Genomic DNA, 57,612 nt, shown 5'->3' on the forward strand with positions numbered 1-57,612 from the left:
CAGTTCATCTTTTATTTCTCGGGTTCTTTTTTCTCTTAGATACACCCCAATCTGATCCTCATCTACTCTTTCTTTCTTGTAAAGGTCCTCAAAATATTTATGTGCGATCTCTTTTTTCTTTTCTATTGTGTGTTGACAAATCTCCATTTTCATCTTGTAGTTGGTAGATGAGAGAGAGCCATCTTCCTGGTTTATTTGCTTGTTTGAAGTATACTTGTTTGGCTGCCTTCAAGTTTTTAACCAGTTCTTCCTACTCAACTAAATTGAGTTAGTGTTTGTAGAGGATCAATTGTTCTTGTAATTAGAAATTTTGTGGGCTGTTCTGTAATTTGGTCTCTAATTTTTTGATTATTTGAAATAAATTGTTTTGTTGAGCATATTTTTCTTTGTTCTTTTTTGCAACATAAGATATTATAATTCCCCGTACGACAGCTTTCATAGTATCCCATAAGTTTTGGGTCCTTGTATATTGGCTATTATTTTCTTTAAAATAAAAATTTAGTTCTTCCTTGATTTTCTTAATCAATTCCTCATCTTCCATAAAATGAGAATCTAGCGTCCATCTTTTCCTTGGGTTTTTTTTTTGCCCTTCCAGTTAATTCTGAGTGGGTTATGGTCTGCCCACGAGTTCGGTAAAATTTCTACTTCTGTCACTTTTTCTGCTAATTCTCTACTCATCCAAGCCATGTCGATGCATGACCGTGACTGATGGGGGTTCGAATAGAAATTGTCTCTTTTCTGGATTTAGTGTTCTCCATATATCTATTAAATTTAATTATTTGGTCATTTCTAGATACATTTTAGGTAGTTCACTTTTCCCCTGCCTTTCTTATTTCCCCCATTGTAGTCTTTTGATAATCTGTTTTCACATTATAATCTCCTATAATACAAATATTTTTCCTTTCTAATTCAATAATTTTATCATATAGGGCTTTGTAAAATTCTTTTTGATTGTCATTGGGGGCATGAATTACCACTAATAATTTTTTTAAAAAAATTATCTGTATTTCTATTGCCAGGATTCTTCCATTAGGGTCTGCAAATATTAAGTTTGCCCCTATCTCTTCTTTAATGTAGAGAAGAATTTGGGGCAATTTAAATATTTTTTGTCTGTTTTTAAAATGTGTGTTTCCTGTAAATATATAATATCTGCATTTTGTTTTACTAAGTTTGCCAAAATCCTTTTTCTTTTTGTTGTTGAGTTTAGTCCATTTATATTAATAAATAAAGAGTTTCACCTCTTTTTCCATAATCCTAATTGTGTCTCCTTTTTTGTCTTCTGATTGCTCTTATTTCCCTTTCTGTTCTAATCACTATCTTAGGCTCTTCTCTTTCTTGTTGTTGTTGATTGGTATCTTTTACTTCTTGTTCTTCATATTTTTTAGTTGGTCTTGTTATTCTTGAAAGTTTAAATCTAGATCTTCTCTGGTGCTTTGGTCTTCCGACCCCACCAGTTGCTCGTAAGGTTCTTGTGTTTTTTCCAGAGTGTCTGTTTTGATATTCCTTTCTTCCCAAGAGATGAGCATCCCTTCTGGAATCAGCCATCGGGACAGAATATCTCATTTGTTCAGGTGCTTAGCCAGGAATTTATAACCCCTTCTCTGCTCTCTTACTCTTCTCGGGATTTGCTTGAGGATGTGGATCTCTTTTCCTTTATATATTATTGCTTCTTCTCTGGATATCTTATATATTATGTCTCCAACTTTCCTCCTCATGAATCAGATGTGGACCTCTTTTGGGAGCTTGTTTTTTCTTGCATAACTCATGTTGACCCTGTAAACGTCGTCCATTTCCTTCAACATTTCCTCCTTATCTCTATCTAGAGCTTCGGCTAGAATTTCTGCCATCACTAGTTCCAGATCTTTGTCTTTTCCCCCCACTATATTTTAATATCTTAGGTACGACACTGCTTTATCCATCTCAATGTAGATCAAAGAGTCTTCCATTTCTTTGCTCAATGTTTTTACTTGTTGGTCCACCTTTTCTAGTTTCCTCTGTTTGTTGCGTTCTTTTCTCTACTTTTATTGTATGTTCATTCTTTTCTAATGCTTGTTGAATTGACCCTATTTTTTCATCGAGCTTTAAAATGTCTGATCTCATTTCCATTTTTAGTTTCCCCATTTCTTCTTTCAGCTCATTAATATCAGCTCTTGTCTCTAAATGATTCTTTACCATTATTTCTTGGACTTTAACCATCGATTCTTGCAATGTAAGTAGTGAGGTTTGAATATTAACATTCAAAGCTGTGTTTTGTTTCTCAGCTGTCAGCATTTCTTCTATTGGTTTTTGCGTTGTCAGAGAAGCTGTTGTTGCTGAGGGTGTTAGAGTTAGTGTGGTCTTTCCTGTCTTAGTTATTATGGTGTTTGTAGTAGTCATTTCTTCTAGTATCTCTTTCTGTTTTATCTGTTTTAATACACGTTATTTCAAATTGGCATTAAACAACTTAAAATTATTTTCTTTAAAAATTGATTGTTAATATAATATGGTACTTGTTATAAATTTTTATGCTATCATATTATTTGTATAAATCTTTTTTTTCCAATTCAAGTATAAATAATCTGTAGCTTACAATTTAAGTTGTAAATGTAAATCTTAATAAATAAGTATTATGTATAAATATTAATATAACAGTCAAAAAATCTAAGTTGTCTGTAGGTATATATATAAGAATAGCTTACCTAGAACTTTCAATCAATTAATATATAGCAATAATCAATTCCTTAATTAAGTTAATTAGCCTCATAACTAGTGTTTAGTTCTCAGTTTTTCAAAGTTTAAAAGTCTGAAATCTAATAATCAGAAGGTATCCCAGATCACTATCTTCTCTTATTTTGTTCGTTAAAATATCCTGCCTTTTCAGGCTATCAATCGTTCCCCATTCACTTTCCACTCACTCTCACCTCCGCTTCTTAGCTGCTTTCTCGGGTTATGATCAATCAAACTTCACAATGAGGTACGAACCTTCTTTCTTACTAATCTTCTATTACGCAAATTCTTTTCCACTGATCTCTCCTTACTTACAGCTTACTTAGCTGTCCTTCGATCTTTCTTCCCACTTTGCTGGCTGTCAGGACTTCGGGGCCGGCATTATTTAATGGTATTTAATCGTTTGCTGGGCTCAACAAGGTTTCTCTCCGTCGCACTGGCGATCGCTTATCGCCAAATTGCTCCTCGAGTATCCCCACTCCAACACGCTTCCCTTCAGGCTCCGTGTATCCTTTCAGGATCACTCCAACATGAGAAAAGAGGGGCGAAGAACAGAGTTAGCTCCTCAACCCCTCTTTTTGTCCAAACGTCACCAACCGGAAGTCAATGGAGTAATATTTAAATACCATAAGGGAATAAAGGGCTGGGACACCCTGAGTCAAGGTAAACAATAAAAGTACAAATAAATTGAATCTGCCACTACCAGCCGGTAGGACAGTATTACTCTCACACACACACAACTTCCACGATCAGAATAATACAAAGATCAGAAAAACATCCAGAAATCTGAAGAGAGGTGTTCCCACACATCTGTCCAGTCTGAAAGACTGAGTCAAAAGCTGGAGGGCACCTAGTTATGAGGGCGGGACTTAACTCTTCAGACTCAGTCCTCCAATCTGAATAGACGAGAACAACGCATGCCTGGCTGCTTTCTCCACTAGTACAGAGAACTTGGGGTTTACTGTCTCTGTCAATTCAGTCTCATTTTCATAGATTCTGATGCTATTGGTGTTAAAATGTTAGTCTTAACAGCTTTAAAGGTGAAGATAAAGGTTCCCCTAGCACATACGTGCTAGTCATTCCCGACTCTAGGGGGCGGTGCTCATCTTCATTTCAAAGTTGAAGAGCCAGCACTGTCCAAAGATGTCATGGTCAACATGACTAAATACCAAAGGTGCACGGAACACTGTTACCTTCCCACCAAAGGTGGTCCCTATTTTTCTTCTTGCATTTTTATGTGCTTTCAAACTGCTAGGTTGGCAGAAGCTGGGACAAGTAATAGTAGCTCACCCCGTTACGTGGCACTAGGGATTTGAACCGCTGAAGTGCCGATCTTTCGATCGACAAGCTCAGCGTCTTAGCCACCGCGCCACCATGTTAACAGCTTTAGAGAGGTGAAAAAGACTTCATTACTGTTTAAATGTCTGGTGTTTTTAACCAGACACCAGTTGATGTGTTGGACATGGCCTGTCACTGAGATGTAGGCAATGGAATATATTAATGTGATACCACATCAAATCTTCCACTACACATCTCACGTTTGCAATTCTTTTTGGCATTTAAAAATGCCAGATGGTTAAGATCCCAGGATAACTGAAGAGAACTCATAGAAAAATAATGAGCAATCTCCTTTTTAACAGGCTGCTTAAGCCACTAGACTTACATTCAATCCAGCATGGATTAATGTCGAGTTATATATTAAAGCTTGCATGAAAATCTGTGTTTATATACTTCGTTGTATAATCCATCTTCTCTTGCAACTTTCCCAATAGCAAATCTGATTAGAATATCCATTGTCTCATTCTCTGCCATGTAAATTATAAGGTGAGGTTTATGAAATATACCACTTTCAGTTAAATTTCTAGTATTAAAGGTAGAATTAAAATTACATAATTAGTTCTGGGAAATATTACTCTATTGGTAAAGAGAATCTCATCTTCTACATTTACCATTTTTCAGACCTGAGCTTGATTTTTGAGTTCAGCTGCTGAAACTGATTCTGCTCATTGGTGATTCTGAAACCATTCTACTTCAGCCACCAGAATATAAAGCGAGAGAGCAAACCCCATCCGTTACTAGCACTGATGATGTTACTTACTTTGGGTAATGAAATGTCTGCAAGAAAACCACCATGCTCAGACCGTGATTCATTTACCTCTTATTAATAATTTAATATCGTTTATAATATACAAAGAATAGGTTTTTTTATGTGAAGTATCACTTATCGTTTCTAGCTAGCTGTTGAACTTTTTTTTTCATAACATGCAGAGATCACTAAATATGGTAATTGTTAATCCTTAGTACTCCCTGAGCTTGATTGTTTGCTTGCAGACATTTCATTACCTGACTAGATAACATCATCAGTGCTAGTGAGGGAGGGCTTTGCTCTGTTTATATACAGTAGCTTGCCTGGCCAGTGTTGGTGAAGGTGTAGTTTTCTCCTTGGTCTATCTTCGATTGGTGTATTATTTTCTGTTTCACTGTTTGTCTGCTATTAATAACATGTTAACATGTTTGGGAGTTAATGAAGGGTTTGGGGATTCCTGTCATTCTTAGACAATCACAATTCAGAATATATGTAAAGACAATCTTAAAGAGGACAAGCCGTTTACATTTAACTGAGCATCTGTAAAAAGCCATTTGGATTCTGCCTGAATTTTGTCATCTGAAGAGATCACAAAATACTTTGGCAACTTGTAACATTTGAAAAGAAAGTACTTGTACAATGATTGGGATTCATGGCAGAATTTATCAGTATCTACTTTGGAAACTTTAGTAGAGTGGACTTGAACTTTATGCAAGCTGTAGCCTAAACGCTGGCATACAAATTCAATTTCAACTTGGAAGCTGAGAAGCAAAAATGCTGATTAAAGAGCACACCTTTTTTTTTTGCAGTCAGTAATGGCCCTAGTCGCCTGTAATGTCACCTGTATTTAAACTTTGAAACAAAACAAAAATCTTTGTTCGATTTTGACTGCCTCTTTACTTTATAAACAATAACCCTGCCTGCTCATACCTGTCAAATCAGTATTAATAAAATTAGTGTCAATCACTAAGAGCTACAAGGCAGTCTCTTCCTGATGGTGCTATTCGGACTACTGGTAATTTGGAGGCATCTGTAAAATATTTAATGCCTTTCCTTTCTTGAATGCTGAACCTTGTGTTTCAGGCACTTAAAGCATGCATTTGCTTCTCTGTTATGTTAAACTGTTTGTTTATACTTGTTTTGCTATGTCGCTTTATTTTAATATACCTATCTCACAATATGTATCTCACCCTATATATTATTTCAACGTATTCCAATTGCTGAAAAGTTGTTTAATGTTTATTAGACATTGTAGATAAAGTTTCCTGTTGTTGTTTTAAATAAAAATTCAAGATGTTTGCAAGAAAATTCCAAGTATTTTAATGAATATAAAATAGATTTCAAAAACATTTGCAAGAGTCCATTTTCTTGGCGCTTTACAATTATTATTTCAGAAAACAGATTCCACAAGATGGTTAAGTAGCTGAGAAGGATATTCCAAATGATTCAAGTCTGCCTGCAAAAGCATCTTTGGGGAAGGGTGTTTTTTGTTTTAAAAAAATAATACTTTTACTTAGCAATGTATTTTTTAAACAAGGAAACCAATGTACTGCATCAATGAATTGCTAGTGAGGTTTTTGGTCAGTATTATCTGGCAAATGCACTCCCATGCTCTGCAGAATGTTAGAAGCAGGTCCTGCTAATCCAACTTGAGCATGATAGGATTCCAACAAGTTAGTTACAAGGTTCACATCAATGTCCACAGGTATTGTATCAGGATCTTCTTTATTCTGATTGCCTTCCAAATCTGTGTTAGGGTCTTCATGTGGAAATACGTTACCAGATCTCTCCTATGTTAAATAAAACAAGAAAATATAAGGCATTTTTGTTTAACAATGGACTCGGATGTCGTTTAGAATGAAAAAACTCCCCTCAAATGCTATGTGATTTCATATTATAGCTGACTTACAGGAAAAAATAATAATAAACCCAACAGCCATTCCTTCCTCTTAAGTCACGAGAAAGATGGTCTAAGTTTAAACGTACCCCTTTCTTCTGACTGGTAAAGCTTTTGCCAATAGTGGTGGATGATAATTCGTGATCCATTTCATTCATGTACGTTTGGAGATTTTTGGTGGTTTCATTCCAAGAAGCTGTATCTCCTTGAGAATCAGCTTTTAAATCACTTTCTTCGTCGCTATCTAAGAATTCAAATTCTTCTTCTTCGTCTAAGTCATCAGAGTCCAGCTCCTCTGAGTTTGAACCTAGAAGCAACAGGGAAATGGTGTCAGAATAAGACCAAAAGCAAGTGATACTTGGCGGTGATGAAATCCAATGTTTTTTTTTTCACTACCGGTTCTTTGGGCCTGGCTTGGTGAGCATGGAAGGGGAAGGACACTGCAAAATCTCCATTCCCACCTCACTCCAGGGGAAGGATACTGCAAAATCCCCATTCCCTCCTCACTCCTGAAGGAAGGATATTGCAAAATCTCCATTCCCACTCCACTCTGGGGGCAGCCAGAGGTGGTATTTGCCGGTTCTCTGAACTACTCAACATTTCCACTACCGGTTCTCCAGAACCTGTCGGAACCTGCTCTGATTTCACCCCCGATACTTGGGGAGCGGGAAAGGGAGGTATCCAAAACCGGTGCCTTGTGTGTGACCCCAGGACAGAGATGAGAGGGAAACTTTAATTTCAAACCATTTGATTCTGCTAATCCCGTTGCTTGATCCATGCAACTCACCCAGGATGTTATCCAAAGCCTCTGTGAATGAGTCAACATCAAAACTGACAGGGCCCTCAGCGGAAGACCTGAAAGTTAAGAATTCATAATTTATTTATTTATTTATTTATTTATTAAATTTTTATACCGCCCTTCTCCTGAAGGACTCAGGGCGGTGTACAGCCTTATTTAAAACACATAAATACACAAAAATCCCAGATTTAAAATACATTTAAAACGAAATATTTAACAGGCCAAATTTACTAAAACGGTCAAACCCGATATAAATCTTTTAAAAAAAATTTAAATTATAAATAATTAATACATTAAAATTTAATTAAAATTAAGTTAAAATTAAATTAAAATATTTAAAATACTTAGGCTAGTCCATAATTATATTTTATGTTGTTGTTGTTGGTTTTTGGAGTAATGATATAATACAAAAATGATTTCTTAGGATCAGCAGCAATTTCTGTGGACAGAATGACTTCTTCACCCCTTTGCCTCTCCTTTCTGGAGCAGAACAGGGGAGTCAAAATGTACTGGGATTTGGTGAAAATTCCTTCTCTTTTCTTTCGAATGTCTAGATGGGTCCCTAACAAAATAATCAGGATGGAACAATATGTTCCTACTGGGTAGCCTACCAGAGAAAATTGGTAAAGAAAAGATATATTTGATTACACATGTAATAACTGCAGCAAGGATAGTATTTGCGCAAAGATGGAAAGCAGAAAAAGTCCCTTCAGAAGAAGAAATAATTAAGAAAATATTAGATTGTGCAGAAATGAATAGACTGACTTTGATAATTAGAGAGAGAGGAGTCGGAATATTATAAGGTATGGAGACAATTTTACAATTGGTTAGAAAAGAGATATAGATAACGTTTTAATAGTGAATAAGAAAATGACATAATAAATGTATTATGGGGAGAATGTTATAATAAAGGAGTGGGGAAAAATCAAGAAATGTTGAAGATAGAAGGAAGAAGACGATGACGACACAAGAAACACCTAGATGATACACTGAATGAATGATTATGTATTGTATATTCGTTTGTCTATAAAATTATATATAAAAGCATGGAATTGCAGAACGTTTTCCTATGCAGATGATAAAAGATTTTTATAGATAAATATTGATCATATAAATATTTTTAAATATTAAATATTTTTCATTGTGGTTTATATTTAAACAAAGGTTAAACATCACTATCAATTGTGGCATTAGGATTGAGCAAACTTGCATCTAGAACAGATACATTATTTAATTACTATTTAATTAAACTAAACATGCAGTAATTCTTTGCTGTTATACAATTTGCCTGAATCAGGCATCAGGGGTCCCCAGGCCCTGTCCCAGTACCAGGCTGCAGCCCGATTGAAACTGGGCTGCGTAAGCGATGAGCAAGTGTGAAGCTCCACTCGTGTGAGCCGTGAGCCCTTGTGCTCATGCGCAAAGCTCCACTCACATGGGTGGAGGGCACTCGTGTGCGAGCAGTCTTCGGTCATACGAATGGAGCTTCGCACAAAAACACAAGCGTCCTCTTGCTCAAGTGCCCTCCAGTCGCATTAGGGGAATAGAAGAATAGAATATAATTTTATTACGGTCATAGACCACACTATTTACAACATATTAAAAATAGTGCTGACATTAATAGTGGATAATAACATCCCCGTTAAGAAAATGCATGTTCTCAAACAGTTAGGGTCACTCCCTAGTTTATGTGAGTGGACAGCCAATACGTATGTGAGTAAATTACTGGGTCCTTGAGTGGCGCAGACTGCTAAACAGTCTGTTATTAACAACAGCTGCCTGCAATTATTGCAGGTTCAAGTCCCACCAGGCCCAAGGTTGACTCAGCCTTCCATCCTTTATAAGGTAGGTAAAATGAGGACCCAGATTGTTGGGGGCAATAAGTTGACTTTGTATATAATATACAAATAGGATGAAGACTATTGCTTAACATAGTGTAAGCCGCCCTGAGTCTTCGGAGAAGGGCGGGGTATAAATGTAAATAAATAAATAAATAAATATAATTTTCCAAAAATTGTTAGGGATATCTCCAAAAAATTGGCACAGGTTGACATTGTATAATTGTGTAACCGATTTTTTTTCGTGTGGATATTGCAGCAACACAGAATTTTGCTACTGCACGCGTGGTAGCTGGGTTTGAGTCCTGGAGGAGAAAACCTATATAAAAATCGTCTGCCCTCCCTGGCAATCTCTCTAATAAGGGAAAAATATACACTGACCTATAAATGCTGTATAACTCAACAGTACAATAAAACGTGAGATATCTCCCTTACCACATATGCATACCCGTTCTGCTATTGGTGTTCTCTTATACCTGCCCTGGAGGAGTGCTGCCATGCGCAAGTGCCCTCTGCTCGCAAAGCTCCATCTGCACAAGTGGGGTGTGTGCCCGCCCCTTGCACCAATGGAGCTATGTCAGTGCGCCTGCCACTCACACACTGCCCCATGCTGGGAAGGTTGGGGACCACTGTTCTGTATCAAATTATTTTATTCTGGCTAGAATAGAAATAGAATAGGAATAGGAATAGAATAGAATTAGAATGTTTTATTGGCCAAGTGTGATTGGACACACAAGGAATTTGTCTTGGTGCATATGCTCTCAGTATACATAAAAGAAAAGATATCTTCATCAAGAATCATAAGGTACAACACTTAATGATAGTCATAGGGTACAAATAAGCAATCGGGAAACATCTAGAATTCATTCTAAAAAATTCTGGCTATTTTCTACACGTTCTATAGAATGAGTTTTGCCACCTATATTCTGGCAGAAATCTTCAAGTTCAAATGAAGTTCAGTTTCCGGAAACTAAGCAAAAGTGCATTTGCAATTGAAGCCAATAATTTTGCAAATACTTAAAAAGTTATTTTTACCAAGTAACAATTGTTTTTGACAAGATACATATTTGATCTTTTCACAAATTTGGCTTACATTACTTGAAAATGATTCACCAATACAGAAATTATTACATTATATGGAAGATGTTATATACCTAACCTACCGTGGCATTTCTGCTCCTTCGTATGTTGAGACTTTGGATATAAAAGCCTTCATGCTTTCAGCAACCTCAGTCAAGTCATAGTTCTGCTTTTCCTCTGAGGCGGAAGCAGATTTATTTGTGCCAGATGTTTCTTTAAGAATCTGATCCAGAGCATCTGGAGAAATCTCCAGCCAACTGTCATCTAAAAGAATAGCACATAGTGTGAGAATAGTTTTTATTTATTAAGTCTGAATGAAACCATGTTGCTATATGCCAAATTTGGAATCGTCAGAATACTCTCCAGAGTTTGCGTATCTGTCTTATACTCAACACCTCCCCTACTATTAGGTCTCATATGCTACTGAAACTGAGTTGGGATATTAACAGTATAAGACAAAACAAAAATGGTGTTATATACCCAATCCAATAGTCTGAAGCGATATTATTCCAGGTTAAAAGGTCTTCCAGACTGCCTGCTCCTCCTTACAGAGTGATTTCATTCAGTTCCTACTTTAACTATGATATAGTGGTTCAAATAAATCTTAAGAGAATTCCTAACAGTATAATCAAATTTGGTCGGGCAAGGATAAGCACAGCTTATTCTGGCTCATTTTATTTAGTGTTAATAAAAATCATAAAATAATAGTGTTTTATCAGTCTATCCTCTGAACTTAACAATATTATTATGTTGGAAGTTCAGAGGAGAGACTGATAAACAACAACGATTATAGACTAATAAACAATAATAATATTCCAATGTTGTGAGTTTGGATGGTAGAACCAAACCTAGAACCATAGGGTTGAAAGGGACCTTGGAGGTCTTCCTGTCCAACCCTCTGCTCAAAGCAGCAGGTCTTATACCATCCTGGACAAATGGATGTTAACATCTTTTCTTAAAAGCCTCCAGCAATGGAGAACCCACAACTCTGGGAGACAAAAGCTGTTCCACTGATTAACTGTCCTCCCTGTCAGAAAATTAGTCCTTAGTTCTAAATCTTAGATCTCTCTCGAACAAGCTCCCACCCAATGTTTAATGCCCTGCCCTGTGGTACTTTGCAGAATAAGTCAACCCCCTCTTCTCTGTGACTGCGCCTCAAGTATTGGAAGACAGCTACCATGTCATCCCTAATCTTTCTCTTTGTTAAGTTAGATAAACCCTAGTTCCGTTCATTGAATGGAACCCTTATCATTTTTGTTGCTATTCTCTGCAGTCTATTCAGCAATTTATTTATTTTTTTGTATTTTGATAACCAAAACTGGACACAATATTCCAAGTGTGGCTTCACTAGTGCAGTATAAAGCGGTGCTATCACTTTTTGTGATCTTCATGCTATCCCTCTGTGGAGGCAGCCCACTGCACTTCGGCAGGAAAAATCAAACACACAGGTATAGAATAGCCAGTACCTGGCTCAACAATAGTAACTGCGAAAGGGATCTAGGTGTGCCAGGAGATCAACCACTTGATTGTGAGCCAGTAGTGTGCTGCATCTTCCAGAAAAGCCAAAGCAGCGCTAGGCTGCCTTAACAGAGAGAGAGAGCATGGAGATCATGAAAAGTGATAGTATCACTTTTATCTTTCCTGACTCCACCCTTGCAGATTTGGCTACTTGTCAGTATTCTGGTTTAGTTACTGTATTTTTCGGAGTATAAGACCTTAAACCTTAGTTTTTGGGGAGGAAAATAAGAAAAAAGCTGATTGGCAGGTGGATCGGCCTCCCAGAATTCCTCCAATGAGCTGTTCCCAGAGGTGAATTTTAGCAACAGGTTGGTTGTGAGCTCTGTGCCTTGCTTTTTTTTTTTGCTTTCTTTTCTGCCTCTGAAAGCCTCCAAAATAGAACTTCAGAAAAGAAGCCCCCAAACAGAGCTTCAGAGGCTTTTTTTCTGAAGCTCTGTTTCAGAGGCTTTCAGAAAAAACTTTCAAAAAAAAAGTTTTTTCTGAAACAGAGTTTCAGAAGTTTCAGAGGCAGAAAAAAAAAGAAAAAAAAAGCAAGTCACAGAGCTCACAACCAAGGAATCTGTTGTTAAAATTCACCTCTGGGAACAGCTGATTGGGGGTATTCTAGGAGGCCAATCCACCTGCCAATCAGCTTTTTTCTTATTTTCCTCCCCAAAAACTAAGGTGTGTCTTATACTCCGAAAAATACAGTAATGAAATGTCATTTTCATTCCTTTAGGATGGCCAAAAGAGCAAGAAAAACAAAAATCAATGAATAAAAAAAAAAAAATCTACCTGTTTCTGTAACTCTGATCATTATTTTTAAAACTCTCCCACTACTTACCATCCTCTGGAGGGAGAATGTCTGAGCTCTTTTTCAAATCTTCCAAATTAAAGGAATTTTTTTTTAATATCGTCAGAATTTCTTCTCCTGGGCTAAGAGCAACTGAGCTATTAAAAGAAATACAACACCAAAATACAGAATGAAATGTATTGAACTGGCAATGTTTAGAATTACTTTTCCACAACTGATCCAATCATAAACTCACTAGTAGAAAGAACTGTTCAAACCCTACAGGTAGTCCTCACTTAATGATCGTTCAAAATTACGATGGACTTCAAAAAATGCTACTTATGCGATGACCTTGAAGTTATATTGCTGCCATCCCCCGTCACATAGCATTTTAGGCACCTGGCTCACATTTATATTTGCAAGCATTTATACTTTCCAGTCGAAAATGGCTAATGGATATGCTGGATTTACATACACATGGTTTGTTTAATAACTGATTTGCTTAACAACTGCAGTGACTTGCTTTAAAATTATCGTAAAAATGGTTGTAAAATTGAATCCAGTCATGTGTTACCTCAACATAATGACTGCAGTGACATATGACCAAAATTCTGGGCTCCATTGTGGTTATAAGGCAAGGACTACCTATAAACAAGCTTTCCATAAAGCAAATGGTTAAACATTTGGTTGTGATTCTATATTATTTGGAAAGTGTGGTTTGCCTCCCTCGCACTTAACATCTCCCGGGATCATAATTCGCTATAAATGTTGTTATAGTTTATAATGCTGTAATTTGGGTTATAACATTATAATTAGTTATTGAAAACAACAATAAGAATAGCTTAGGATTTTTTTTTCTTTTAGTGACCCTGCAATTCTTTGCTTCAAGGTGGGGTCAGGGCGCCTGGAGCTGAGCATTTACTGGCCTACTGCCCTTCCTGACACCTATGCGGAATTCACAAGCAATTACTCATTGCGTCCAGAGAGCGAAATATTTGCCTCTGATTGTGAGGCGAGAGCTCCACCCCTAGGCCACCACGTCACTCAAGAATAGTTTAGGAATAATTGATAGAGCTCACTAGACCTAAGACTGACTGACTGAAATAGCTGAGAGTGGATGTTCAGAACAGGAGTTAGAAAAGATAGGTGGTAGGGCCTTTTTCTGTAAACCTGATTAATAAAGTTAGACAGCAGGCTTAGGATTTTTATAGCTATAAACATACTATTATTCCTATGATTGTAATTGTATTGTGATGTAGAATTATTTTATGGCCTCTGTATAAATATAAATATGTCACAGAGGAGAGGAGGGGGACAACCTATTTTCCAAGGCACCCGAAAGCAGACAATGGATGGAAACTGAACAAGGAGAGATTCAACCTAGAAATGAGGAGAAATTTTCTGCCAGAACAATCAACCCAGGGAACAGCTTGCCTTCAGAAGTTGTGTGAGCTTCATCACTGAAGGCTTTCAAGAAGAGACTGGACAGCCATCTGTCAGAAATGGTATAGCGCCATGATGGCAAACCTGTGGCACGCAGAACCCTCTCTGCAGGCACGCAAGCTGTCACCCCAGCTCAGTTCCACCGCACATGCACCTACTGCTGGCCAGCTGGTTTTCGGATCTCTGCCACGCATGTACAGGGCGCATGCCCAGGAAGGCGGGTCATGTGGGAGGTGAGTGCCGTGCACGCATGCACTGGGATTGCATGTGCGGGATTGTGGGGTGCATGTGAGAGGTCATGCGTGCATGCTTGGGGAGGTCAGTATGCATGTGTGGAGGCAGTTGCATGTGCGGGGCATTATGGGTGTGTGCGGACTTTCAGCACGCAACAAAAAGGTTAGCCATCAGTGGTATAGGGTCTCCTGTTTGAACAGGGGGTTCAAATAGATGACTTACAAGGTCCCTTCCAACTCTGTTATTCTGTATTTTGGGTTTATTGTTGACTAGGATTGGACATTGTCTCAATTGAGTGTTATCTATGAAAACATTCTTTCTGAACCATATTTCTAATATTTTCAGAACTTATAAACCATAAGAGATCATGATAAATTATAGGTAAAGGTAAAAGTAAAGGTTCCCCTCGCACATATGTGCTAGTCATTGCCGACTCTAGGGGGCGGTGCTCATCTCCGTTTCAAAGCCGAAGAGCCAACGCTGTCCGAAGACGTCTCCGTGGTCATGTGGCCGGCATGATTCAACGCCAAAGGCGCACGGACCGCTGTTACCTTCCCACCAAAGGTGGTCCCTATTTTTTCTACTTGCATTTTTACGTCCTTTCGAAACTGCTAGATTGGCAGAAGCTGGGACAAGTAACGGGAGCTCACCCTGTTACACAGCAGCACTAGGGATTTGAACCGCCGAGCTGTTGACCTTTCGATCAACAAGCTCAACGTCCTAGCCCCTGAGCCACCGCATAATAATATAATAAATAATAATACTAATTAATAATATATAATAATTAATAATTTATTATAATATATTATTATATTATATAAAATATAATAAATTATATATAATAATATAATAATATATATTATATTATTATATATATTATATAATATATATAATATAATTTATAATAATATATTATAATAATATAATAATAAATAATAATTTATAATAATATAATTATTGTAATATATTATAATAATATAATATAATATAATCCAAATTATAACTTGGCCTTAATACATTACCACTTTAATCATTTTAATTCTATAATTCTGTATTCAAATATAAAATACTATATTTGAAATGAATAAACTCAATTGAGTTTCATATGGCTTTCTCTGACGGTTCCAAAAATACCGATGTTCTGCAGTGGTTTCTTACTGTATTTACACTGATTTCTAGAAGACCACACATCTTTGTTTGGGGGAGAAACATTGATTAGATGTAAGTAAGACGTACAATCTATTTCTAAATACCCATAAGTAGTGTATTAAGCCAGCATGAGTAATACATTCTTATATTTCCACATTTAATCATGCAAAGAGATTAGCAATACCAAACCAAGAAAATTAAACACAACTGACTTGTGTTCATCTCACCTTTCTGAGCTGGCTACGGTCTGTAGAAAATAATTTTCTGCCATTTGCAACTGATGAAGGTACTGAGCAGAACCTTCTATTTCACCCTTTGGGAAAAAAAACAATAGTCAATGTAGGTTTTAGTCAGAGACCCACAAAGAAATATACAAAAATCTGTTAATCTACAATTACAATATATTATACTAAGATGGTGAAACTTTCTGCAAAAGCACAAAAGTTGTTTTGTTGCTAAAAGGTCTGAGGAAGCTAAATATTTTTCTGTTTGCAATTAAATCAGACGTACGAAAGAGAACATTTGTAGCTCAGGGTTGAACTGTGGGATCCTTGATACTCTCCGAATGTGATGGTTTGTAGACATTTCATTACCAAACTAGGTAACTTTATCAGTGCTAATGATATTGCATAGTTTTGACAATGAAATGTCTGCAGCAAGAAAACCAATGAACTTTGTCAAATCAAATCAGTCAGTGATTTTGCATAACCCTAATCTTTACTACTTTGTTGTGTCACGTTTAGAACCCAACTATTGTTTTTTTTTTAAGGTAACAGTACATATCGCAATGACATAAACCTATCAAAGACATGATTGAATGTAGTTATTCATGATAAAAACAAGGGCTGAACTGTGTTATTAAGAAGTAAACAAAAAAATATTCCAAAATACCTTTCAATCAAAAATTTCAGTAGTTGGAACTTCTCTTGTTTGTGAGTGTACGCATATATAAGGAATTGCACGTATGTTTACAGTCAACAGAAAGCAAACAGATACTTAGCAGTCTTAAATGGCTGAATTCCATGAAGCTGTATGGTCTTGTTAAACCCCTGAAATCACCTTTAAACTACAGAAACAGCCTAGAAGAATGAATCTTAACAACTGAGGCAATTGCAAAGTATCCTGTTTTAGATTGCATTTTGAACATCAAAGATTACAGTATTATTTTATTATGAATATGCAATGAATAAACATTTCTTTATTTGATTTATATTCCACCATTATGTTAACAGCGCAGGGTAGTGTGGACATTGCTTCATTTAAAATATAAACAGACTATGGTTTAAAGTGGCAACATTATATCAACAGAACACTTCACTGAAGAGCTAAGGCAGGTTTGCTTTTTTCCAATTTATATACATATCTCACCTTAAAATAATTGTTCTTCTGGAGAGCCCTGAGAAAGCTATCCCATAATGGAACATTCAGTATTTGTTTCTTGGAATCAGGAGAAGCTGAACTATACTTTGAGCATAAAATTTCAAAGCCATGAGCCTATGAACGATATAGGGGGAAAAACAATCCAATTGTATAATATTCACATCAAAGTTAGAATTGTTGCAATACATTTTCAAAGTAAAGACATTTGCTTTGTATTGAACTTTAACATCTGGTCACTCTGTGGAAACACCATCTTCTTTGCTTAGCAATTATACAGAGTATAAAGAAGTAGTTTACTGTGGCCATTTTCTGTGATAGATTTCTTTTTCTTCCTAATCCAGTCTACGACCCTAAAACAAACTGGTGGTCTCTCATCCAGCTATTAACTAGGTCCAACCTGGTTTATTTGTCAAGATTAACTAAACTCAGCTAAGTGCTGCCACCTGCCAGAGAACAATCTTTAGATGAAATACCTTAAAAGGTGATTTGGAATAAAAATACACAGGGAAAACTAGAGTCGAAATCCAAAATGACTGTAAGAAGAGGTGCTCTGCTATATCTAGGGGAATATTTATAGTTCTTATTGCATTATTTTAATGAAGAATTAATATAGAATATTAGAGAATGATGTGTATGCTTCTGTCAAGTTCAAGAGTCTGAATAATGGGATAAATTGAGCATTATCTTAATAAGATTTTGATTTAACATTAGCTAACAAAACACCTTATTCTGAAACAACCAAATGTTTATATCCAACTTCAAAAGATTTACCTACAATTTACATAAAAGAACTTACCCACTTTAAATACTTCTCTAGACCCTATATTAATACCCTCCCTTAGGCAAATCCTCAGGCCCTTGCAACCATGGAACACTCTTCTCTCTTGTGAAGCAGGGGAAGTAAAATTAATAAAACACTTGGTTTTACGTTGTAAGTTTTATCTTGATACTCAAGTATGACAATTACAATCTTGAGGCCACAAGCGCCAGGCTACCTGAATAAATCCTATTATATTTATTTATTTATTTCACTGACAGTCAAAGAAGCCATATGCAATTGAGGAATACTGCCGTGAGCATCTTGTTCTTATCTAGTTCTACTGTATGTATTTTTTTTATGAATTTAGTTTGTGTATGGTTCTGTTCTTTGGTTGCCTGTGTGTGTGTTTGTGTGCCCCTACAGGGTTTGTGTGTCTATATCTTGAAATTAGTATTTTGTTGTTAAAATATTCAAGGATCAAGGTAGATAACTTACCAATTTCATGCCTAATTCATAGGCTTTGTATTGAGGATGTGAACGAGGAGGTAACGAGTAGCCACTCCGTTTGTCTGGTACAAATGTCTGTTGAACCAGTTGTGCATATAGACACTTTGTCAAAGTAACCTGAAAATATCAGAATATTTCATTAAAAATTCATTTTTCTGAAAACTTATTTGAATCTGGTTTCGGCCTATTACAGTTAGTCCTTATTTGGCAACCACAATTGGAGCTGACATTAAGTGAAGCAGTGGCTAAGTGAAACATCGTGATTTTATTTCGGCACTCCTTTGCTTTACAGACCTGCAAGGGTTGTGAATGAGGGCATTGGTCACAAAAGTCAGGACCGTGTGAATGGCCGCTGTCCATGGTAGTTGCCAAGTGAGGACTATTTGTAATATTACTTGAAGAAGTCTGTAGAGATTCTCAGTCATCCAGGGTTTATCTGTGTCCTCAGGATCACCTTCTGGTTCCTGTAGTCTGCATTTTTTTCCTCTGGAAATCCATTCCTACTCCCACAAAGGGTGCTCAACCCAAATTGTATAGATAAAAGTCTGTAGAGATTCTCGGTCATCCAGATCATGATTGTTCCAAAGGTGCTTTTTCTGGAGGCATCTGGACTTCGTTTTTTCTATGAAGATGTTTCGCGTCTAATAAAGACCAGCTGCCTGCAAGAGATATAAATCCTTCCATTCCCCACTATCCTGTCAGAGCTGAAGAAACTTCTTGGATGAGAAGCAAAACATCTTCAAAGAAAAAAACAAGAAAGTTGCCTCCAGAAAAAGCACTTTTGGGACAACCATGACCTGGATGACTGAGAATCTCCACAGACTTTTATCTATACAATTTGGGTTGAGCACCCTTTGAATTGTGTGGGAGTAGGAATGGATTTCCAGAGGAAAAAAATGCAGACTACAGGAACCAGAAGGTGATCCAGAGGACACAGATAAACCCCCAAGTGCTTCAATGACCCTCTAAAAGGATGCAAATGTCCAGCTGTCTGCAAGAGATCTAAATCCTTCCATTCCCCACTATCCTGTCAGAGCTGAAGAAGTTTCTTCGATGAGAAGCAAAACGTCTTCAAAGAAAAAACAAGAAAGTCCAGTTGCCTCCAGAAAAAGCATTTTTGTGACATTCCTTGAAGAATTATACAAGAAAGAGCAACAGATTATAGAATTATAATTCTATTATACAAATTATACTATATAATTATACTATATAGTAATTATGGTATAATTATAATTCTACAGTACAAGACTAACCTAACTAGCCTAATCTCCCATCTCTTGTAGAATTCTATAAGAGATGTGAGATTAGACAAGCTAGGTTAGACTTGTACCTAAAAAGGACAGAATTAAAACCTCAAATAAATCATTCATAAACCACATATGGTAAGGTGAATTAATAGCGAAGACTAACTCGGAAGCTTAATTCGCACTTACTGACGCCATCACACGTGTTTCAGGGGGGAAGGTTCTGAAAATGCGGCATGCTTTTAAGTCAATGGGATCTCGAAGGTAAAAAGCTTGGACTGCTGCCGACACTAACGCAGGACGTTGCCTCAGAACTACTGCAACGCCTGCTGGAAGATAACAATGAGCGCGCTGAAAACAGGTCTGGATCTTCTCAGGATACCTGCGGCACAAAATTGCAATGAGGTGCATAAAAAAACAAAAATAAGAGACATAATCCTGGTAGAGGCAACTCTTCTTATAGGTTAGAACAGGGGTGGGCAACCTTAAACATTCAGAGCCATTTGGACCTGTTTCCCATAGAAAAGAAAACACCGGGAGCCACAAAACCCTTTTGACATCTAAAATGAAGATAACATTGCATATATAGTTCTTTACCTTTATGCTAGTATGAAAATAAGTTATTTATCCATAGTTGGCCTACTGGGGGTTGAAAAGCTCAATAAATTGTGTGCCAGTGGGTGTCGCACATTGGCGGTTCTGATGCATATTTTGAGTGATAAGGGAGCTGCAGCAGAGGGATGAAGGAGCCACATGCGGCTCCAGAGCCACGGGTTGCTGACCCCTGGGTTAGAATATAAAGGGAAGAACTGGATAATCTGCAACATTTTATTATTTCAGTAAAATGTTGCATGATGTTACTTCCCAATATGTGAACAAAAATAACTATTATAAATAAATGTGTATGAACCAGCATAACAGGTATTGTATATACAGTTATAACAGTATATATTTTTCCATATATCTGAGTATGTATATTCAGATTCAGTCACTTACCCATTGATGCGTTTATATACTGCTGCTTTAATAGATTTTGAAGCCACAAAATCCTCAGAATGGCCAGAAAACAATTTCAGGACCTGGGGAATTGTAGGGTTTATACCAGGTATATCAGGAGTCTTTGGTAATGGAATTATGCATAATTCTCCACTATGAAAGAATACCTGGCAAATAAATAGATATAAATTTATTAAATCTGAAAGTTTTTTGACAGTGCCTCAAAAATTACCATCAAGTCTATGACTGAAAGGATAAAATCTTCCACGATCTCACAGAAAAACATAATAAAGAAATTCAAAGTAAGATTATAATATATATTCCTAAAAATTTAGCTCTTTAGGTATTTGACATTCTTAACTCTCTTACCCGATGGATGCTGTTCTCAGGACTCAACCATTTTGGCAGGTAGTCGGCTGCTTCTATCAGAAGGAATTCACCATCATTATCGTCCACTCTATTCAAATAAAGAGTATTCACTCATTATACGGAATTAGTGTGTCCTAATTTAATTCAATGCATATGGATACCATGCTGTAATGCAGTGTTTATTCACAGAAAAATTCCTGCCCCCCACCTCCAAATTTTATTTTACTAAAATCATTGTCTACGTAAGCAAATAAAAATACCTAGCTAATAATTCTGGAAATTTCTTTGTAATTTCCTTTATGAGGTAAACAATAAACCATTCATCTTCAATGTTATCTCCAAACTTTGTGTGACCAGCAATATGAGCTGGTAAATTGCCTAGAAAGAATAGAAGTTATTAGATTATTTCCAAAAAAAAATCTGGCAGTCAATCCTAGTATCAGTATCTTACTTATCAATTTACAGCAACTCGGGACAGATCATAAAAGATTAAAAGCAATGAAACTTAATACCAAAACTTAAACAGCATATGCCTGGGCCTAAAACATTCAATCCATTCATACAAAAACAAAGTGACAGACAGAAGAATTTGATTTAAATCAGTTGACCAATAAAAGTACAACCAACAAAACAGCACAAAATGATCTCCTTAACAATAATTATTAGCAACCATTTGTGAGACAAACTTATACATAATGTTACAGTAAAATTGCTAGTGTGCATAAAGACAGAATTAGATATAATTGTTTTACCTTTTGCAGGTCTGTACTTTAGATTAAATGACTCGTTTTGCCAGATGTAGGAAATCAGGATAGGGGCAAAATGTGCTAGTATTCTTTCAATATATTGCTGTAGGATGTCTTGATGATGTTCTGGGTCTTCAGATTCATGTATCAGGAATAACTGGTAATGGACTGCATCGTCAACAGTCACAAAACCTAACTCCTTCTCCATTCTGCATCACACAGGCCCCTTTAAAAAGAGAAACATTTTAAAAGCCCATTTCTACAAACTGTGCCCCAATATTAAAATGCCATTGTGGAAACAAATAAACTATTTGTCAATCTTAGAATGAATCGTCCTTTAAAAAGAATGCCTTTTATCGTTTTTTATAAATCCTTAGTAACACCACGCCTGGAATACTGCATCCAGTTTTGGTCACCACATTACAAAAAAAAAAGATGTTGAGACTTTGGAAAAAGTGCAGAGCAACGAAGATGATGAAAGGCCTGGAGACTAACACATATAAAGAACATTTGCAGAATTTGGGTTTGGCTAGTCTAGAGAAAAGGAGAACTGGTATTCCAGTATTTGAGTGGTATTCTAATATATGAGTGGTATTCCAGTATTTGAGGGGCTGCCACACAGAAGAGGGGGGTCAACTTATTTTCCAAACCACCAGAAGGCAAGAAACAATGGATGGAAACTTAGCAAGGAGAGAATCTAGAACTAAGGAGAAATTTCCTGACAGTAAGAAGAATCAATCAGTGGAACAACTTGCCTCCATTAGTTTTGGGTGCTCCATCACTGGAGGTTTTTAAGAAGAGATTGGACAGCCACTTTTCTGAAATGGTATAGGGCAAGGGCCAGCAACCTGCGGCTCTGGAGCCGCAAGTGGCTCTTTCACCTCTCTGCTGCGGCTCCCTGTCACTCAAAATACGTGTCACAACCGCCAATGTGCGACACCCTACCAACACACAATTTATTGAGCTTTTCAAGTAGGGCAACCATGGATGAATCCAAGAAAAGAAAAGTTTCAGAAGGAAACAGAACGTTTAATTCAACTATATATGCTAGTTTTGTGGCCACCTAAGAAATAGTCAGGCACGGTTAGGGTTTTGTGACTCCTGGTGTTTCCTTTTCTGTGGGAAACGGCTCTTTAAGTGTTTAAGGTTGCAGACCCCTGGTATAGGGTCTCCTGTTTTGTTTTGTTTTTTGTAATTTTTTTTTATTTTTTTAACACACACACATCAACATACAATGCATTTTTTCTGAACAGAATGCCAGGTCAAATTCATACAACTTTTAGTTCTCTTCCAACACATTTTACATGCTTACATTAATATATTTTCTCTCATTTTTATATTCCTTCTTTTATTTATGTTGTATATCTATTGTTACCTTTCGCCCTAAATTCTAATCATTTATCAACTTCTCTCTTTCCCCCACCTCCTTAATCCCTTTAGATTAAACCCTTTATTTCCCAGTTAGTACTTGTAATATTTTATATATACTACTTATCAAAAATCAGAGTCATTTCTATATTTGCAGTTCAATAACAATTCATATATTAATCATAATAAAAAAAAAAACCAACTCAATTTATCTTCATAGTATCATTTCTAATGCTTTGAGTAAATTCCATAGCTACGTTTAAAGGTTTTTTTTGTAATTTCAAATTCCATTATTAACATTTAAGCCATCTGATATATTGCCAGCTGTTTTTTGTGCTTTCAAATGCCATTATTAATATTTAAACCATTTAATATATTTTCAGCTATTTTTTAATTTTCTGCTTTTTTCTCTGTCTCCTTTTTTCTCTTAAAATCCTTTACTCTCTTTGCTGGTATAGGGTCTCCTGCCTGAGCAGGGGGCTGGACTAGAAGACCTCCAACGTCCCTTCCAGCTCTATTCTGACTTTCCAATTTCCTCTCGGGCGCTATTTTCAGTTCAACTAAGAGCTACATAAATAAGTTAAATAGTGAAAGCCGCCCTGAGTCTTCGGAGAAGGGCGGGATATAAATGCAAAATTAAAAAAAAAAAAGTTCCTTCTTCATTGGCTTTGAAGTTGCTTTAGTCTTTGCAAAGGAAGAAAGGCGAGCTTTTATTAAACATCCACGCCTTCTTCCTCTTTCTAGATAAATATGTATATTATTCATTGTGTGTCCAAATTCCTTGTGTGTCCAATCAGACTTGGCCAATAAAAAATTCTATTCTATTCTATTCTATTCTATTCTATTCTATTCTATTCTATTCTATTCTATTCTATTCTATTCCCATACTGTTGCCAAGCAACTAGAAGGGAAAAAAATGGATGCCCGCCAAGAATCAGCAACTCTGCTCCCAGACTAAACGACCCACCGGCAACTCACCGCAGGTCCGCCGGCTTCACCGCTCGGGCTCTCTAAGCTGCTCTTACGTCATCGCTGCGCGCGGCTGGCCGCGCGTCCGCCCCCCCTCTCGCACCATAGAGAAGAGACTTCCGCTCGGCCGGAGAGGCAGGAGAAGGCGGGGGCGTCGCCATGGCGGCCGGGGCCGAGCCGGCCAGCCGGCTGCGCCGACGAGGACCGAGATGAACCGCTGAGGCGGGAGGATGATCTCGCGATACACCCGGAAGCCGGTGCCCCCCGACGTCCAGGGGATGTGAGTGACGTTCTCATGGGCCAAACCCGAGGCGCGGGTCCCTCGGAGCCTTTCCAGACGCTGCCAGCCTTCCCGGAGAAGCGATCTGCCTTCCAGGGAGCCCTGTGGCGGCCTGACGAGGCTCTCTTCGCCGCCTTCTCTCTCGAAATTCCTCTGTATTATTCCCACGTTCTTTGGCTCGAGGGCTGCAGCAGGAGGGCTCCCCCTAGCGGTTCAAGGCAGCACCGCACTCGCGTCTGCTGCAAATTTCTCGAAAGACAAGCGGGCGCATCCTTGGGAGGGAGGGAGGTCAGTCAAATCCCGGGACCCTGACCTGTAAGTGGAGCGAGCTCTGGGCTTCGTTGGGAAATGCTCCAATCAATCGATCAATCATCAATCCAATCAATCAGAATAGAACTGGAATAGAATAGAATAGAATTTATTATTGGCCAAGTGTGATTGGACACACAAGGAATTTGTCCTTGGTGCATATGCTCTCAGTGTACATAAAAGAAAAGATACCTCCATCAAGAATCCTAAGGTACAACACTTAATGGTAGTCATAGGGTACAAATAAGCAATCGGGAAACAATATCAATAGAATAGAATTTTTTATTGGCCAAATGTGATTGGACACACAAGGAATTTGTCTTGATGCATATGCTCTCATTGTACATAAAAGAAAAGATACTTTCATCAAGGTACAATACTTACAACATTTAATAATAGTCGTAGGGTACAAATTTAACACTTAATGATACAACACTTAATGATAGTCATAGGCTACAAATAAGCAATTAGGAAACCATATCAATATAAATTGTAAGGATACAAGCAACAAAGTTACAGTCATAAGTGGAAGGAGATGGGTGATGGGAACGATGAGAAGATTAATAGTAGTGTAGATTTAGTCAATAGTTTGACAGTGTTGAGGGAATTATTTGTTTAGCAGAGTGATGGTGTTCGGGAAAAAACTGTTCTTGTGTCTAGTTGTTCTGTTGTACAGTGCTCTATAGTGTGGTTTTGAGGGTAGGAGTTGAAACAGTTTGTGTCCTGGATGTGAGGGATCTGTAAATATTTTCACGGCCCTCTTCTTGATTCGTGCAGTATACAGGTCCTCAATGGAAGGCAGGTTAGTAGCAATTATTTTTTCTGCAGTTCTAATTATCCTCTGAAGTCTGTGTCTTTCTTGTTGGGTTGCAGAACCGAACTAGACAGTTATAGAGGTGCAGATGACAGACTCAATAATTCCTCTGTAGAACTGGATCAGCAGCTCCTTGGGCAGTTTGAGCTTTCTGAGTTGGCGCAGAAAGAACATTCTTTGTTGTCCTTTTTTGATGATGTTTTTGATGTTAGCTGTCCATTTTAGATCTTGCAGTATGGTAGAACCAAGAAATTTGAAGGTCTCTACTGTTGATACTGTGAGAGAATTGGCAAAAGGTTTGTAGCTCATAAACTAGGAATTTTCTGTTGAAGTTAATGAGAATACTATAAACTTTCTAATGATTTTAATGCTTTCTGCTTACTAACTTGAAGAAATTCAGTGTCACCAAGCAAATGGCATTTTTATTTATTTTTAGTCGAGGACTTACAAAGAATACCTTAGAACATCATCCCCTGCCGGACTCACTGGATGACAGTTACCCATCCACTGAAAGTCAAGAAGATATTTCAAGGTATTGGGATATACAATTAATTGTGGTGGAGGGTTAGGAAAGAAAAAGTTATAAAAGAAGCATTCTTATATCCATTTTTTATTTTCCTTTTTTTAAAAACCTCTGTTTGAAAGCTATATTAAATAGCTGTGTTTGGACATGATTCTAGGATGAGGAGGAACAAGCCATACTGTACAATCAGTGACTGTATTTGGTCATGATGATAGAGCACAACCATTCTGGAAGCCAACAATGAGTGTTTGTACAAAACAAAATAAGTTTTAAATAGACACATTATATAGCAGAAGCGTGAGGAACACCTTTTTTTTTTCATTCAATTTATATGGCTGCCCAACTCACTGTCAATGACATTGGGCGCTTACAAAGATAAAACGTGTGTGTATATAATGAAGGAGAAGAGCAGGCAGAGCTGGGAGAAAGGAGTGGAATTGCATTCCCACAAGCACTCCAAGTCTAACCCTCCGGAATTCCATTGATCCTTTCCTGATGCCAATTTAACTTCTGAACTTTAGTTGGCCAGATTCTTGTGTATAGGCTTAGTGGGGGGAGGGGAAATCTGTGTTGCAAACTTACCAATGATCCTGACTCTTTGCATCTGACATTTTACATACACACACACACACAATTTCATTTGAAAAATTAAAGTCACCAGTATGTATATTACTTCCTCTCAAGATTGATTTATCCTTTTTCTCTTCTATCCAAAATATGCATTTTAGTGAGTCTGAAAGTACAAAAGAGTCACACTATCAAGCAGACAATGCAAACTCATGGTCTGCTTGTCAGAGCCTCACAGGCACCTCCACTGAAGACAGTTCTGTTTTTTCTTGGGGCTATGATGTGAGTATTGTCCTTTAACTTTAAATTAAAACAGTGGTTCTTAACCTTTTCTTTACCACAGACCCCCTTAAATGCCTTTTGTGGCCACAGACCCGTGGCCATTGACTCCCAAAACTCAAGTTTTAAATCATAATGAATGAAGGCTAATATACGTGTCCCAAGATAATGTTGCAGGATCCAACCTCGGTTGGTCACTGGGACCTGACGTTTTGTCTTCAGAGCTTTCGGGCTCGTGCTTGTGCCCATCTTCAGGGAACTTCTCTCTAGCAGTGTGTGCTGTTCTGTGTGTGGTATGTACAGTGCCTATTGTATGTGGATTTTTACATGTTGATTAGGGTGCGTTGATAGCTGGCTTTTAAGCCAATAGCTGTCGTTTGCTTGTGCTGCCCAGTCCTCGCCTTCTAAGTACTTGAAAGGTTGGTGGTAAATCAGCATTCCTATTGACTGAGGGGCTTGTTTCCCAGGCTTCAATCACTTTTCTGGCTGTTTTTGTGCCTGCGAGTCCAACAATCTTAGTAGCTGCAAAATTGGATGTGTGTCCTGGTTCATTAAATCATACCATTTCTTCAAGCCTTTGGAGACCTCCTGTAATGATATCACGGTCCCCAGGGGTCCGTCGACCGCAGGTTAAGAACCACTGAATTATAACATTTGATTGAATAAATTTAAACTCTCATAAGAATCTATGTATGCTCTCACATTTTGATCTTGAAGAATGAGCTCACGAATGAGTTTGTAAGAGAGTCTCTTTTTTTTAAAAAAATGTCTGTTTTAAAAAATCAAACCCAAAATTTAATGACCTTGATAATTATAATTTCCAAAAGTAATTGTTTTATTTTTCATCCAGCTTTTTTCTGAATATTTTTTTCTAATTTGATAAACCTGAAGATTCTATTAAGCCTGTGATGCCTTGCTTTATTTTTCTCATCTATTTTAGTTGACTTTATTTTAGATATCCCCGGAAAGACCTTTGGGATTTTCTAAGAAAGTAGTGTCATTTCTTGGATCAGCCTTTTTGCATAGTATTATAAAACGGGTCTCCAACCTTGGCAACTTTTAAGACTTGTGGACTTCAACTGCCAAAGTCTTAAAGTTGCCAAGGTTGGTGACCTCTGTTATAAAATATTAATGTTATCTTTCTATTGCAAAAAAAAAGCCTTTTGAGAACATGATTAATGACATATATCTTCCCAGCTAATTTTTTTGCCTTTTCCTCCCCTAGGAATTTGATAAGGCTGCTACCCGGCAAGTTCAGCAAATATTCAGACACATTGATGAGCTCCTTTACGAACAAAAACCATGTTTATATGTTAGCCTAGAGGAGGAATGCGAACAATGGATGTCAAGGTTTCCTCACCTCAGGTATCTGAAATATATATTACCCTGTTTCCCCAAAAATAAAACATCCCCTGATAATAAGCCCAATCAGGTTTTTGAGTGAATGCACTCAAATAAGCCTTCCCCTGAAAATGAGCCCTCCCTGAAAATATTTAAACGCAGAGCTGGAAATCAGGTAAGACGGCAAGAGGAGCCCCATCTTGCTCCATGTGCCCCAAAATAATAAGACCTTCCCGAAAATAAGGCCAAGCGCTTATTTCGGGGTTCACAAAAATATAAGACAGGGTCTTATTTTCAGGGAAATACGGTACTACTACATACTTTAGAGTACTAGAGAGCCACTTTGTTTACATGGGTGGTGTCCTTTATGGCAAGCAATCTGCGTTTTTGCCTACTTCAGCCCCTGCATATTTGCCGGGTGTCTTTGGGGCATGCTTATTTTTATTTATTCGTTTATTTTATTTGTCAAACAAAAATTACAAATTCCAACAAAATAAGAAAATCAAAATGTGTCAGGGTTCTATAGGCATGCCAGGGCACTTAATGCATGCCCCCTTAGGGCCCTCTTAAGTATGGAATGAGGTTAACCACAGAGGTTAAATCAGAATTAAAACTGTGAAAGTAAAAATCAGAATCCATCAATCCTTTTTTTTACATAATATGGGAGAAATGGTACAGTTGGATTGAAAATAGAAAAAAGGGGAAATAACAGATACTAGATTTTGTAAAATTGTTCAGTGTATAGGACAACACTAGTGTGATGATATGTAAATGGTCACAGCCATACACAAGAGTTGAATAAGAATTGTTTAATGGTTAAAACTCAATAAAAAATAAATAAAACTGTGAAAGTTAATGACTGAGACAACTGAAGGAGATAAAATATTCCAGACATTGACAATTCTATTAAAAAAATGGAATTTGTTTACGATTGACTTTAGAGCGGTTGTTCGCACGCATGACATTACAATTAAAGCTTTAAAAAGTCATTTACAGGTAAAGCGTTACTATGTACAATTTTGTATTCCATACCTAAGTCTGACTGCAATCGTCGCAGCTCTAAACTATCCAAACCAAGAATTTCAAACCTTGTAGCATAGGGTGCTTTATTATGGATAGAAGAATGCAAGACTTTTTTTGTGAAGTACTTGTGAACTCGCTCGATTATATTAACGTCCGATATGAGGTAAGAAATTCCAGACAGTTGAACAGTATTCTAGGATTGGTCTAATATATGTGTATAATTTTGTTTAGAGCAGATCATGTTTAAGAAGTTTATTCCAAGCAATTAATAATTTATACTTTTCTCTTTAACATCAGGATTGTGGGGAAGCAAATAATGATACCCTCTGATGAAGGCTATGGATGGTATATTAGTTCAGCGTGCAGCAATTTAACTTCATCAGGCATGAGTCCCACGCAAGAGAAAGATCCTAGTGAGTAAGTGCCTGCGATCACTAACTCTTCACAAGGATTACAGTTATTGTTTTTCACCAACTAAGCCCTTGTCATCTGCAACAGAAAGTGAACTTTTTAAAATTACAACCTTATTTTCGTTTTAAGAGGTGAATATTCAACCGTTCGGTCCATTTCTATCTTGAGAAGTTTTCTGTACAAACCAGGTTTTTTTTGTTTTTGTTTTGTTAAGTACAAACATCAATATAAGTATCAATAATGCATCTCTTCTGTGTACAAGGTCCATTCCTAAGAAGTGTTGACATTATTGGTCTGGTTCTACAAACCAGGAAAGGTCTTTGTGCCTACTTTCTATGTTAGAAGTTTTGAAAATTAGAGATAATTTCAATAGAAGCTATATGGGAAAAAAAAGTTCAGTTACTCTTTATAAGTTGCTGCTCAGAGGGAAAAAGCTACTGCTTACCCTGTTTCCCCAAAAATAAGACCCAATCAGAAAATAAGTCCTAGCATGATTTTTCAGGATGCTCGTAATATAAGCCCTGCCCCCAAAATAAGCCCCAGTTAAGATTGTCAGCCAGATGGATGCATTTAATTCTGTATTTCCCCAAAAATAAAATCTAACCAGAAAATAAGCCCTAATGCGTCTTTTGGAGCAAAAATTAATGTAAGACCTGGTCTTATTTTCAGGGAAACACAGTAATTTTCTGTTTAGATCTCAACTCTGGACAATAATAACTCAAATATTGAAGACAGGTAGTTGTTGTCATGCCAAGTTCAGCTCTCTTATCTTAATACTTTCTTGATTAGAACCCTGCCTTGGATTCTGCTGCCTGAAACTGACCAGATCTTAATTAGTTTCAGACTTAAGTCTTTTATTGTCATGAATGCATGCTATTGGTTGGAAAACGAAATCTTTATTACCATTTGTTACTGCCATCTATCCAAGGCAGTTGCTAAATGAGGACAACCTGTACCTTGCTTTTTGTTTTCAAAACTCTATGGAACCCCAATCTTTTGTTTAATTTTAAAATGAATCATCTGGTGTGTGCATTGAAGTACAGTAGATACACTGTGTGGAATTTTCTGCTTTTCTTCCTTTTTTCCCCCATTGTGTCAAGCCTAAAATTGTAACAGTGTATGCAAAGACAATATTTTTTAATTTGGGAGCCGCTTGAATGCCTTATTCTACAAACAAAACAGGGTATAAAAATGTTAAGTGCAAACAAACCAACAACAGACTCTCTGCACTGTTTGATCTTAAAGAGAAATCAGCCAACTTTGTTACTGACATTAAAAAGCCTTCTTTGCTGTTCAGGTTTACGATCTGGGGCAAAAAGGTTCCCCTTTCTGTTTCTCTTGGGAAAGAAGACAACTTTTCAAAAATCTCTGAGCTGAAGATGTTTGAGAATGAAGAACTGGAAGATACTGTGATTATCTCCGAAGGAATAATGGAGGAATACTTAGCATTTGACCACAGAGATGTGTAGGTATTGAATACATTTCACAACCACATATTTAGCGGCTTTATAATGACCTAGAATTCTGTGTTTCTTCGTAACAATAAAAAGGTATACTGTGCCAAACAATCTCTAAGATTTTTTTAAAATTTTAGTTTTGATTGGATGGTAAGGAGCAGTAGATAGTTTCGAGCAGCAGCAGCACCCGTTGTGAATACCTTTGGTGATTGCTTGACTTGCTGTTCTCTCATCAGAGATGCCTTCACAGCAAGAGGGGCTGATAAAGGCAGGGATTCAGTCAGATGGTTCAGTTCCTCCTGTAAAGTGGAGAAGAGCTCTAATAGTTGTTGTTTCCCAAGTTCTGTTTCCAAATTCCAGTGTTGTGACCCAGGCCTAAGTAGGTAGTAATAAACTTAGTCCATGGAAAAACAAACTTTATTCGAACAGCTGGGAATTACTTCAGTCCCAGCGTCGTTCAACTCAAAGTAAAATAAATGCCTCCCAACACAAATTCTTCAGTTATCTCACAAACCTTAATCCAATTAGGCAAACTGCCAAAGGCCCTTCCTGACAAACGTCCAGAGGCCACAAAAGCAAAGACGTATATGTAACTGAAGCAGAAGACGCAGCTAAAACGTTATTTTCTGGCAAAGCTGAAAGGCTGGTGCTGGTCTGTTTTAAGCCTTATGGGAGGGGCCAATCATCTCTTGGCCCTACTCCTGAGTTGTCCTCTCTGCTTGAGCTGCTCTTGCCTTCTGGCAGCTCTTCTCATGCGTGCATTAGGAACAGGCTTCTCCTGTTCCTCTGCCTCACTACTATCAGTCTCTGGAGGCTCTGGAGTCCGCACCTCACTTCCCGATGGCCCTGGCCTAACCTCAGCCTCATCGCTGTCTGACTCCGTTGCCAGCTCCGTAGGCTGCTGACGGACCACAACACCCATTTTGGTAGATAAAGAGAAGCCGTTGGTCAACAGTTTTAAGTATTGAACAGCTGTAATGCTTACATGCTTTTTTCAAAGGGAAGAAGAATTGCACGAATGGAAAATGGGACTTTCACCAGCCAGACGGAAATTAGGGTTTCCTCCAATCTCACCGTCGTGCTGTATGAGAGATGCAGTTCTTTCCTTTGTATTTGATGATGTGTGGAGCGAAGTCCTGGGCTACATGGAGCAACTGATCTGCAGACATTGGGAAGGTCCTTCCTCAGGTTTGTCTTTAGGCTGCAATTCTGTCTGTATAATGCAGGGTGCCCAAGCTTGGAAAACGAAATCTTTATTACCGTTTGTTACTGCCATCTATCCAAGGCAGTTGCTAAATGAGGACAACCTGTACCTTGCTTTTTGTTTTCAAAACTCTATGGAACCACAATCTTTTGTTTAATTTTAAAATGAATCATCTGGTGTGTGCATTGAAGTACAATAGATACATTGTGTGGAATTTTCTGCTTTTCTTCCTTTTTTTCCCCATTGTGTCAAGCCTAAAATTGTAACAGTGTATGCAAAGACAATATTTTTTAATTTGGGAGCCGCTTGAATGCCTTATTCTACAAACAAAACAGGGTATAAAAATGTTAAGTGCAAACAAACCAACAACAGACTCTCTGCACTGTTTGATCTTAAAGAGAAATCAGCCAACTTTGTTACTGACATTAAAAAGCCTTCTTTGCTGTTCAGGTTTACGATCTGGGGCAAAAAGGTTCCCCTTTCTGTTTCTCTTGGGAAAGAAGACAACTTTTCAAAAATCTCTGAGCTGAAGATGTTTGAGAATGAAGAACTGGAAGATACTGTGATTATCTCCGAAGGAATAATGGAGGAATACTTAGCATTTGACCACAGAGATGTGTAGGTATTGAATACATTTCACAACCACATATTTAGCAGCTTTATAATGACCTAGAATTCTGTGTTTCTTCGTAACAATAAAAAGGTATACTGTGCCAAACAATCTCTAAGATTTTTTTTAAATTTTAGTTTTGATTGGATGGTAAGGAGCAGTAGATAGTTTCGAGCAGCAGCAGCACCCGTTGTGAATATCTTTGGTGATTGCTTGACTTGCTGTTCTCTCATCAGAGATGCCTTCACAGCAAGAGGGGCTGATAAAGGCAGGGATTCAGTCAGATGGTTCAGTTCCTCCTGTAAAGTGGAGAAGAGCTCTAATAGTTGTTGTTTCCCAAGTTCTGTTTCCAAATTCCAGTGTTGTGACCCAGGCCTAAGTAGGTAGTACTAAACTTAGTCCATGGAAAAACAAACTTTATTCGAACAGCTGGGAATTACTTCAGTCCCAGCGTCGTTCAACTCAAAGTAAAATAAATGCCTCCCAACACAAATTCTTCAGTTATCTCACAAACCTTAATCCAATTAGGCAAACTGCCAAAGGCCCTTCCTGACAAACGTCCAGAAGCCACAAAAACAAAGACGTATATGTAACTGAAGCAGAAGACGCAGCTAAAACGTTATTTTCTGGCAAAGCTGAAAGGCTGGTGCTGGTCTGTTTTAAGCCTTATGGGAGGGGCCAATCATCTCTTGGCCCTACTCCTGAGTTGTCCTCTCTGCTTGAGCTGCTCTTGCCTTCTGGCAGCTCTTCTCATGCGTGCATTAGGAACAGGCTTCTCCTGTTCCTCTGCCTCACTACTATCAGTCTCTGGAGGCTCTGGAGTCCGCACCTCACTTCCCGATGGCCCTGGCCTAACCTCAGCCTCATCGCTGTCTGACTCCGTTGCCAGCTCCGTAGGCTGCTGACGGACCACAACACCCATTTTGGTAGATAAAGAGAAGCCGTTGGTCAACAGTTTTAAGTATTGAACAGCTGTAATGCTTACATGCTTTTTTCAAAGGGAAGAAGAATTGCACGAATGGAAAATGGGACTTTCACCAGCCAGACGGAAATTAGGGTTTCCTCCAATCTCACCGTCGTGCTGTATGAGAGATGCAGTTCTTTCCTTTGTATTTGATGATGTGTGGAGCGAAGTCCTGGGCTACATGGAGCAACTGATCTGCAGACATTGGGAAGGTCCTTCCTCAGGTTTGTCTTTAGGCTGCAATTCTGTCTGTATAATGCAGGGGTGCCCAAGCTTGGCAACTTGAAGAAGCATGGCTAGCGGAGGAATTCTGGGAGTTGAAGTCCACAAATCTTTCAAGTTGCCAAGCTTGGACACCCTGGTAAAACGGATGCCTCTTCTAAAAACACTTTTCCCAAAAATAATTTTAATACAGATATAGCATTAGTAATTATGTGGTTTTGTAATATGACATGGACCTGAATATAGTTTGGATATAGTAAATCGTGTCTTTGTGTGTATTTGACAGTGTTCAAAAAGATGTTAAAATAGTATTGGGCTTTTTGATGCTATGTTTGGAGCTTTCCTATCTCTAATAATGCTTAATATTACTGTAATGTTTTAGGCTGTGCTTGACAAATAAATTGTACTTATATTCTGTTCTTCTAAACATTTATCATTGGATTAGAACTGTGTGTTTTCCTTTGAAGATGTTTCTGCTCACAAGACAGAGTAGCATTTGTTTGGGAGTTGAAAGAAAACACAGATCCCATTCAGGGCACCCCCCTGGCTGCTTCGACAAACGACAGGATTAGATGCTTAAAATATGAGAAACAACCTGTGTTGCAACTCTTGAGATCTTATTATTTCGTTTCACGAGCAGTTATGTCCGTGCAGCTTCTCATAATAGCGGGCTTTGAAAAAAATATGATAAAAATAGTTACTGTGTGAATCAAATTTAGCAAGAATACTGTGCTACATTTAATTTCTTTGATCTATTGAGGCTTGTTCAATTACCAAGTACTAAATAAATGTTCAAGGGCTAACCAAATTGCTGTAGCTCTTTAAACAATTATTAAAGAAATCAGGCTGTAGGTTTTTTTAATATCTGAAAAGCTTGTCTGTAAGGATCTTGGATAAATAATGCTTCTTGTCATTTGTTTGGGCTATTGGTAGATGTTGGGAAGAATGTCATTTCTGTAGAAGCAAACCGGACAGATTCTGGGAGTCCTTTTATGCAGTTTGAACCTTTGCCTTTGGTACTACCTCGGATGCCACAAACCAAAATGCCCACCATCTCTTCGAATCTGGTAAGTGGTAATAATCGATCAATTGTCTTCCAGTTTTTGTTGTTGTTGTTGTTGTTGTTTTTTTGGTTATCACACTTTGTAGAAGCCTTCTCCTTGTGCTGCAAATGTTCTGACATTTTGAGATTGGCATTGGAACACAAGCATTCAGTTTCTTTGAAAATACTGTGTGAGGTTCTGATTAAGCGTAGAAGATGTTAATGTGGATTCTACTCAGTTTACTGGAGATGAGGAAGGAATGTGATTTTTTTTTACTTTAAAGCAGGGGTCTCCAACCTTGGCAACTTTAAGCCAAAGATTCTGGGAGTTGAAGTCCTCCAGGCTTAAAGTTGCCAAGGTTGGAGACCCCTGCTTTAAAGTTAACTGAGTTAATCTCTTTGAGTTTTTAAAATATATTCTGATTCTCACTGTGCAAACTCTGCAAGTGAGGTACATTCTGTAATAATACTGTATTAGTGGTTCAGTCTGTTGTGTTTCATCTGTTTAATTAAGTTTCTTTCCTTTTTTTCTCTCTTTCATTTTCTATATAATCCTCTTGTATAACTTATTACATGTATGGTTACTTAAAAGGCAGATCCAGCCAGCCACAGTTGCTCGTCAGATGCCCATTCCTTGGAAATGAGTTGACAGTACTTACAAAGAGTAGAATTTAATGGTGTAGTTATGAATATTTACTTACAACGATGGCATAAAAAACTGAGTTTAAAATTAGTCTTTGATGTTACAATTACTTAATTGTGTCCAAAATTAAAGCATTTTTCTCTCTATGTGGCTTATTGTATAATAATTGGGAACATTTCCTTTACAATTATATTGTAGAAGATAATACTCTCTTACCCTTTTTAGTAGAGATGGCCATTGCGAGTGAACTATTGCGAATTAACTTGTTGTTGTTGTTTAATTATGACCTAATTTAATTTCTTCTAATCTACAGGTAAATGTTTCTCAAGGTGCAAATACTGGCCCGCAGCGTAATTTGAATGGCTTGATGGTAATTCATGGGATTCCCTTACATCCGAGGAACTTGCCCTTGATGGACAAAATACTGTAAGAATTTACAAAATTTGTTTGTTCTGCATAAAGCTGGCTTTCTGATTATAGAGATGAATCTGAAGTATTTGGGGTTCAATCTTTGTTCAGACAGATATTTTAGAGTTGGCTTTTGAATATATTATTTCTACTTGTTTGCTATGGAAACAATTAGCCAGATAATTAGTTAAAACGTGTATCAGTGCCTTTTTTAATATTCAATTGTATTAAACTTGTAAGGCTGTAAGTTGCTTTTAGTTTAAATGCACAGTTTATTACATTGTAGAATTAGGATCCTGAAATATAAATTAGATATTTATAATTGACAGGTGCTAAAGTTTAGATACAAAAATAAAAATCTATAAGATAGCGTGAAGATAAAGATTCCCTTGCTTTGGGCTTGTTTGCTGGTGGCTATATGGACGTGTCCATACAATTTTCTTGGCACAGTACAGAAAGGAGTTAGCAGGGTTGTCTTCTAGGATGTCATTTCTTGCTGATCTTCCCTCCAAACTCCAGCTATAGGTCTGATATTGCTTAGCTTTAGGTCATAGGGGTCAGCAACCCACAGCTCTGGAGCTGTATGCTGCGCCTCCCTGTCGGTGCCACAATTTTGAGTGGGGCTTCCGGTTTGGGGGGAGGGGTAAAGCATGGCATACCAGGAGGTTTTGTGTCTCGCTCGCTTTCCCCGCAGCCGGGTCCCTCTTATCTCCTGCCGAACGCTGAGGAATGTCCTGGCATGCCTCCAGGCCCCAGCCCTGGCACCATGCCCAGACAGGCCGAGCAAGACGAAGGGCCTGACGTGCCTCCAGCCCCCAGCCCTGGCTCCATGCCCAGGCAAACGGAGCAACTAGACCCCTCCCCCTCCCCCACAGCATGTGAGCCTGAGGAATGTGAATTGGCAACAGCTGGAGCCTGGAGAGATCCTCGCTTCAGGATTGATAGAATTGATAGAATTGATAGGCGGCGTCAGCAAAACGAAGGGAGGGGCAGACCTGGATAAGTGCTGAGTCATGGAGCCACACCCCATGGCCTATATAAAGGATCTGCTTTCTGGCATTCTCTGAGTCAGGCAAAGTCTACCTTGGATTGCTGAAGTCACTTCCTGGTCTCCTGCCTGCCTTGAGAACTTTGCTAGGACTTTGGCAGAGCTGCAGAGGCACGCCTGATACGGACTTCCCCGACCCGGCCGTCAGCGGAGGAGTGGGACACGACAGGAAGAGACTCTATGGCAAGGGGTGGGTTTTCCGGTCGGCTCTACAATTGATAGGGCTTTCGGTTAAGACAGGTAGAGGAAAAAGGACACCGCACTAGGAGGAGTCTCTATGGTGTGGGGACCAGACTTCCGGTTGGCTCCAGAATTGAACAGGGGGCTTCCAGTTAGGACTTTGTGGCTCTTTGAGGGTTTAAGGTTGCCGACCCCTGCTTTAGGGTCAGCCAAGATCAGATAGGTTTGAGCGGTCCTTGGTGCTCTCAGCTTGCTTGTTTTCTTGCAGATGTTTCATTACCCAAACTAGGTAATATCATCAGTGTTAATAAGGAGTTTAGTTTGCTGTCAGTTTTTGTTCTAGTCTAGTTGCTTGCCTGTCAGTGTTGGTAGGAGTGGTCTTAGAGATTCTTTGGTTGGTTGGTTTGCTGTTGGCTCATTGGCAGTTTCTTGATTGGGGTATGTTTACTTGATTGTTGGTCTGATGTATTAATCTTGGAGTTAATCTGTGCTGATTGCTGGTGGTGGTGAGGTGGTTGGGTTTTTTTATTCCTTTTTGGGCTGGGTGATAGTCTTTTGCATAGTCTACAGTTGTTGTTAATATTGACACATAGACATTAACAACAAACAAGCAAGCTCAGAGAGCACCAAGGACCCCTCATGCTAATAAATATCCATCTTTATCAGATAGGCTTTGCTATTTGGTATGTCATAGTACAGAAACCCTAAACAATGCAAACTACCATTCAGTCTCACAAAGCCGAAAGTGAAGATATCAGACATAATAAATAAACTTACCTCAACTTTATATGAGTATCCATTCAATTCTTGTAGATATCCATTAAGTGTTGGTGGAAATAAAACTTTTCCTTTCCTGGCTACGAGCAGAGTGCTTTTTCTTAAGCAAATCTGTGGAACAAACTGTTTGCTGTATAAAAAATTTATATGAATACCTACTTATTTATCAGTAAAATCCTATTAATTTTAAGCATCTTATTTAATATGGTTGTTCAGTGACATGGCAGTTAAGCCAGAATAGGCTTTCATTAACATTATTTTGCTTTTAATACAGTAAGGACCAACGTTTGTCAGCAGCTTATACTTGTATGCTTTATGGCAACAGTCCCCAACCTTTGCGGCTTGATGGCCCAGCTGGGGTGTGTGTGTGTATGTGTGTGTGTGTGAGAGAGGGGAACTGGGGTGTGCGAATGGTGGGCCGGCGCGCATGCATGCAATGTTCAACATGCGCGAGGGGTGGGCTGGCACACACACGCACAAGTCAAGCTGCATGCGCATGCACGCCGGCCAGCCTCTCAGACAGCCCAATTCTGAATAGGCCACAATCCAGTAGTGGGCCATGGCCCGGCGGGGGCGGGGGTTGGGGACCTCTGCTTTATGGAGCAGTAAGATGATTCATTTGTAGTGATATATTGTTTTCTTCCTATATCTAGACCATTTGCCCAAATGGTTGGGTAAAAGTTGATTGACAGTTCATTGCATTCTTGTACCTTTTCTCCCTCTTGGTTTTAGAGACTACGATGAAAGAATGCTTATGAGACCAGGATCCAGTTCTATCTTGTCAACCCGAGCTCGGCCAAATCGTCCCCTTGAGCTCAGTGCATCTTCTCTGTCCTACTGTGCACAGTCGGCGAGGAGGCGTAACCCCCCGCCACGTACCCTCCATCCGATCAATGCCAGCCTTTCTCGCTCAGGAACCCCACGACCCTTAGATGACGTCATCAGGGGAACTCGACTGTAGGTTGACATATAAGATGAGCTGAATTCCTTCCTCCCGCCATTATTTGTTGACCTATTTGGTAAATTCATAGAGCTACCTATCTCACAGCGTCATGACTCGAGTGGCGTACGGAGTTATCAAGATGAAAAAATGACACAACCAAATATCCAAAACACCATCAGCAATAGTCATTAAAAGCTTTTAAAAACTATTTTAAAAAGATATAGAACTAAAATGTGTAGAAATTAGAAACGGTGTAGATGAACAATAAAATATCAGGGAAAAAACAGGGAGGGGAAGAGGGAAGGCGGGGTGGGAAGTGAATGTAATGTGAGCCATGTCTGTAGTAGGACATATTTTTAAAAGGACAAGAGGATGAATTTGTAATCATGGAAAATTGGTGTCATTAAGTCCAGAAATAGGACTAAATTGGACAAAATACTCTTCCCAAAGTTACGTAGAAACCAAATATAAAAGTAAAATTGTAAGGTGACTACTTGCAAGTTTTCCAGATTGCAAGTATTGTGCAATTAGAATTAAATTATTATTATTGTTATAATACCATTAAGAATAAAATCTGATTGGATTTTATCTTGATTCCCCCAACCGTCATAATGCTTTTTGCTCTTTACTTCAATGTTTTGTCCTAAAGCTATTTATTTATTTATTTAATATGGTTACCCAACTCACAGTGACTCTGGGCAGCTTATAGAAATAGAACTCGCCCTCTTAGTGACAACAATCAAAGCTTGTTTTTTTAAACTTTGGCAGTGAGGGATACGTCGTTCAGTAAAGAGGTGCAAAGGAATAGCAGGTTTAGAGATTATTATTTTTCTACTTCAGTGTCAAACTGAGAGGCCGGATTATAGGAGATTTGCTGCTGAAACCTTAGATAGTTGCAGCATCTACATTATCTCCCATTCTCCAGACTCAGAGTAATCATCCCTTTCAGTAATCTGGTATGGATCTAGAAGTCTTACATGTATGATTCCCTTTGCAACTTGGATACAGTGGGTGAATGACTTCTGGAGCGTATGCCATCTGGTCATTGGGTGAATTAATGCCAAAAGCTAAAGATGATGATAATAAATATTGCAAAAGCTTCCCTGGCCCCACAAATTTTGATTAGAGTTGAAAACACTTCGTTGAATGCTTCCCATGTCAGGCACTCGGCCTCATTATCCCAAAGGTGCTTTTTCAAGAGGCAACTGGGACTTACTGGTTTTTCTTTGAAGACGTTTTTGCATCTCATCCAAGAAGCTTCTTCAGTTCTGACTGGATGGTGGGGAATGGAAGGATTTATACTCCTTGCACACAGCTGGTCATTTGTATTCTTTTAGAATAGAATAGAATAGAATAGAATAGAATAGAATAGAATAGAATAGAATAGAATAGAATAGAATAAATTTTTTTATTGGCCAAGTGTGATTGGAAACACAAGGAATTTTTCTTGGTGCATATGCTCTCAGTGTACATAAAAGAAAAGATACATTCATCAAGAATCATAAGGTACAACATTTAATGATAGTCATAGGGTACAAATAAGCAATCAGGAAACAATATCAATATAAATCCTAAGGATACAAGCAACAAAGTTACAGTCATACAGTCATAAGTGGAAGGAGTTGGGTGATGGGAATGATGAAAAGATCAATAGTAACATAGAATTAGTAACTAGTTTGACAGTGTTGAGGGAATTATTTGTATAGCAGAGTGATGGTGTTCGGGAAGAAATTGTTCTTGTGTCTAGTTGTTCTGGTGTGCAGTGCCTTGTAGTGTTGTTTTGAGGGTAGGAGTTGAAACAGATTTTGTCCAGGATGTGAGGGTTCTGTAAATATTTTCACAGCCCTCTTTTTGACTCGTGCCCTATACAGGTCCTCAGTGAAAGGCAGATTGGTAGCCATTGTTTTTTCTGCAGTTCTAATTATCCTCTGAAGTCTGTGTCTGTCTTGTTGGGTTGCAGAACCAAACCAGACTCAACAAGAGAGTCATTGAAGCCCCCGGGAGGTTTATCAGTGCCATCAGGGTCATCTGAGTAGTACAAATGGGTATGGAGCCTTCTTGGAACCCTTGAAAGAGTTGTGTTGTTCTAATGCAGTACTAGAAGAAGGCTTCCCACCCATTTGCACTACACAGGTGATCCTGAAGCCCCAGATAAACCTCCAGGTGTATTTTTTATAGAAATAATCTCCAAGTTAGTTTTTATTTTATTTCATGTTTATAAACTGTCCACCTCTCTTGAACTCTGCACCTCTTAAAAATTGCCACGGTTGAAAAACACTGTGGCAGATTATTGTTACAAACAATTTTGTTCTTAAGTTAGGGGGAAAATTGGTTATGACCATTTAGAATTACAGTTTAACGTAATACTAGAAAGAGACCTTGATAAAAATCATGATGCCGAGAGTGGTTGCATAAGAGATGGGTGGTAAGTCAACTTCATAAACATACAAACAAGATCCGTTTCTCGTCTCCCCTGAAATGCACCTCATGTCTCAACGGTTCTCAGGCCATCATCAGGCAAACACCACTTCAGCTTGCAAGGCCTACCGTGCTCGATTTCGTCATTTAAAGAAGTTCACATCAACCTTGCCATTTCTAACGGAATTGAACAGTTTGTAAGAACTGCTGTTTTTTTCTTCCAGTTCTGCTGCAAATGAGCAGCTGTCATCACCTTCTCCGATGCCATTAAGCAGAAATAATCTCCTGCCTCCTATTAGTACCATAGAAGGGACAGAACACGTCATATCCCAAAAGCAAACAGTAAGTCAGTTGCTTTTTCTTTAGTTTCCTGCTGCCTCTGTAGATTATTTCTGATTAAAAAAAAAAAGAAGACCGTGACATTTTAAAAATTATTTTTGAGTTTTAAATTACAGGTTTTGATTACTGGCTTTCAGGGTTATTTTTTTCTACATTTTTCTACACTCATTGAAATATCCTAACGAAACTCTGAAATAATAGGATGTATAATCATTGAGATGCTATAGGTAGTAGATAATTAGAAACTGAACTATATTGCTCTTTATTTGTGAATTAGGTGGCGTTCAACTCAGCAGTCCCATAAGGCTGATTGTTGAGATTCATGACAACACTTGCATTTCTTCTATTATGTGTACAGATACTTCCAACTTTTCTCTTTATGTGGAAATATAATATCTTTTATATGGGATGTGGTGGCTCAATGGCTAAGATGCTGAGCTTGTCGATCAAAAGGTCGGCAGTTCAGCGGTTTGAATCCCTAGTGCTACCATGTAACGGGGTGAGCTCCCATTACTTGTCCCAGCTTCTGCCAACCGAGCAGTTCGAAAGCACATAAAAAATGCAAGTAGAAAAATAGGGGCCACCTTTGGTGGGAAGGTAACAATGTTCTGTGCACCTTTGGCATTTAGTCATGCCAGCCACATGACCACGGAGACGTCTTCGGACAGTGCTGGCTCTTCGGCTTTGAAACGGAGATGAGCATTGCCCCCTAGAGTCGGGAACGAGTAGCACGTATGTGTAAGGGGAACCTTTACCTTTACCATCTCTTAAATAAGGCTACTAAACTCTGTAGGCATCACTGAACCTGGGCAAAGATAATCACAATACCAACATTCCAAATTCTATATTTGGGGTTAAATTCAAACTTAGGAAATTGGGAGGAAAGCTGCATTAAATATTCCTACGCACCCTCTCTTTAGCCAAGAGAGTTAGAACTGTTGCTTATATTTGATGCTTATTTCTAATTTTTTAAATAGCTCTTTTGGCTATAAAGTTATTTCTCTTCATGTTGCAGAAATCCCGGGTAAATGTTAACCGGGCTCGAAGTGCAGTAGCAGATGACGTCAGCCACCAACCTGTTCATGAGAGATTTTTATTACCTGAGAGTTTTTCCAGGCCTAATACATCACATGCATTTTGGGTAAGGTGTAACAAAATTCCACTCGTACTGGAATATTGTACAGAGTTCCTTCTTTTGGAGACCTCCCAGGAAATTGCCAAGGTTGTTGGAGGTCTGAAGGGAGAACATGTTCAATATATAATGCAAGTATAGGCCATCCTCGACTTATGACCACAATTGAGCCCAAAGTTTCTGTTGCTAAGTGAGACATTTCTTAAGTGAGTTTCTCTGCATTCTACTATTTATTTATTTATTTATTTATTTATTAATCGAACTTATATACCGCACCATCTCCCGTAGGACTCAGGGCAGTTCACAGGCATATTAAAACAGTACAATAAATAAACATTAAAACCCAATTAAAACTAGATAATATCATGGCCTGATCACTAAAAAATAAAAAACCTATAAAAACCCCATTAAAATATGCTAAAACCTTTTATCTTAGGCTAGTCCTGCACGCTGAAACAATAAAGTCTTCAGTTCCCGTCTGAAGGTCCGGAGGTCGGGTAGTTGTCGTAATCCTGGAGGGAGCTCGTTCCACAGGGCTGGTGCTGCCACAGAGAAGGCCCTCCCCCTGGGGGCCGCCAACCTACATTGTTTGGTCGACGGCACCCTGAGGAGGCCCACTCTGTGGGAGCGCACAGGTCGTTGGGAGGCAATCGGCGGCAGAAGGCGGTCTCGAAGGTATCCTGGTCCTAAGCCACTACTTTCCTTACCGCAGTTGTTAAGCGAATCACCACAGGTTAGCCACTTAGTTAAGTGAATCCGGCTTCCCCATTGACTTTGCTTGTCAAAAGGTCTCAAAAGGTGATCACAGGACCCTAGGATACCGCAACTGTCATAGATATGAGTCAGTTGTCAAGCATCTGAATTTTGATCATGTAACCACTGGGATGCTACAACAGTCAGAAGTGTGAAAAAAACCTGTCATAAGTTACTTTTTTCAGTGCCATTGTAATTGCAAACAGTAGCTAAATGAACTGTTGTATGTAGAGGACTATCTGCATGCAACCTTAACAGGAAAAGTTGCAGATCAAGTAGAGAGATTTGTTTGCATCCAAAGAAATACCATGTGTTCCCTTCAGAGAGTAACCTGGAGACCTACTTTGGTGCATACCAGGAGGTGTCACACTAAATTTAATTGAGGGCCGCATCAGAGTTGTGTTTGACCTCAAGAAGCTGGGGTTGGCATGGCCAGCTCGACGTCACTTATGTCGGGGGTGCCTATAGCAGCCTGAGAGCTCTGCTAGCAAAAATGGACTCACGAGCTCTGTTTTCGGTTGCAACGGCCTCCTGCAACCCTCTGCCAGCGAAAACAGAGTTCAGGAGGGCCGCACACTGTCCTTTGCTGTTTCTAGGGCGGCCCCTGTGGGCCAGATCTAAGCACCCTGTGGGCCTTGAGTTTGACACCCCTGGTGTACACTATATGCATTTAGGATGGGTTGGAACTAGTGGTGAAATGTAAAATTTGTTACTACCGGTTCTGTGGGCGTGGCTTGGTGGTGGTGGGGTAATGTGACTGGGTGGGCATGGCCAACTTTTTTTTTTAACTTTTAAAAGCATTTTTTCTACAACCTCTTCAGCCGAAGAGGTTGCAAAAAATGCTTTTAAAAGCTTCTGACGATCAGACAACTCATCTGGGATTGTCAGGGGCTTTTAAAAGCATTTTTCGGCCGAAGAGGTTGTAGAAAAATGCTTTTAAAAGCCTCTGATTATCCCAGCTGAGCCACGCGATCATCAGAGGCTTTTTTTTTACTTTTAAAAGCATTTTTTCAGCTGAAGCTGAGCTGGGCATGGGAGGGGCCGGGATTTTTGCTACCGGTTCTCCGAACCACCCGCTGCCATCGCTACCAGATTGGGCAATCCGGTCTGAACCGGGAGCGTTTCACCTCTGGTTGGAACCATGAAAATTCTGCTAAATATTTTGGATTTGTATGATTTGATCCAGGACCTGATACAATAATTTGATTTGAATCCTTTAGGCAGAATCACAATATCGTCGTTCTTGCACTGTTATTGATTATGCTAATCAGCCACGAAATAATAAAGGATCTGCTGGTACAGGTAGGTTGATAATTGAACATTTTTTAAAAATGACTGCTTAATGTAGAGCAAGTAACACAAAGCGATTTCAACACTGGAATCTTTGTTATTCTGCAGATCCTGTCAACGTAGGTGTCATGGGAACCAGCTTAGGGATATCTAGCTCTTCCTATATTAATTCTTTCCACCACCAGCCTCTTGGTCATTTTCTTGATGAAGATGAGGAAGATAATGATCATCCCCCTCTGGGTAAGAAGTAAAGGAGCCGATTTGAGAATGTACATCATCTATTTGGTTGCAAGCTATAAAAAAAAATTTGGCATCTGTTTTTGAAATGTGTTTTGTCGTTTTTGCTTATAGTTTATTTCTTAAGCCGGAATAACATTTTAAATCTCGTTCAGGATACACTTCAGGGTTTGTTCCCATTCAGTTGATTCAGTCAGTTTAACAAAAGAGGGTAGCCGCCAGATTCTGTCAACAGTGATTTCAAAAAGACAAATTGTAACCTATCCTGCTGGGTTATGTTATATGCCACATAAGAATAAAAACTACAGACAGATGACAATTAGAATTAGCTCAGTCGCTGGAACCTTAATAACTGAAACAATTCTTATTCAATCACAACTAGTTCAGGTTTTAATTCTTGACAAAACGCAACCGTGTAGTTTAGCAGAGAAACTTAGTTCACACAAGATGTGCCTGTTGTGGATGTCGGCCGCCAGCCCCTCCAACAGCCAAATCAGAGGAGGAGGAGGCAGCATGGGAGTCAGGGTGAGCATCAAGGCAACCTGAGAGCTCCGAGGGGAAAGAGGGAATGGAGCTGCCAGAGAGAGAGGGGGGGGCAGAGCCTGGGTCATCCGTCAGCCCTCAGATGGAGACTCAACAGCCCCCAGGTCTGGAGGTGGCTGATGAGGAAGAGGTGGAACAGTTGGGTCCAGTGCCTGATGCGTGGATGCGCAGAAGGCAGAGGAGAGGAGAGCAGTGGAAATCTGTGGGCTGATCCTTGGGAAGGAAGAGCCACCGCTGCTAGTGAAGCCCTTCCCTAGCTCTGGGGATAAAAGGCAGGGGGCGGAGATGAATAGATGTGGCAGACAACTATTCATCTTCCCAGCTGGACGGACTTTAGCCTGCTTTGTGAGAGAAACTTTTCGCCGGGGCTGCTGGTGCTCCTAATGAAGGAATCTTTTGAGTTAACTTCAGAGGGTTTGTCGTGTTTGGAGAGCTGGGTCAGAATAGTGCCCTTGTGCCGAAGGTTGATACAGATGTACAACGGGTTTACTGAAAAACGTACAACGGGTTTATTGTCTTGATGTCTTGCAGGCAATAATGATGTTTTTTTTTTACAGGTAACAAAAGTAAGACTGGAATTGTATAGTTGCTTTCAAGCCTTATCTCATTCTTGCTTAGTAGGTCTTCAGTTATATGGTTCTGTAGGAACTCACAGCCGAGCTGGATCACGAAGTAAACAGGGATTGTAAGCCATCCATCCCCAAGAGGAGGGAGAATCGACCGAAGATTTTAGAAGCAGTATTCAACGACAGCAATATCAAATCTGTTTACAGAAGAATTTGCATTTTTTTCCTTTAGAAAAGTATTTATTTTTGTATAACAACTGCCAAAGACTACGTGGCTGTATGAGAATTTTGTGCCAGCAGAAACTGTCCCCCCCCCTTTTTTTTTTTTAATGGAGCACTAAAAGTTTGCGTCCTGTGGAACTCCGCTATCATGCTGTTGGTATGTCTGGCTGAAGAATGCAGTGGCAATGCTGGTTACCATTCAAAGACTTGCTAGTTACTGATACTTAATAGCAATATGTTTAGCAATATTATTTATGATGATATTAAATTTGATTATCGCTTTGCCTGCACCTCCAGTAGTTTCCCTAAATGTTTAAACAGTTGAAGGTTGTCATTGCTAGTTCACATATTTGGAAAAAGTTGGTATTTGAAAGGTGACCAGGATTAAACACAGTATATTTGAATTCATTTATGTATTTAAATGCAGGCTACTATTATTTCCCAATTAAATCCATACATGTTTAATCACTTTTTAACGATGCTAACTTTGGCAAAGATTGTAAAGCACCGCTTTAGTTGTGTATTCGTCGACTGTAGTCCATACATAATATCCTTTTTAAGTAAATGAAAAATTTTGATTGAAGAAACTTTTTTACCATGTACTCAGATTTAACAGTTTCGGGTTTTCTCGTTGGGAAGGCAGAATACTTTCTACATTTTGTAGGAGACAAGCCCGGTGAGGTATTAATTTAGAAATAGATAAAAACATAGCAACCTGAATATTGTGTTTAATGTCTAACATAATTTTAATGTAATTCAACAAAGGCTAACTAGTAAGATGAACTAGTAAATGCCAGCCATTAACTACTGAAGCTATGTATGAAATAAAGGTAGCTTTACGTTTTCCCTGATACCATGTGAGAGATGTAAAAGGAACAAGATAGGGAAAGAGTCTTATTACGTTGTAAAATGAAGACTATTTTGTATGCAAATAAAAGCATTTTCTAGACCGTATTTGAATTGAAATTAAATATCAGCGTTGGGGCCTGCCTCCTGGATTTAAAAGTGGTAGAAACTGGAACTGGAAAAATGAATTTCCAGAATACTTTTTTTCATTCTATTCCCCCCCCCCCAAGAGCTCAAGTTGGGCAAGTATGCTTTGTAGTTTTAACTTCAAGGTAAATCCTGTATAACACAGTAGGCTTGAGAACCGCTGGGTCAGATCACTCAAAAAAATTACTATTTATTTATTTACTAAACTTATGTAGCCACTCACATATATGACTCTGAGCAGCTTATAGTTAAAAAGCACAAGACAATATAACACCATAGCCAAAAATTGCAACAAAAATCATTAAAAGCTTTAAAAACTATTTAAAAAATCCTAATTTATAAGCAAGTACGCTCAATTTCCCTAGCAATGCAGCCACGTTGTAAATTCCATACACATATCACAAGACTGGTGAGGCTGGGGCAAATCTGGCCTCTGGGGCAGCGATGGTCCACAGCAGAAAAGGCTCTCCTCTTGGGACACATCAGATGACAAAACCTTTGTGGATGAGGTCCCAACATGTCCTTCCTGCTGGACTTGATTGGTCCAAATAACTTCTCAAATATACTCCCGTCTCTCTGATGTAATGTTACCTATGAACGTGGCTAAAGAATACTTGCTGCTCTTGGAGTTGTTACTTGCAGTTGCTTTTAATAACGACAGCAATATTGTCTTAATTTTCTGCTTCAGGCATCAGGGCATTTTCATTTGTTGGTATTGCGTCTCCCATACAATCAAGCAGCAGGATTAGCCTGCTGACTCAGATTTTCTGAAGAAACCCTGATTTTCCCAGTTTTACTCAACTATAAGAACATCACAGTAAGTTTGATTAATGTTCTACAGCAAATAACCAGACTATTTCCTCCTCTATTAGAAAATGCTATGGGGGAAAATGGGGTGTTATTTTATGGCATTTTGGAGGCTCCATCAACAGGAAAAATTGGGTCATAGACCCAGCAGTAATGCCTTTTGGATTTTATCAAGTTCTCATTACCAATCTTCCTGATTTGGATCCCTAAACTGGCTTCCTTTTTCTGTGCATATTGGTTTCCTTCACTCCTCCACAAAGCAGGCATACAAAAATATGTGTGTTGCTTAGGAAGAATAAACTGCCTGAATGATACGTTAAAGCAGCGTTGCCTCTCCTATCCAGAGAATTCAAACCCTCACAAACATTGATACAATTGCATATTAATTGCTTTGAAGAAACATTTTTCCCCAGATCTCAATCTCACTGCATTAACAGTAAACCAGTAAAGATTTCAGTTCATGCAGCACTGTTAAAATTACTTATAGAGTTGTTAGAAATGTTTAAAATATAGAGTCCTTATGGATGCATACGAACCATCATCATTTTGGACTCAAGGCACTGTCCTGATAATAGTTTAACTACTGTACCTATGTAAAATTGACTTAACAATACATCATTTCAAAGCGTTTCCAAAGACTTGTTTCACTTACTGTGTTTCTGATATACTCCTGAAAACACTTAAATGAGTAAAACAATTTACTCATTTTTTTTATTTTAAAGGTTTTACATTCAACTTAACAGGCGAACAATATTATTTTACAGAAATACAATATAGTAAGGTTTTGATCAAGTTTTCTGTGCAGAAAAACCAGTCATTTTTTAGCAGTTGCTTTCTTTCCTCCTTTTTTGGATTTGTTTGCATACTTTGCTTCCATCCGAGCCACAAAATCTTCCATTTCGTTTTTTCTACTATCCATTCTGCTCTGTTAAATAGAATAAAAACAAATTGGTTAAAAAAAGCAAAATATTAGCTTCTTTTATAAAAAGCATTACAGCTTCTCATTTAGCAACTACCTCAGGTAGTGACCATTTGCAAATATGGTACTAAATGGTAGTAAAAAATTTTTTTTAGTAATGCGCACTCTTACACTAAATTTTTGCACCTGAGAATATACTCTATGAGTGACAGTAACTAGAGCAGGTGTGTCAAACCCACTCACATCGTAGGCTGTCTTGTGACGTATTGCAATGGGGTTTTTTGCCTCTGCAGATGCGGGGTGGGCGTGGCCTGTGCAGACCGCCAGTTTGACAGGCCCGCACAAGAGAACTTTATCTGAATGAGATGGCAACAATCAGCAATTTTTGCAGTATCTCTCTCGGTCACAGATTAGTTTAGCTACCATTCTGCTTAATGACAAAGTTAATTGAACAGATTGGGGTCATTACATGAGGGTGTACATTTTATCAAAATAATTCAGAAACCGTACAATAGCATCTAGGTTAAAAGTATTTAAAATATACAGATTTAAAATAAGATTGCTGAAAGAATCAAAACTACTGTTTAAAAATGATAAAGGAAGAAACTATAACATCCATGAGCTACTGTTAACAAGATGCCTGCTAATTAAATATGATAAAGATCAGACAACAAATTCCCAGATTATTGCTGTGTTTTGTATAGGAAAATTACAGCTCAATTCATCACCTCTACCATATATCAAGAAGTAAAATTCTTTGTCCCAATATGAGTCACTGTGGGCTAAATTTTATTTTGACATTTTATGAACTCTAATCAGTTTAGAAATGATTTTTTCCCAATGATCTTTAAGCGACTTTTCATAGCCTTACTTGAATTAATACTTTCAGATCATCAGCTCCTTCACCAAGTCCCATTTGTTCTCTGAATTCTTCTGCCTCTTTAGCTTCCTTTTCTGCCTGAAACAGCAACAATACCGAAATGAATTATCCATTTCTTTCCTAACCCAAATTGCCAACTGCAATTTATTTAGCATTTACAGAAATATTCCCACAGCAACCATCCTTTGAGTGAAACTGGCCAAAGCCACACATGAATTTATGATAATGTGAATCCCCAGGAATAAATCCAAAACCTTAATAACTGTTTTAGTAATCTTCAAATAAACACATATGTATATTCTGTACATGTCATTGACTACTAACTTTAGATTAATTATATTCATAGCTTTAGAAACTCTTTTCTAAAAAAAATCACTAATGTAAGATAATACAAAAAATAAGGGGATTAGTCACTTTCAAAAATTCCACCTTGATTTAAAAACATGAGGATTATAATATAAAGATATACTGATATATTTAAAATCATATTTAGTGTTACAATCTTTGTTAATAAATCTTATCACCAGTTAAACATACCTTCCTTTTTCTTGCATTTATCTTTCTCTTAGACTCATTTACAAAGGATTTATAAGATGGAAGTTCTCCAGAATCAATAGCATGTTGAATAATCTCTCTTATTCTTGGTTCATCTGCATGATCAACACATAGCACAGACTCCATGATTTTGTCCATATCGCCTTTAAAGTCTTCATATGCGGCTTTAATGTCCTCCAGCTCTTCTGTGGAATGTTTATATTTCTTTTCAAAATCTTTAATATCTTTTACAGTTATCTAATTGATTAAAAAAAATTAAAACACTTTTTTTTAACAAGCTCAAGTTAGAAATACTTTCTACATTCACTGTTATTTAAAAAGGTTTTTCTTTTCCAATCATTCAAGCTCATCTGAACCAAATCTTTATGAAATAATGTATGTGGAGTCTAGAAACCAGAGAAGACCATTTCAATTTAAGTGAAATCAGCAATTTATCTAGTTTAGTAGTGTAATCACTGCTTGGCAGCAGCTCCTGTGAGCTTTGAGCTGAACATTCTCCTGGTCTATTTGGAGATTCTAGAGTTCTAAGTCTGGGAAGTCCACATGCAAGGCCCATGTTCATTAGTAACTTCAGGATTTTTAGGGTTCAGAGTAAAAAAGTACAAGCTATTTGCATTTTGGCAAAAATGGATGTAAACATTAATAATTTCTGCCATTTATATAAAATTCCAGAATTATCAGAACTACTTCTCTTTAATTATAGCTTTCACTAAGCCTTCTCTATTAAATTTGTTTGCTGCCCATGTCAGGAACAATGAATTAATGAAAAGAACCTTGGCAATTGGCTTTAGCTATGATAAAAGTCCATGATAAAATGATGTATTATACAAAATGTCATCCTGGAAATTTCTGGCAATTCAATTATATAGTTAGTATACAATAAAAAAACAACAACCCACTTTTTTGAACAGCAGCCTCCAGTATTCTACCCAGTTACAATCTTGAGTCAACCCAGGTGATTCCTCATCCACGATCCCTTGTTGATCATATAGTGCCCGCTGTTCCTCATCACTTAGTACTGTGTAAACCTTGCCCAGGATCTAGGAGAATACAGACAAACCTCAAAAATTCAATAAATGGCTCCCTATCTCTTGCCTCTTCCAAAGGGCCTATTTTAGGATAAAGAATGTTACATTATCATAATTCTAATAATAAATCAACTACTGAAGTCTTATCGATTTGTAATTGGGCCACTCTAAGTAAGCAGAATTTAATGTAACAACTTTTAAACTCTTTTTAAAACAAAACAATTGAATCTTCAAAATATATGGATAGTTTGTTCTTTAGTGTATAAGCTTTTTATAAAAACAATAATTTATTTACTGCAAGCACATTTATGTTGCTTCATTTAACTCTAAGCAGCCTACAATTCAAAGCCACGCCTCAAAACCACAGGATGGTAATATAGGTATTCCTCGACTTACAACCATAATTGAGCCCCAAATTTCCATTGTTAAGTGAAGCATTTGTTAAGTGAGTTTTGTCCTGTTTTATGACCTTCCTTGCCACAGTTTTTAAGTGAATCGCTGCAGTTGGTAAGTGAGCAATGCGGCTGTTAAGTGAATTTAGCTTCCCCACTGACTTCGCTTGTCCGAAAGTCACAATAGGGGATCACATGACCTTGGGACATAGCAACGGTCATAAATATGAACCAGTTGCAAAGCACCTGGATTTTCATCACATGACCATAGGGATCATGAACAATAACTAAAGGAACTGCTGTAAGTGAGGACTATCTGTCCTGTAATTTTATAGGCCAGGCCACTATAAGAATCTTGTGAAAAGTTCCTGTGAAGTCAATTTATGTTTCCCCTTCCTGCTTATATGGGGTTGAGGGGAGGTGTCATGAAGCATAAATGGCTACATTTAGTTTATGATGGAGAGGCAGAGCCAGGGGTGAAATCCAGAGGTTCTGGAGAACCGGTAGTGGAAATTTTGAGTAGTTTGGAGAACCAGCAAACGCCAGAGTGGCTGGCCCCAGAATGGGGAGGGGATTTTGCAGTAGCCTTCCCCTGCCACTCCCACCAAGCCATGCCCACCAAGCCATGCCCACCAAGCCACACCCACACAACTTGTAGTAAAAAAATTTGGATTTCACCACTGGGCAGAGCCCTGCATATCATTATAGCACAGTAGTTCTTAACCAGAGGTACCAATACTAATAAGACTATACTAATAATACTAATAAGAAGTCCAAAACAGGATGCAAGCCAAGTTCCCAAAAAACTTTTGTCTTTTAAATGAACTGGTGGGAATTGGCAGGCAAGAAACCGCAGAGGACATGCTTCCTGTTCAAATAAGAAGGCTTTTATGGGTCTGAGAAAATTCCACCACAAATTTGAGCATTATCTGGGATGCTTCTGTCCACATCTTTTGTGGCACAAGCTTAGATTGACACTGGAGTCCCACCTCCACTCCCGTCCCCCCCCAACTCCCAGTCCCCCAGCCCTGGGAGGTTACATCAAGCCAAAAGCTAGCCAGAGAATGACAGTTTCAAGTTTATAGTGACCCCTCCAGAATCTCAACCAGGCTGACTGCCACACTAGCTTAAAACCTCCAATATTTATATTCTCTCTATTATGTTTGTCATGGATGTCCTCTTTCTGGCTATCCCCTCCCCCAAAGATGCAATAACTGGAAACGTTTCCACTTGCCAGTTTTCTCTGTATTCAGGCTAAGGTGCGGGAGGGCCGCACACTATGGCCTTTGCGATCCTCACCAATATGGGTTTTGTAGTACTGTCGCCCTGGCTAACTAACATGGGTTTTCTGGTGTTTTACACCTGCCTTTTTTTTCCTCCCTCCCCCGAAATGTCCTCAACCACAGAAGGGGAAGAAGTGTTAACTTTCCAATACGGTCTCCTTCACTTTACCCACCAACCACCGCCCGCAAGTTTGCTTTCATGGAGGTTTTTAACCCAGGCTTGTCACCTTGGTTAAAGAGTTTTTCCACGGAGTTCAACTTCAAGCCATCCCTGCAGCTTTCTTCAAGGCAAATTTGGCCCCCTGCTTTCTTTCTAACGTGTGTGTGTGTGTGTGTGTGTGTGTGTGTGTGTGTGTGTGTGTGTGTGTGTGTGTATTTTAACTTCCCAGTCTAGCCCTGGGATTTCCTCGTGGTCTCCCATCTCTCTAAAGTAAGGGTCTCCAACCTTGGTCCCTTTAAGACTTGTGGACTTCAACTCCCAGAGTTCCTCAGCCAGCTTCGCTGGCAGAGGGACTCTGGGAGTTGAAGTCCACTAGTCTTAAAGGGACCAAGGTTGGAGACCCCTGCCCTAAAGTAACTTCTTCCTCTCCCCCCACCCCTCCCGCGGTCCAGGGGCTCAATCCCGCCTCCCACCCACCTCGGGAGCTCGGCTCTACCTGGAAATGCCGGGTGCAGCGCTCCTTCTCAGCCGGCTCAGCCCGGTCCGGATGCACCCGGAGGGAGACCCTATGGTATCCCCGGCGGATCTCATTGGCCGACGCCTCAGGCCTCACGCCCAGCACCTGGTACAGGTCGCCCGTACCGAAGGCTTCCCGGCACAGCTCCAGCAAACCCATCTCGTTATTGTGGTTGTAGGTGTTTTTGGTCTTTTTTTTTTTCCTTTTTCTTTCCCGCGGAGTCGCTTGTGCGCACGCGCGTAGGAGCCCCCCCCGCAGCGCGCACGCGCGTAGGAGGTTCCCGCAGCGCGCACGCGCCGGGCTTTCCCGCCAGTTGTAGCACCTGCTCCCCCCCGCCCCTTTCACCTTTTATCTACGGCGCGGGTCAGGAGATGTCGCAAACAAAGGAAAGCGAAGAACGCGGTGAGCGGGAAACCGTAAAAGAGAGGGAAATGGGTAGAGAGGCGCGCGTGCGCGTGCGCGTCAGCGTCAGCTACGGGAAGTCCTCGACTTACGACCGCGGCGGTTGAGCCCGACGCTTCTGTCGCCGAGACGTTTCTCGAAGCGGGGGTGTTTGTTTGTTTTTTGCCCCGTTGTGTGACCTTCCTCGCCGCGGTGGTCGACCGAATCGCTGCGGTTGTTAAAAGTTAGGAACGCAGTTCAGCGAATCTGGCCTGTCCCATCGCTTGTCAGGCGGTCGCAAAAGGGGATCACGGGGATGCAGCAACCCGTCGTAAGTATGAAGCGAACCGGTTGCCAAGCGTCGGCATTTTGATCACGTGATCCTGGGAGGGGGTGTGTGTGCAGCCAAGGCTGTGGATCAGGGGTCTCCAACCTTGGCAACTTTAGGACTTGTGGACTTCAACTCCCATTTCAGGGAGTTGAAGTCCACAAGTCTTAAAGTTGCCAAGGTTGGAGACCCCTGATGTGGATAAGTCGCTTTTTGCAGTGCTGTTCACTTTGAACAGTCACTAAATGAGCCGTTGTAAGTTGAGGACCACCTGTATTCAACCCATCCCGAGCGATGGGCTCTGCTCAATGTGAGGGATGGGTGCGTCGCTCTTATTGAGGTTTAGGGTTCTTACTGGTTTAGGGTTGCCAGACTAGAGTTTGTTTGCAAAAAGATGGATCGTCACTGGAAGAGTCACTGGAAGAGAGCCCAAAGGGGAAGTTTGCTCACCTGAGCTGCTAGGAAGCTTATTACAGCTTCGGTTTTTCCAACCTGGGGCTGTCCAGGGAGCCCTGCTGATGCTTTGTACATCACAGCTTAGTTATTTCCTAAGTATTCAGTACAGACCAGGGGTCTCCAACCTTGGTAACTTTAAGACTTGTGAACTTCAACTCCCAGAATTCCTCAGCCAGCTTTGCTTATTCATTTAGTGTCTGATCGAAGTTACAACGGCACAGAAAGCAGTTCATTGGGTGACCGAAGTTACTGTTGTGACCCAGGCCCAAGTAGGTAGTAGGAAACTCAGTCAGTGTAAAAACAGGCAAACTTTATTTGAACAGCTGAGAATTACTTCATTCCCAGTGTAGTTCAACTAAATTGAAGCAAATTCCTCCCTACACAATTCCTCAGTCCTATCACCAACCTGGGTCCAATTAGGCAAACTAAAGGCCTTTCTTGGCAAAAGTTCAGAAGACACCGATACGAAACAAATGCAACAAGACAAAGCTATCAATGTTGTTTTCCGACAAAGAGCCCAAACACCATTGCTGGACTATTAAGCCTTATGGGAGGGGCCAATCATCTTTGCTTGAGCTGCTCTTGCCTTCTGGCAGCTCTTCTCATGCGTGCATTAGAAACAGGCTCTTCCTGTTCCTCTGCCTCAGTACTGTCAGCCTCTGGAGGCTCTGGAGTCTGTACCTCACTCCCTGATGGCCCTGGCCCCACTTCAGCCTCTGACACAGAGCCCTCATCCGGGCCTTCCCCAGCCTCCAGGACTGGTCCACACTCTTCCTCAGCCTCATCGCTGTCTGAGTTGCCAGCTTTGCAGGCTGCTGGCGGACCACAACAGGTACAATGCCCACAAAAAAAAGTGACATGTCTGTTTTTCACACTTATGACCGTTGCAACTTCCCCATGGTCACGTGAACAAACTTCAGACACTTGGCAACCGACTCATATTTATGACCGTTGCAATGTCCTTGGAATCATGTGATCCCCTTTTGTGAACTTCTGATGAGCAAAGTCAGTGGGGAAGGCAGATTCACTTAATGTGCTACTAACTGAACAGCAGTGTTTCACTTAAAAACTGTGGTAAGGAAGGTCGTAGAATGGGGCAAACCTCATTTAACAATTGTCTCCCTTAGGAGGCTTAATTGTGGTTGTAAGTAGACTATCTGTAATGGACTTTTGTGGAGCTGTTCCCGAGGACTTTACAATGCAAAATAAGATTTAGAATCTGATAGGAAGGTTCAATAATCTTCATTCAGAGCAGCGTAGGCAAATCAGAGACTCTGAATCCAAGCGAAAGTTTGTCTGAATCAAGATGACTAGGGCTGCAGCTATCAACTTTGATCATTTATGGCAGGGGTGTCCAAACTACGGCTCGCGGGCCAACTGCGGCCCGCGGATCAGTTTGTATTGGCCCGCAGCAAATTCTGAAAGTATAATTTAATATGACCCTTTTCGCACTGCGAGGCTCGCGGCTCCTCCCCATGGGCGGGGAATAATGAAGGGAGGGGGCAGAGGAGGCAGTGAGCGGGAAAGAGGCTGCTGGCCGTGCCTGACCCCAGCAGTTCTACCCTCGCCTTCCTCGGGCCGCCTGGCGAGGCTCCTCGCGCCTCCCCATGTCGGACACGCGTGGCGGCAGTGACAGCCATCGAGAAACAGGTGAGGAGGCGGCAAGCGGGAAAGTGGCTGCTGGCCGTGCCCGACCCCAGCAGTTCTATCCTCGCCTTCCTTGGGCCGCCTGGTGAGGCTCCTCGCGCCTCCACCCCTTGGGCATGGAATAACGAAGGGAGGGGGCGGAGGAGGCAGCGGCAAGCGGGAAAGAGGCTGCTGGCCGTGCCCGACCCCAGCAGTTCTAGCCTCGCCTTCCTCGGGCCGCCTGCCAAGGCTCCTCGCGCCTCCCCATGTCGGACACGCGTGGCAGTAGTGACAGCCATCGAGAAACAGGTGAGGCGGCAAGCGGGAAAGTGGCTGCTGGCCCTGCCCGACCCCAGCAGTTCTATCCTCGCCTTCCTCGGGCCGCCTGGTGAGGCTCCTCGCGCCTCCACCCCTTGGGCATGGAATAACGAAGGGAGGGGGTGGAGGAGGCGGCGGCAAGCGGGAAAGAGGCTGCTGGCCGTGCCCGACCCCAGCAGTTCTATCCTTGCCTTCCTCGGGCCGCCTGGTGAGGCTCCTCGCGCCTCCACCCCTTGGGCAGGGAATAACGAAGGGAGTTTCAAGTTCATACCAAATACAAAACAAAAGCCAAGATCAGGGGTGTCCAAACTTGGTCTCTTTAAGACTTGTGGACTTCAATTCCCAGAGTTCCTCAGCCAGCTTTGCTGGCTGACTGGGAGTTGAAGCCCACAAGTCTTAAGGGACCAAGTTTGACACCCTGGCCAAGATGAATGAATATGAAACATTTTCCCCCCTTAAATGAAGATGATATCCACATATTGTTGCTTTTTAGTAGACTGACTGTATCCATCTGTATTGTAATGTCCCAGGTTTTCAGGCCTCTGATATAGTCCTAAATATTT

General features: G+C 39.5%; 3 protein-coding genes across 3 annotated transcripts; 1 reads left to right on the forward strand and 2 right to left on the reverse strand.

Annotated features, from left to right (window-relative positions):
- Positions 1 to 6,096: 6,096 nt before the first annotated feature.
- ECD (ecdysoneless cell cycle regulator) lies at positions 6,097 to 24,010 on the reverse strand. The gene is made up of 14 exons (XM_058187338.1): positions 23,871 to 24,010; positions 21,531 to 21,750; positions 21,039 to 21,156; positions 20,779 to 20,866; positions 20,410 to 20,576; positions 19,603 to 19,795; positions 18,158 to 18,286; positions 16,891 to 17,016; positions 15,750 to 15,835; positions 12,748 to 12,854; positions 10,490 to 10,670; positions 7,477 to 7,544; positions 6,779 to 6,996; positions 6,097 to 6,582 (listed from the first exon to the last, which is right to left on the reverse strand). The coding sequence occupies exons 2-14, from the start codon at positions 21,730 to 21,732 to the stop codon at positions 6,358 to 6,360; spliced, it is 1,908 nt and encodes a 635-aa protein (XP_058043321.1). The 5' UTR covers positions 21,733 to 21,750; positions 23,871 to 24,010; the 3' UTR covers positions 6,097 to 6,357.
- On the forward strand, positions 23,937 to 47,378 carry FAM149B1 (family with sequence similarity 149 member B1). Its single transcript, XM_058187340.1, has 15 exons — positions 23,937 to 24,141; positions 25,701 to 25,796; positions 26,516 to 26,636; positions 27,859 to 27,998; positions 29,295 to 29,414; positions 30,706 to 30,873; positions 31,866 to 32,053; positions 34,799 to 34,932; positions 35,864 to 35,976; positions 38,696 to 38,920; positions 41,549 to 41,666; positions 42,679 to 42,804; positions 44,769 to 44,850; positions 44,947 to 45,078; positions 46,237 to 47,378. The coding sequence occupies exons 1-15, from the start codon at positions 24,092 to 24,094 to the stop codon at positions 46,305 to 46,307; spliced, it is 1,884 nt and encodes a 627-aa protein (XP_058043323.1). The 5' UTR covers positions 23,937 to 24,091; the 3' UTR covers positions 46,308 to 47,378.
- A 1,503-nt stretch (positions 47,379 to 48,881) lies between these two features.
- DNAJC9 (DnaJ heat shock protein family (Hsp40) member C9) lies at positions 48,882 to 54,193 on the reverse strand. Its single transcript, XM_058187339.1, has 5 exons — positions 53,920 to 54,193; positions 51,460 to 51,600; positions 50,543 to 50,797; positions 49,997 to 50,083; positions 48,882 to 49,131 (listed from the first exon to the last, which is right to left on the reverse strand). The coding sequence occupies exons 1-5, from the start codon at positions 54,097 to 54,099 to the stop codon at positions 49,021 to 49,023; spliced, it is 774 nt and encodes a 257-aa protein (XP_058043322.1). The 5' UTR covers positions 54,100 to 54,193; the 3' UTR covers positions 48,882 to 49,020.
- Positions 54,194 to 57,612: the final 3,419 nt, after the last annotated feature.

Source organism: Ahaetulla prasina, chromosome 6 (assembly GCF_028640845.1).
Source record: "Ahaetulla prasina isolate Xishuangbanna chromosome 6, ASM2864084v1, whole genome shotgun sequence".
In the NCBI taxonomy this organism is placed as follows: domain Eukaryota; kingdom Metazoa; phylum Chordata; class Lepidosauria; order Squamata; family Colubridae; genus Ahaetulla; species Ahaetulla prasina.

Excerpts from the sequence above, each read along its gene's own strand:
- ECD (XM_058187338.1), bottom strand. The coding sequence starts at position 21,732 with ATGGAGAAGGAGTTAGGTTTTGTGACTGTTGACGATGCAGTCCATTAC. Across the intron at positions 21,157-21,530 it reads AAAGTACAGACCTGCAAAAG|GCAATTTACCAGCTCATATT; the intron begins GTAAAACAATTA and ends TATTCTTTCTAG. Across the intron at positions 20,577-20,778 it reads CTGAGAACAGCATCCATCGG|GTATTCTTTCATAGTGGAGA; the intron begins GTAAGAGAGTTA and ends TTTATTTGCCAG.
- FAM149B1 (XM_058187340.1), top strand. The coding sequence starts at position 24,092 with ATGATCTCGCGATACACCCGGAAGCCGGTGCCCCCCGACGTCCAGGGG. Across the intron at positions 32,054-34,798 it reads TTGGGAAGGTCCTTCCTCAG|ATGTTGGGAAGAATGTCATT; the intron begins GTTTGTCTTTAG and ends GGCTATTGGTAG. Across the intron at positions 35,977-38,695 it reads CCCTTGATGGACAAAATACT|AGACTACGATGAAAGAATGC; the intron begins GTAAGAATTTAC and ends TCTTGGTTTTAG.
- DNAJC9 (XM_058187339.1), bottom strand. The coding sequence starts at position 54,099 with ATGGGTTTGCTGGAGCTGTGCCGGGAAGCCTTCGGTACGGGCGACCTG. Across the intron at positions 50,798-51,459 it reads GGAGGCTGCTGTTCAAAAAA|ATAACTGTAAAAGATATTAA; the intron begins GTGGGTTGTTGT and ends TTAATCAATTAG. Across the intron at positions 49,132-49,996 it reads ATCTGAAAGTATTAATTCAA|AGCAGAATGGATAGTAGAAA; the intron begins GTAAGGCTATGA and ends TCTATTTAACAG.